This window comes from Ambystoma mexicanum, chromosome 8, assembly GCF_040938575.1.
Source record: "Ambystoma mexicanum isolate Mex_15411 chromosome 8, UKY_AmexF1_1, whole genome shotgun sequence".
NCBI lineage: Eukaryota > Metazoa > Chordata > Amphibia > Caudata > Ambystomatidae > Ambystoma > Ambystoma mexicanum.
Genome location: NC_090929.1, coordinates 1,531,479,595 through 1,531,551,683, shown reverse-complemented (window position 1 = coordinate 1,531,551,683; position 72,089 = coordinate 1,531,479,595).

The following is a 72,089-nucleotide window of genomic DNA, read 5'->3' as shown; positions in this document are numbered from 1 at the left end:
TAAAAAAAGAATTCAATAAAAAAGAAATTGAAGAAATAGGTGAAATCCATTCTAAATAGAAATCGCTTATCAAGGACATTGTTAAGGGCCTTACCTCTGATGGTTGAAGTTATTGATTTAAATACCCTAGTAACACTAATTGAGAAATATCCATAACATATCAGTGTTTGTCCTGCAATTCTCCTCTGAACAAGAGTAGCAACAGAAACCCCAGAAATGTGTTTCGGCTTCTTGAATGATTTTAATGACAGAGAGTTTGGATTTGAGAATATTCAGCAGCAAATTAATGACAGCCCTTTCTTAAACTGTTCCAAATTATTGCTAATAGATTTATGGTACCAGCTCTATGTCTTATCTACGTGACTGACATTGATTGGGGGGAAATTTCAGAGGAGGGTGGAGACAGAATTGTGGTGCAAGTCTTCAACAAAATTGTTGCACGTCTGATCTGGGAGCAAATTTGGGATTTTAGATTGATGGGCCTAGACATACTCAACTGCAACAACGCTGTGAAATTAAGGACTTGTATCTCAAAGGAAGTAGGGAAAGAGGAGATCTTCAAAGCTGAAATATTCTCCTTGTTAATCAAAGGCGATTTTGGTATGAGTTATACTGCACCACTGATTGACTGCAGGAAGACTCTTTGCAATGAATGGACAGGTGGACTGGTCTTGGCTGTCTTCTGCACTTGCTAAAAACACAAGGGCAATGTAACAAAATCCATGTCTTTAGCTCAGGCTACCTAAACATCTTATTCTGGAATAGTGTGGCTGGCTATATGAACATCCTGACTTCTAATTCTCAAAAATGTGCCTTTCTAGGTTTAGACATTATTATGCTATAAGAGACTATGTTGATAAAATCCATGTGTATTGAAGGTTATAGAATACATTCCCAGGAAGCAAAGAAGGGTATTTGGGGTTGTCCCCACATTGGTTTGGTAACAACCAGCAATTTAAACATGGACCTTACTGCTCTCTAATAGAAAACTTGAATGATGCTCTCCTGGGCATTTGCCTACATTCTGAGGTAAATATACCTACAAATGCCTACACATGAAATCTTATTGGTAAACCTTTATTGGAATCCTTTTAACCTAACCTCACGATGAACACAGTTTTCAGAAATCTCAATGACAATTTAATTTGTAATACTTAAGTGTAGAGGAGGAAAGCAGTAGAGGGTGGAAGAGAGTAGTAAGGAAGAACACATCATAGGGATAGAGAGGAAGGGTGACAGAGAGAGAGAGAGAGAGAGAGAGAGAGAGAGAGACACCAGGGATAGTGTGAGGGAGGGAAGTGAAGTGAGTAGAAGAGAGGGAGAGGAAGGATAGACCACCAGGGCAAGGAATACATGATTGTGCAAGGATAACATTAAGTGTACTTGAGTGATTAGAAATCACATCTTCTTGATAACATTTTTATTGTGAGTAAAAGTTTCGGATTCACCTGGATTGCTCCAAGAGGGGGAGAGACAAAAATGGTGTTTACCCTTAGGTCAGCATGACCACCCAGGCAGATATTAGAGAGTAGGGTGACAGGTTTATAGTAACCATCTTGGGGGTGAAGGGTTCCTGGGCTAAGGAAGGAGCGAGAGAGACAGTCCTTTGTGAGCACTACCCACACTTCTCAATATACTTGACTTGTTAGGAGGGTTTGAGTGTTCTTGAAGCCATCTGTGAAATGTAGTAAATGTAATAAGGGCACACAGAAGAAGGAATGTGATCTGGGACAGATATGTTTGAGGAAAGGAAAACTGATAAGTAATCAGCAAATCAGTGTTGCCAGATCAACTAAAACAGCTAAGAATAGCGTGGTTGTTTGTGAGTCCATGGTGCCTAAAAACACACAGATAATTGCATTTGATTGATGCTAATGTTATCCAGTGATTTTGAGGAAGTACAGCAAAGGTGACAATTGGTCTAAAAAAGGTGTTGAGAAACTTAGAAAGACAATAACTCACAGACAGTTGCAGTTGTGGCAGATGTGAGATTCTCATAAGTTATCACTTAATTCTGAGAACAAGGCAGACCGATTTTTGAAGATTAAATGCAACCATAAACACCTCCCCCTGCAGTCCCCTGACAAGACTGTACTGATAGGAGTCCATTTCTGAACTCCATAATCTTGCATGAAACTTTTCTTTGCAAAAGCATCCCCTAGTCTGGAACCATAGTGAAAACCTTGAAGTTGCCAGGCAGTGAAGAACACTTTCGAGCAATGAGTGCCTACGCCTCTATAGCAGTCTGTTCAACTCACAGGTGCAATCAAAAGAAACCCCCAATTAATTAGGAGGAGGGGAGGAATTATTATTGTTATGTGATCAAAAAGTTTGCAACCAAAGTGGAATGATGACGTATGTCTGGATATTAAGTGGAGAGTTTGTTTAGGTTCTGATGAGCTAAGTTAAGACCTTAAAATGGAATATGGTAATACACAATTTAATAAAATACACAGGGAATTTCTATAGTACACAATACCTCCAAACACAGGTGTTGTGTCCTTTCTGTTATCTAATATAACTGTATCACACAAAACAGAAAATGGACAAAGGTTTCGCTAGAGCCAATTTCTTTATTGCACAATCGATGCAAACCCTAATACTCTCCCTAGGTGGGACACACTATTCTAACCCTGCATGATGCTCCTCACCCTAGAGCGTGCTGGTGCACCGACTAAAGAGGGGAAACCATGCGGACAGGACTTATCCTATTACTACATAAAATGAGATAATTCACAAACAAAATTTGTTTACAATGACTGAACGTCTAATTTTAGACAATTCATTTGCCCTCCGTGAGGTGTGCCTGGTTGGCCCAAGTGCACTATCTAAAACATTTAAGAATATAAATGTCACACTCTCAACGAGTTGTAATACTCCCACTGTTTTTCACTTTTTCTGGAGTACACACTCAATCAATTTTTGAGAGAGTGCATGATTCACACATAAAACCAAATACAATATCTACAGCATTAGTTCAATTATCCAGTTTGCACAAATCTCATATGTGTCACTTTTGATCCGGTGACATCTACATTTCTGGTCGACCGGTTTCAATGATTTCCTTTCATGAATCATCTTCCTCAGGACCCATTACTTCTTCCTTAGACCCAATCTGTGCGCCCCTCAGAGTCGTAGACACAACATGTTCTGTGGGGTAAAAACAAGAGAAAGTCAAAATGACTTCTCTCATATAAGGTTTAGAGTGCAAGGCAGTTTGCCCAGGGATGGAGCCCTGGGTGTTGGCCTGTGCCGTGTCTGGATGGGAATGTGGAGGCTGACAGGTGCCGCACTTGGACAGAGCTGTGAATGTTCGCATGGTAAAGGTCAGGTAACCCACTAACCAATATAAGCTCAAACTCTGCATACTTATCTCACTCAAAAACTCACACAACCATCTCTCGCACAACAAGCCACACGCACTTCACAACACTGCAACAAAACACAAGCAGGTACAACAACACACGCGGACTGACTCCGATCCGATACCCACACCAAAGCTCAGCACCCGGTGTATACCGAGTTGATGCTGCCAACAGAACACCACTCCTCTCACTATCCTACTCCCTTCTTCACCTTACTAACCCATCCCACCTTTATCGTTTACAGATCCGCCTTAGCGACTAGGGACCATCTCCGTTGGTGACAGTGCGCGGTACAAATACCTTTAACATTTAACATTTAACATTAACTTCTACTATTTTTTCTCATGTGTAGAGTAATTCATTTTTTACCAAAGATAATTCATATCTATAAGTCTTGTTGTGACATTAAAAAGGTCTATTTCACCACAACCCACCACCATTTGGTGCACAACATTATTTTAATTTCAGGTACTAATGGTCGTACCTGTTCGTCTATTGTATGTGCAATGGTCGGCACATTCAGCATAAAGGTTATTGGGGCAGTTTTTGATGATTATACCAGGACATCTCTATTGGAGCTTCATCTGCAACATAAAGTAATCATATGTTTCATTTCCCATCACTGTGGTCCATTTGGAACCCTTCATATGGAAAACTAGCTATCCCCATATTACTGGGCACCATCCAATTACCTGGCTTTTAGTATGGTCATCTCATTCTCATAAATGTTTCAAAAGTTGGCGTCTTCTGAAGCAGTTCTTAATGTTGATGCCTCTTGGATAATCCTATAAATCAAGGGAATATCCATATGTGTCAGGTATCTCAGTACAGAGGGCAATTCCTCATTCTATCTACAGCCCTTATTGGATTGCGCGTTTCTGTAAACATCCTTAAGCATACTAAAATGCCAAGGCCCAGCATGTGGACAATGCACAGGGTTTGAAATGAACAGTCGTAGCCACTGGGAGCCAGTGCCATCATCACAGACCTAGGGACATACAATACCTGGCCCCAAGACAAAAGGACAATTCCCACAGTCCAGTTTTGGATGAGTTGCAGAGGGAAGAGAGCAGAAACACAGCAATATTGGTATAGACCTTTGCAGTAGCCCACCATAGGAATGACCAGTCCTCTGGAGACAGTGAGCTGCTGGGGGATGGAGAGGAATGAAGATTACCTCTGAGGAGGTGCAGCTGGCAGGGTGACCTCTCAGAGACGTCAGAGATGTGAGGAGAGAAGACGAGTGTGGAGTGGAAGATTATCACAGGCTATCTGCCGTCACAGGTTGGAGCAGGAAGAGGGCCAAGAGAGGCTGGACATAGAGTGACATGGACGGAGTGAGCAGGTGTGGTGATGAGTATTGTCACGGTGTGCAGCACATCGTTCACATGCAGTCTGCAGGACAACAAGCACGTGCCAGTCCATCATGACATGGTTCACCCATGGCAGTCATTTAAATGCAGGCAGAACTGACAGACAACCATTACACTTCATCCAAGCAACATACATATGTCCTGGACGCACACGCATCACCACTCACTGGACTTTCCCTCATAAATTGGCAGATCTCCCATGCCTTGGATCTGCTCCACATCAATCATATCACTAATGATCTTTTCATGTGGAGTGAGTTCATCGTCCTCTCGTGGTGACCCACCTACAGTCACCAGAGTAGAAGCGTAGGCGGCACACAGCTTATCTTTGGCTCGGTGCTGGAAGTCATTCCAATGCTTCACTGCCTTAGGAGATGTGTGCCTCTCATTGCCCAAGGCGTTGATTAGATCTGTGATGTGTTGCCAGTGGGCCATACCCTGGGCAGGCGTATGTGTGCTCCCTGCCCACACGAGCATGACACGTTTGTGTTCCCGCACATAGTCCACAAGGATCTGGAGTTCCTCATCACTGAAGCTCCTCTTCCTCAACGTGTGGGTCTCCTGAGCCGTGCCTTGGGTTTGAGCCTGTTCCCCTACTGCACGCTTTGCCTTCTTGCAAGGTCGTACAGAACCTGAGTGGCTGGGACCACTTGGGTCAGTAGGGGCTGGAGTTCTGGTGGACTGGGCTATGGCATCACCCACTGATACTGGGAGAGTAGGTTGCCTTGTAGGCATCTGTACCTGGGTGCTGGAGCCAGAACCTTTCACTGCATGTCTCTTGCCCTTAGAAACAAGCACATCTGCCCCTGGGTCTCTGTGTGCATGGGCCTTTGACGAGATCACTACAGGCCTGGCTGGGTGACCCTGCGCCTGGGTGGTGGCTGCTGCAGCTGCCCCTGCAGCTTTCTGACCCTGGCCGTTGTGGACAGCAGATTACAAGGCTGCTCCAGGACCCTGGGTGCTGGCGCCAGGACCTTTCACTGCATGTCTCTTGCCCTTAGATACAATGACATCTACCCCTGGGTCTCTGTGGGCCTGGTCTGGAACCACTACAGGCCTTGCCTGGTGACCCTGAGCCTGGGTGGTGGTTGCTGCAGCTGCCCCTGCAGCTTCCTAACCATAGCCAGTGTGGACAGCAGATGACAATGCTGCCACTGGACCCCAGGTGCTGGGGATGTCAGCATCAGCTGCATCTCCCTGATCCTGTTGGGTGGGGGCATAGCTCTCCCTGCATGGCCTCGGACACCTTGGACACCTCAGACACCTCAAGACACCTCAGCCACCTTGTCCACCTCGGCCACCCTTCCCACTTGTTGCCCTTCCACTCATGGCACTGATGGAATGGTGCAATGTGAGGGGCAGCTATCAATTATCCTGGGTAATTTCAGTGAGCGGGCAATGTACGTGATGTTAAACATACCAGTCTGCTCCTGCAAGGCTCAAAGTAACCCCTGGGTAAAATAAATGGGCCGCGTAATGCATAGGCACCCCAAAAATGAAAATAAAATCATGTACGTGACCCATTGGTAGCCCATGTGAAAAAAGAAATGTTATGCAGTACGCTGTCTCACCCAGCAACACAAAGAATGCATACACCGAAGGACACGTAAGGTACTGTGATGTTAAGAAAGGGGGTACACCACACAGAAGGGCACCCACAGAATGCACAATGCATACACGACTCACCGTTCAGCCTCATGAAAAATGGAAAAGTACACGCACATGTGTATGGAGGCAAATGCCCCACCAAAACAAAAAGCTTGCACTGTCCCAGTAGTGAAGAGATTGCGTGGAAACGAGGTCCACACGTCCGTCTGCTATAACTCGCACAAGCGTGTGATGGTCTCCTACTCACTAACTTACCCCAATCCTGAACGCCACGTCCAACGTTCAGTGCGTGTCACGTAATTTACGCGCTTAGGCCCTTTCCTCTGATTTCACGTTAACGCGCTGTTCCCGCACATGCAGAGTCACTCTGGCTGCCCACGTAAGTAACATGGAAGACCCATGCTCCTGCCTACCAGCCAATTTACCTTCCTCCAACTGCCCTGAGCTGCCTCCTACCAGCCTTCTGCTGCTGCCACTGTGTGTGCCTGATGCCTCCATGCACTGTAATTTTTGTGCCTGCTGTACAGCCATTTCCAGTGCTCCTGTGGTCAGATCTGTGACCACCTCTGCTGATACAGAAGACTCCAAACATGCCAGACCACCTCTCCCAGAGCCCAGCCCCAGGACCAGCTTGCCCACCGATACCTGCCTCAGGGGTTGCCATGTCAGAACCAACATCATCTGAGGCAAGTGGCAACCCCACCGCAGTGAGGCAGAGGTCTGTCAGCTTCAGTGCAAGAGAGGTTGACATCCTGGTGGAGCAAGTCCTGCGGCATTATGATACCCACTTCCACAGACCAACGCAATTCGGCAAGGAAGGACAGAAGAAGATCTGGGCTGACAACGTGGGTGCCATCAACGTGGAGGGGGTGGTACCCTGGGACTCACACCACGTCCACAACGCTGAGAGGACCTCAAGGCCAGGATCCACAACAAGGCCCAGCACTTCCTCCAGGCTGGTGTGAGCCAAGGGGGGCGGCGGGGTCAGTTGAACACCACCGACATGCGGGTCCTGGAGCGGTTTTACCCAGTGCTGCAGGCCCAGGTCTTGGATTTGCAGCTCAGTCTGGAGTTGACTCGCAAGTGCCCTCAACAGTGCATGTGCATGTTGATGTGTGGTAGAAGTGTGCACCTTGACCATATTGCAGGTATGCCTCTTGTACGGATGTCTGTGTGCATGAACGAGACAGTGCTGCATGTGTGTCCATTCAGTCATGTGTGCTACCAACAGTGTTACTGTTGCTATGTATGATGTGATGCAGCATGTAACAATGTACATGTGGTTGCTTACATGTGTCTGAGACATGGTCGTGTGAGAAGTGTGACACATTGGTGCTTTCATCAACATCATGGACATGCATGGTGTACATGTGCATGAGCCTGAGATGTGACTTTGTGACTGGCCACCAGTCTGGGATGGATGGAACTAGAGCATTTCATTTGAATGTGTGCAGTTCTCTTGCTGCCTGATGGATGTTAAAGGGACTCTGATGTCATAGTTCTGTGCACTGCTTCTGGGCTGTCAGGTAATGTATATGAATGAATAACATGTGTATGTCCTTTCATGCATGTACAATTTGTATGCGCTGACAATGCCTTGTCCAAGGATATGATTGTCTGTTGTAAGGACCGACATGTAAGTGATTGTATGTTCTTTGCATGTACCTGTGTGTTGTGGAGGGTGATGAGGGTTGCGACCTTTGGCAGTGTACTTCATGTGCATATGTATTGTGCAAATCACACATAGGGACAGTACCCTGATGTTCGTCTTCTGTGTCTCCTTATCCACAGCAATGATGGAAGAAGAGGGCAGAGAAGGTGCTGTGGAGCAATGCAGCAGGGATGCCTCCACCAGGCCGAGACGCAAGGCCCAGTCACGCTCCCCGGATATAACATCTACGGGGAGCAAGGAGACTGGTGGAAGGAGGAAGGAGGAAGACGAGAAGGGGGTCACATAAGTGGCCAGTCCACGCATCCAATTTGAGTCCAGGAACTGAGTTAGCTAGGTCAGAAGACACCAGACCTCATTGTGATGATGTGCAAGCCCACCACCGAAAGCCTGCACATCATCATGAATGGTGCCTGTACGCCTCGCGATACCGGCTAGCACCGGTTTCACCCTGTCTCGAATGGCGACATCTGCAGGTATTGGTGTTTCCTTTTGTGTGGAAACAACCGCCACCTGTGGATGGGGCTGGCCTGGAGCATGCCCGCAGGTGCATACTGGTGCAGGCGCAGGCCCAGTATTCGATGATGCCTTGACCGAGACATTGAGGGAGCATGGTGAGGAGATGGACTAGCCCGCTGCCTTTGTATATAGTTCTTTAGTGATACATTTCATTTTTGTTTCTTATGATTTGGAGTTTTTGGACTTTACTCAATTTTTTGTACATAGTTCTAGTTAGTATTAGGTTTCATTTGTGTTATTTGTTTGGAGTGTATTTTGGACTTTGCTCCATGTTTATTTGTAAATAGTTTATTTTATTTTGTGCATACCCCGTCTGCACCCCAGACAAATTGCATGAAAGTCCAGCGCATACCCCAACCGCACCCCAGACAAATCGCGTGAGATCTCAGCTTGTACCCCGTCCGCACCCCAGACAAATCATGTGTGAACTCAGCGAGTACCCTGTCCGCACCCCAGCCTAATTGCGTGAAAACTCAGCACATACCCCGTCCGCACCCCAGACAAATCGAATGTAAACTTAGCGTGTAACCCACCCGCACCGAGTTTTCACGCAATTTGGCTTGGGGGGGGGCTGTATGCTGGTCCAGGGATGGTGCGGGGGCTTGCGCTTTGTTAGGCATTACTTGCTTATTACTGCGCGTGGGGGCATTTTTGGGGTGTGGCTGGCAATGCTTGATGTACCTTGCGCCACGGCTAGTGATGCCTTGGGAAATCCATGAAAATGCATGCCGCGCAATTGTTTCTTTGCGCCACAGCTGGCACACGCTCCTTTTTGCCGCACGGCGCTTGCGCCTTTTCTGCGCTGGATTCTATGTGTCAGGCCCTTTGTATAGACAACATTGCACTAAGCACTGAGCAATCTGTAAAGTATTCAAATAAAAGGTGCAATATTCACTTTGCCTGCTGCATAAACCTAGAAAGAGTAGGCTCAACAACACCCCAAACAACAATTTCAATAGCCAACATTTTAATTAATGAAATGGATATTATGTTAGCAAATGCAGCAGTTAGGTATCGAAGGTTGGCTAACCATGTTTTGAGACCAGGTCAGGGACATGACCCTGTCAGGGGGGATGTGGAAGTCTCTCTGCCTGAGACTAGAGTCCTAGCAGAGTCTTTACCATAGCCAGTGCTGCTTACAGAAGGGGGTTGCGTGAGTTGGGAGGGCACAGGTCTCTTTTTGCCAGACGGAAGTGCTGGTGTAAATGTGGTCAGCTGTGGTCACACGTTTCTGTTTCCCAGAGGAGCATCTTCACTGCCGCACCCACAGCCGGAAAGGTCAAGCTTTTAAAATCAAGCACACCGTGCAGAGCATGCCACAGTTCAGGTGTCAGTGTGGTCAACTGTGGTCCTCTGGAGGATGTTGGACTCAACGCAAACCACTTTTAGATTGCATCTCACTATTTTGCATAGGTAAGTGTTTCATTGACTGCCTTTTCAATTTTTTTGAGGTGCTCCGCATGGCCATAACAACGGCCACAGATATATTCTAGGCAGCAATGCAAATGTGCTGCAATGCATGGACCCTTACTGCTTAGGCTTAATAGAGGAAAGTAATGTCATGGATATCCCCTGCTCGGAACGTTCAGAATGAGGAGAATCTACAAGCTTACCTCCTCCCAAATTGATAGACATGAATGAGGAGGAATACCGAGTGTAACATTACTGAATTCTACCAACCAATTGTAAATTAAAATGTTTCCACATCTGGTTAAAATAAAGCAGACCCTATTGTGCTCGATGAGTCCTTCCTGAGAATCTGTCATGATTTGTGCAATGAGTCTACTATATTCCTAAATGAAGGGGACAGAGTAGAGGCAATTGGGACTGCTGCTCAAGCCAGGGTGACTTGTAATCGTTCGGTATTATGTTCTAAACAAGATGACCAATGTAAAGAACGCACAAATAATAATCAATGGCACAGCATCAGTGAATTGCCTCTCTTTGACACCTTAGGCCCTTCCTCCATTTAGGCCCCCCACTTACAGTTAAGTGTAAGACTATTTACGAATAAAAAGGAATCTGTACAATTTAATTCCACTTTATTATCCTCCATTGTAAAAAAAAAACGAAATGCAGAAAATAAAAGTTCTTGTAAGAGCTACGAAGGTGGGACACCCTTTAATAAAATAAACTTGATGGAAGCAGGGATCATAGCTTGTCCCCCATTCAACTTCCAAATTTAAATAAAGATTTAGATAGGAAAGAAAGGCTGATTGTTACACCGGACCTTTATCCACCTACATATTTGGTGGATCAAAGTCTGGGGGAACAACTAAGCAACCAAAGTACCAGACCTCACCTACCTTGGCCCACACAAAATCAATTACAAACCCCCAGCAAAAATAAAAAAAGAATTCAATAAAAAAGAAATTGAAGAAATAGGTGAAATCCATTCTAAATAGAAATCGCTTATCAAGGACATTGTTAAGGGCCTTACCTCTGATGGTTGAAGTTATTGATTTAAATACCCTAGTAACACTAATTGAGAAATATCCATAACATATCAGTGTTTGTCCTGCAATTCTCCTCTGAACAAGAGTAGCAACAGAAACCCCAGAAATGTGTTTCGGCTTCTTGAATGATTTTAATGACAGAGAGTTTGGATTTGAGAATATTCAGCAGCAAATTAATGACAGCCCTTTCTTAAACTGTTCCAAATTATTGCTAATAGATTTATGGTACCAGCTCTATGTCTTATCTACGTGACTGACATTGATTGGGGGGAAATTTCAGAGGAGGGTGGAGACAGAATTGTGGTGCAAGTCTTCAACAAAATTGTTGCACGTCTGATCTGGGAGCAAATTTGGGATTTTAGATTGATGGGCCTAGACATGCTCAACTGCAACAACGCTGTGAAATTAAGGACTTGTATCTCAAAGGAAGTAGGGAAAGAGGAGATCTTCAAAGCTGAAATATTCTCCTTGTTAATCAAAGGCGATTTTGGTATGAGTTATACTGCACCACTGATTGACTGCAGGAAGACTCTTTGCAATGAATGGACAGGTGGACTGGTCTTGGCTGTCTTCTGCACTTGCTAAAAACACAAGGGCAATGTAACAAAATCCATGTCTTTAGCTCAGGCTACCTAAACATCTTATTCTGGAATAGTGTGGCTGGCTATATGAACATCCTGACTTCTAATTCTCAAAAATGTGCCTTTCTAGGTTTAGACATTATTATGCTATAAGAAACTATGTTGATAAAATCCATGTGTATTGAAGGTTATAGAATACATTCCCAGGAAGCAAAGAAGGGTATTTGGGGTTGTCCCCACATTGGTTTGGTAACAACCAGCAATTTAAACATGGACCTTACTGCTCTCTAATAGAAAACTTGAATGATGCTCTCCTGGGCATTTGCCTACATTCTGAGGTAAATATACCTACAAATGCCTACACATGAAATCTTATTGGTAAACCTTTATTGGAATCCTTTTAACCTAACCTCACGATGAACACAGTTTTCAGAAATCTCAATGACAATTTAATTTGTAATACTTAAGTGTAGAGGAGGAAAGCAGTAGAGGGTGGAAGAGAGTAGTAAGGAAGAACACATCATAGGGATAGAGAGGAAGGGTGACAGAGAGAGAGAGAGAGAGAGAGAGAGAGACCAGGGAAAGTGTGAGGGAGGGAAGTGAAGTGAGTAGAAGAGAGGGAGAGGAAGGATAGACCACCAGGGCAAGGAATACATGATTGTGCAAGGATAACATTAAGTGTACTTGAGTGAATAGAAATCACATCTTCTTGATAACATTTTTATTGTGAGTAAAAGTTTCGGATTCACCTGGATTGCTCCAAGAGGGAGAGAGACAAAAATGGTGTTTACCCTTAGGTCAGCATGACCACCCAGGCAGATATTAGAGAGTAGGGTTACAGGCTTATAGTAACCATCTTGGGGGTGAAGGTTTCCTGGGCTAAGGAAGGAGCGAGAGAGACAGTCCTTTGTGAGCACTACCCACACTTCTCAATATACTTGACTTGTTAGGATGGTTTGAGTGTTCTTGAAGCCATCTGTGAAATGTAGTAAATGTAATAAGGGCACACAGAAGAAGGAATGTGATCTGGGACAGATATGTTTGAGGAAAGGAAAACTGATAAGTAATCAGCAAATCAGTGTTGCCAGATCAACTAAAACAGCTAAGAATAGCGTGGTTGTTTGTGAGTCCATGGTGCCTAAAAACACACAGATAATTGCATTTGATTGATGCTAATGTTATCCAGTGATTTTGAGGAAGTACAGCAAAGGTGACAATTGGTCTAAAAAAGGTGTTTTGAAACTTAGAAAGACAATAACTCACAGACAGTTGCAGTTGTGGCAGATGTGAGATTCTCATAAGTTATCACTTAATTCTGAGAACAAGGCAGACCGATTTTTGAAGATTAAATGCAACCATACACACCTCCCCCTGCAGTCCCCTGACAAGACTGTACTGATAGGAGTCCATTTCTGAACTCCATAATCTTGCATGAAACTTTTCTTTGCAAAAGCATCCCCTAGTCTGGAACCATAGTGAAAGCCTTGAAGTTGCCAGGCAGTGAAGAACACTTTCGAGCAATGAGTGCCTACGCCTCTATAGCAGTCTGTTCAACTCACAGGTGCAATCAAAAGAAACCCCCAATTAATTAGGAGGAGGGGAGGAATTATTATTGTTATGTGATCAAAAAGTTTGCAACCAAAGTGGAATGATGACGTATGTCTGGATATTAAGTGGAGAGTTTGTTTAGGTTCTGATGAGCTAAGTTAAGACCTTAAAATGGAATATGGTAATACACAATTTAATAAAATACACAGGGAATTTCTATAGTACACAATACCTCCAAACACAGGTGTTGTGTCCTTTCTGTTATCTAATATAACTGTATCACACAAAACAGAAAATGGACAAAGGTTTCGCTAGAGCCAATTTCTTTATTGCACAATCGATGCAAACCCTAATACTCTCCCTAGGTGGGACACACTATCCTAACCCTGCATGATGCTCCTCACCCTAGAGCGTGCTGGTGCACCGACTAAAGAGGGGAAACCATGCGGACAGGACTTATCCTATTACTACATAAAATGAGATAATTCACAAACAAAATTTGTTTACAATGACTGAACGTCTAATTTTAGACAATTAATTTGCCCTCCGTGAGGTGTGCCTGGTTGGCCCAAGTGCACTATCTAAAACATTTAAGAATATAAATGTCACACTCTCAACGAGTTGTAATACTCCCACTGTTTTTCACTTTTTCTGGAGTACACACTCAATCAATTTTTGAGAGAGTGCATGATTCACACATAAAACCAAATACAATATCTACAGCATTAGTTCAATTATCCAGTTTGCACAAATCTCATATGTGTCACTTTTGATCCGGTGACATCTACATTTCTGGTCGACCGGTTTCAATGATTTCCTTTCATGAATCATCTTCCTCAGGACCCATTACTTCTTCCTTAGACCCAATCTATGCGCCCCTCAGAGTCGTAGACACAACATGTTCTGTGGGGTAAAAACAAGAGAAAGTCAAAATGACTTCTCTCATATAAGGTTTAGAGTGCAAGGCAGTTTGCCCAGGGATGGAGCCCTGGGTGTTGGCCTGTGCCGTGTCTGGATGGGAATGTGGAGGCTGACAGGTGCGGCACTTGGACAGAGCTGTGAATGTTCGCATGGTAAAGGTCAGGTAACCCACTAACCAATATAAGCTCAAACTCTGCATACTTATCTCACTCAAAAACTCACACAACCATCTCTCGCACAACAAGCCACACGCACTTCACAACACTGCAACAAAACACAAGCAGGTACAACAACACACGCGGACTGACTCCGATCCGATACCCACACCAAAGCTCAGCACCCGGTGTATACCGAGTTGATGCTGCCAACAGAACACCACTCCTCTCACTATCCTACTCCCTTCTTCACCTTACTAACCCATCCCACCTTTATCGTTTACAGATCCGCCTTAGCGACTAGGGACCAATTCCGTTGGTGACAGTGCGCGGTACAAATACCTTTAACATTTAACATTTAACATTAACTTCTACTATTTTTTCTCATGTGTAGAGTAATTCATTTTTTACCAAATATAATTCATATCTATAAGTCTTGTTGTGACATTAAAAAGGTCTATTTCACCACAACCCACCACCATTTGGTGCACAACATTATTTTAATTTCAGGTACTAATGGTCGTACCTGTTCGTCTATTGTATGTGCAATGGTCGGCACATTCAGCATAAAGGTTATTGGGGCAGTTTTTGATGATTATACCAGGACATCTCTATTGGAGCTTCATCTGCAACATAAAGTAATCATATGTTTCATTTCCCATCACTGTGGTCCATTTGGAACCCTTCATATGGAAAACTAGCTATCCCCATATTACTGGGCACCATCCAATTACCTGGCTTTTAGTATGGTCATCTCATTCTCATAAATGTTTCAAAAGTTGGCGTCTTCTGAAGCAGTTCTTAATGTTGATGCCTCTTGGATAATCCTATAAATCAAGGGAATATCCATATGTGTCAGGTAACTCAGTACAGAGGGCAATTCCTCATTCTATCTACAGCCCTTATTGGATTGCGCATTTCTGTAAACATCCTTAAGCATACTAAAATGCCAAAGCTCCCTCACACGATGTCTCTAATGGTGACCTTGATCAGTTCCCTGATTTTACAAGCGTTAATTCCAGGGTGTGCCTATCAGGGCTTTCAACTCTGACTGTTCCCCCCATCTGGTTGGGATCGTTACAGTATATATATATATAATTCCCGTATAGTTGGGAATATTGCAATATATGTATATAACTCCCGTGTTCCACTCATGCATTCCGCTCACGCTCTGTTAACTTACTTAGTTCTATTTCCTTTAAGGTTCTATCGACTCAGTCTTTCCTACGGGCTGGACACTGTCCTCGTAGCGTTCGACTGCTATGCGCGCCCAGCCAAAGTGTAAAGCAATAAGTACAACGCAACCGGCGCTGGTAGACAATGGGAAATGAGAGCCATATCACATGATACTGCCGTCATCTTGGAATGGGCACGCTTGTCCATTGTTGATCCCCATGTTGTTGGAGGCGCTCGCACCGCGAATCGTCCCCGCTGTTGATTAGACGAACCCCAACGCCATGTGCTCTGGCATTCATCATCGGGTGACCACACGTTTGCCATGATATTTTCTTCTTTTGAGCTTTACCCAGTTCGATTAAATATTTAGATTTAAGGTGTTGAACATTTTTTTGAAATTTTTTGAAATGTTTTGAACTGTTTTTAGAAAACTCTGAGGTAAATTTTTCATATCGAGTCTCATATAACAGGTGCCTGTAGGATGTCTGTGCTACAGCACCTCCCACTTCCTATATCTTTCTTGTGTCCTGGCTGTAACACAAGGATACAGGTGAAAGTTAAAGCATATATACTCCGTAGTTTGTGGGCTAACTAGAAATCAGGAGCCATGAGTGCATCGCCTGGGGGAGGGCTTATATTAAACTCAATTGCATCTGCGGGTTATTACATTAATGCCAGTGCATTCCATTTGGATTTCTTCATTTAACCCATGTCTAACTGTGTCCAAACGGAAGATGCATAGTTGTTCTTTTTTCAGGAGCATATCATGAAAGTTGCCTCCCGGACGGGGTGGCCATACCTTCTCGAGAATGGTCCATTTAAACTCCTCCTCTGTATGTTGTTGTAACTCAAAATGGACCACAAGTGGTGAAGTCATTTTCTTTGTCCTTAAACAGGATTTATGTTCAATCAATCATGTTTTAATTGGGCGTATTGTCATCCCAATATACCTCAAATTACACAGACAAGTGATCAGGTATATGACCCCTCTACTGTTACAGTTTGTTAGATGTTTCTGTATCCACAGAGTCTTCCACCCTATGTCAATGGACTTACTTCTTGTGGTCTGCCTACACATCACGCAGGCCCCACAGGGAGTGTGTCCAACTACACTTGGCGTATTCCAAATAGTGTTTTGGTTAACAATATTTTTAGGTTCTACTAAGGTGTGAACCAAACTGTCCCGAATGTTCCTTCTTTGTTTTATGCCAAATGTTGGCTGAGCCAGTTCTGTCTTCCCTGTGTTTAAAATGGGCCACAATTTCTTAATCTCTCTTTTTAGAGTGTTAAAGATTGGGGAGTAACCCAATACTGCTGTAATCGTGGATCCCTGGATCGTTTTTGCATGTTGTTGTAACGTGGTGGCACGTGGTATATTCCTTGCCCGTTTCTGGGTATCTTTGACAATCTTTTTCAGATATCCTCTCCTTAATAGTTGGCATTTGAGCTCTCCCGATTGCCGTTGATAATCCACGACCTTCGTACAAGTGCGTCTATAGCGCAAAAATTTCCCAAAAGGCAGGTTATCACAGCACGTGGATGGTAGCTGCTGTAACTAAGTAATGCATTACAATCTGTGGATTTTTTGTAGATCTTAGATATCAAGCCTCCGTCTTCTGCCACCACATGTAAATCCAAGAAATGTGTTTCTGTTTTACTGAAATCCAAAGTGAACTTCAGGTAAGGATTTAGGTTAGTAAGCCATTGATGAAATTCATGCAGTGTCGCCTCACTGCTCTCAAAGATGATAAAAATATCATCAATGTATCTCCGCCACACCTTGATGTTATACAAAAATGGGTTGGTGGCGGAGTATACATGTTTTTGCTCGAAGTGGTCCACGTACAGGTTTGCCAAACTGAGGGCAAACATGGCCCCCATTGCCATCCCAGAGATCTGTTGGTAAAACTGCTCATTGCATAGGAAGAAATTCATAGTCAATACTATTTCTGTCAGGGCCGTGATGAATCCAACATGGCCCCTATCCAGATTGGCTTTTTGCAGTAGATGTCGTCTAACCATTTCTATGGTTTCCAGTTGAGGTATGCTCGTGTAGAGTGACTCCACATCCATAGTTACAAGCCACTGTTCCATGTTATTGAAGGGAAGATTTTCAATAAGGACAAGCATCGCTGTTGAATCCTTTACATACAATGTCATCTTCGGTATGTCATCCCGAAGAAACCTATCCACATATTGTGATAGGGGCTCCAAAATTGAAAGTATCCCTGACACTATTGGTCTCCCAGGGATTGGGGCGATCCCTTTATGCACCTTGGGTGGCACATAAAAGGCCGGGATTCTTGGATTTGGATGTGTGACGAAGGCGGCTTTGTTGTTGGTAACCAGCTCTTCCATTAATGCTTCTTCCACCAATGGTGTGATTAGGTTACAAATAGCTTGCGTGGGGTCTCCTGGTAGCTTCCGATAGCTTCTTGTGTCCTTCAGGAGATCATTAACCATATTTGCATAATCTTCCTGGTCCATTATCACCATACCTCCCCCTTTATCTGCCGGTTTTATTACAATTGCCTCATTCTTGGCTAGGTTGTTAAGAGCTATCAATTGTTCTTTAGTGCAATTGTTGTTGATAAATGGGAGGTTGTCTTCCAATTCCTTCAATTTTTTCATTAAGGCTTGCTCAAAGGTTGCTGATTCTGGTGTATTACTATGTGGCGGTGGCATGAATTACGATGGTGGCCAAAGACCTGTGTCTTCAGCTGCTCTAGAATCACTTTTATCCGCAAAAAATTGTTTCAACCTTATTTTTCGCATCAGTTGGGTGACCTATGTGCGAGTCTGGAATGGGTCGTATCTTGCCGTCAGGACGAACGAAAGACCCTTTTGTAACATTTGTTCTTCCGCTGCGGTCAAATGATGATGTGAAAAATTCATGATTAGGGAAATACTGGCTGTGGGAACTTCTGGCCCCTGCTCCGTGTGACCCTCGGTGAGAACATCTGCCACCTGGGCCTGCCGCGGTTGCCACCGCGTGGGCCTAAAAAATGGGGTGCTTGTTGTTGCTGTTGTTGCTGGTTATAGCCACCTCAATAGTTTCCTTGGAAACCTTGGGCATTGAAGTGTAATTGTTGTCTTGGCCTGCCCTGTCCCCCACCTCCTTGTCCCTGAGTGCCATTATTGGAACCATTGCTGGAGTTATTGGAAGACGCTGAGCTGTTGTTTCTCTGATTTCTACATCCACCTGGTGGGTTCGCTAAAAAGGCAATGTGTCTCGCTAATTTAGCTTCCAGTGTATAATAGTCCCCAGTAGTGTATGGATATACCTTTGAATGTTCAAATACTGCAAGATCTTTCTTCAGTTTTTGGATGTTTCTCGCCATGTTAATTTCTTTACATTCATTCAAGGTAACATTTAGTGCAGCCAATTTGGTCTTATATGCTTCAATGTCAATCAGGTCTTTAATTGTTGTTAATTTCATTTCCAATTCCCTTACCAGTTTATCTGCGATGGATTTTGCAGTATTAATTATTAGTATGAGCCAATCACGCGTGCATTTTTTGGCAATAAATGACCAATCCTTCCGGAACTGTATGTGTTCCAGAAAGATCCGTTGCTCAATCCTAATAATTAGACCATACAGAGTTGCGTGAGCCCGAAGGTATTCGGTCATTAAGGCCCCATGCAGCTCAGCCCTTATAATCTTTTTCCAGAGGATTTCAACCTCATTCCACTCATCTGTATTGGTGTTTCTCTGTCCTGGTATATTTAGACCCAGGAGGGATGGGTTTGCTAATATCCCTTCCACCAAGTCTTCTGCATACGCAAGATAATTAGTGTCTGCCATGTCAGATGTCTTTGTGTGCTGACAATAGTTAATGTCGATCCTAAAAAATGGTGGGGGTGTGGGAATAGCCTCTAAATTCTTTTAGACAAATGTTCGCAGGATGAGGCACAATTCATCTTGCATCAGTTGTATAGTCCCAATCCCAGCAGTGCGCACACTGCACAAAGGTCATAAAATACACAGGGAATTTCTATAGTACACAATACCTCCAAACACGGGTGTTGTGTCCTTTCTGTTATCTAATATAAATGTAACACACAAAACAGAAAATGGACGAAGGCTTCGCTAGAGCCAATTTCTTTATTGCACAATCGATGCAAACCCTAATACTCTCCATTGGTGCGACTCACTGTCCTAACCCTGCATGATGCTCTTCAACCTAGAGCGCGCTGGTGCACCGACTAAAGAGGGGAAACCATGCGGACAGGACTTTCCCTATTTCTACATACAATGAGATAATTCACAAACAAAATTTGTTTACAATGATTTTTTGAACCCAATCTTAATTCTCACATAAAGCAATTAAAATATGCAGTTCCGGGAAACCGTACCCCCTGGCTGCACACTTTAGGCAAACAGGCAGGTCAAGTGGGACTGAACGTCTAAGTTTCAACAATTTATTTGCCCTCCGTGAGGTGTGCCTGGTTGGCCCAAGTGCACTGTCTAAAACATTTAAGAATATAAATATCACACTCTCAACTAGTTGTAATACTCCCACAGTTTTTCACTTTTTCTGGAGTACACACCCAATCAATTTTTGCGAGAGTGCATGATTCACACATAAAACCAAATACAATATCTACAGCATTAGCTCAATCAATGTCTCGGGAGGATAGCTCAACGGCAACGTGCTTGCCTTGGAAACAAGATGAGATGGAGCAACATGGGTTTGATCCCCGGGTCGGCGCTTAGAAACCTCTGGGTATTAAGCGCGTTATAAATAACCTATCATATCATATCATATCATTATCCAGTTTGCACAAATCTCATATGCGTCACTTTTGATCAGGTGATATCTACATTTCTGGTTGACCGGTTTCAATGATTTCCTTTCGTGTATCATCTTCCTCAGGACCCATTACTTCTTCCTTAGACCCAATCTGTGCACCCCTCAGAGTCGTAGACTCAACATGTTCTGTGGGGTAAAAACAAGAGAAAGTCAAAATTACTTCTCTCATATAAGGGTTAGAGTGTAAGGCACTTCTACTATTTTTTCTCATGTGTAGAGTAATTCATTTTTTACCAAAGATAATTCATATCTATAAGTCTTGTTGTGAAATTAAAAAGGGCTATTTCACCACAACCCACCAACATTTGGTGAACAACATTATTTTAATTTCAGGTACTAATGCTCGTACCTGTTCGTCTATTGTATGTGCAATGGTCAGCACATTCAGCATAAAAGTTATTGGGGCAGATTTTGATGATCATACCAGGACATCTCTATTGGAGCTTCATATGCAACATAAAGTAATCATATGTTTCATTTCCCATCACTGTGGTCTATTTGGAACCCTTCATATGGAAAACTAGCTATCCCCATGTTACTGGGCACCATCCAATTACCTGGCTTTTAGTATGGTCATCTCATTCTCATAAATGTTTCAAAAAGTTGGCGTCTTCTGAAGCAGTTCTTAATGTTGATGCCTCTTGGATAATCCTATAAATCAAGGGAATATCCATCCGTGTCAGTTATCTCAGTACAGAGGGCATTTCCTCATTCTATCTACAGCCCTTATTGGATTGCGCGTTTCTGTAAACATCCTTAAGCATACTAAATTGCCAAAGCTCCCTCCAACAATGTCTCTAATGGCGACCTTGATCAGTTTCCCGATAAGCGTTAATTCCATGGTGTGCCTATCAGGGCTTTCAACTCTGACTGTTCCCCCCATCTGGTTGGGATTGTTACAGTATATATATATATATATATATATATATATATATATATATATATATATATATATATATATATATATATAATTCCCATATAGTTGGGATTATTGCAATATATGTATATAACTCCTGTGTTCCACTCATGCGCTCCGCTCACGCTCTGTTAACTTACTTAGTTCTATTTCCTTTTCGGTTCTATCGCCTCAGTCTTTCATTCGGGCTGGACTCTGTCCTCGTTGCGTTCGACTGCTATGCGTGCCCGGCCAAAGTGTAAAGCAATAAGTACAACGCAACCGGCGCTGGTAGCCAATGGGAAACGAGAGCCGTATCACATGATACTGCCGTCATCTTGGAATGGGCACGCTTGTCCATTGTTGATCCCCATGTTGTTGGAGGCGCTCGCACCGCGGATCGTCCCCGCTGTTGATTAGACAAACCCCAACGCTATGTGCTCTGGCGTTCGTCATCGGGTGACCGACCACACGTTTGCCATGATATTTTCTTCTTTTGAGTTTTACCCAGTTTGATTAAATATTTAGATTTAAGGTGTTAAGATCTACTATCCTAAAGAAGGAAGGAGAGGAAAAGGGATCACTGTAAATCTGAGCTGCCATATTAGAAAGGAAAAACAACTACTTGAACAATGTCAATGCATCTACTGTAAGTGATTTCAACCTGGCACACGCCCAAGTCTCACCCAGCATGTAGTGCGCAAATGAAACCCTTATTTATTTTTATCTATAAATTTAATATTCTGAACGATATACCACTCATATGACACCCTTCTCCTGAGACCCCCCCAGTCACACTTAACCAGGAATCAGGCTAGTTTGCAAAGGTAAATATTTATTATGTATTTAGAATTTAAATCACAATATATTTTAATGGGTAACAACAATCACCAATGGGGTGACAGAACACTGAATAATATCTTTAATGCACTAGGAATCAAGTAATGAACACCAAAAACAATGCACCAAAGAAAAGAATACTTTTGGACTGGTTCAGAACAGATAGCACTTAAGGTTAGGGGTTCCCCCTGCACACACCTCAACCCACCAATAGGCAATTTAAATAGATGTGAGGAGATAGCAGGTACTCAGGAATAACACAGATCTAACAGAATATCACTTCCACCTTCCCCCTCTAAACACAAGAGAAAAACGGAATTGACTTTTCAACTGTCAGGATGGCTTTCAAATTGGCTGAGCAAAAACACCAAATGGGGTCAAAAATGCTCAAATTATTATACATTTCTGCAGGAGCCGCTTTGGACAGATGCAAGCAAACACCAGCAATGATTTAATCAAAAGGAAACCGTTTGAATCTCAAAGTCAAAGCGGGAACTAATTTAAAGCTAATGCACACGTGTAAAACTTTTCAAAAAATGAATTCGCAGCAAACTTTTCCTATGCGAATTTTAATATATATATATATTACGCGTTTCTATCTTTAAAACTGAAGGAGTTATAGAGGTTTTTGTGAGAGCCATTTTTATGCAAAATAGGCATGGAAATGGAAAACAGAAATTCGGGTTTAAAAATGACAGATATGTCTTCTTATACTATATTAAGGACTACGAAAAAGAGAATGCCACACAGGAATCAGCTATTCACGGCCGATCATAATTCTGTTCATGCGTGATACTCTAGTTTCCGTTGGGTTTGGGAATTACTTTTTTTAATCAACTCAATAAGGAATTATGGTTTAGTAATTCAGATGAGAGAAAAGTCAGCGCAAGGATAGTTCTAACAATACTATGGTTCTGAATTAAAGATGGGATGGATTTGAGATTGGGATCATACAATGCGGATATATCATGGGTTACTGTTCTTCCTATTAATACTTACAGAGTAAGTTATTAAATTGGACCGTCAGCTCTGGTCAATGAATTAGGTCTGGTCTACTGGCAGAGGGCACTTCTGGACGGATGCAAGATTTCAGCGGGCAAGCCTAAAGGTAGCCAGCCAAGCTGAATTAAAATTAAGGCCCTTCAAGTTTGGGATTTTTGCAATGGGGTCAGTATAGCAATAATTTTGCAATGCTAGAATCATCTGGATTCTGAAAAGAAATCTGAATCTCTCAAGGAATTCTGGAGTCAGCTACAAAATGAAGAGTTCTGGAATAAGGTGCTGCACGGACCTCTGGATGGGTTCTGAAAGCAGTGTGTTCTGGAAGCAGTCTCTCTGGAAGCAGTGTGTGTATATATGTAGCCAAACACTTATATTTATCCATTACAAATTTTAATGGCGTGGGCAGAACTTTAAAACACACCCTCATGTCTGTGAGTGGCTACAGTCGTGCACTTTGTTTTGGTTGGCAGGCTTAACAGAGCAGTCATCTCATGACAGCATTTAGGAACTCCCATCTGGATTTTTACCCAAAACATTCTTTTGCACAAATGTACATTTCTAACATTATATATCCTCATAAAATTAGACACATATTTTTTACATGTGATTGTCTACTTTTACATTCAATTTCCATCTTTGTGAGAGCTGTATTGGTCATTCTATAGATTTTTATCAGTTTTACCCATAACACTTTAGATTAATCATATAATTTGACGCATCTCTGGGTGCTGATCAGTGGATCATGTACATACAATTTTAAGCTTGCAACATTAATAGTTTTGCCACAATCAGTGTTTTAGTGTATCTATGGTCTCTTATGTAATATGAAATCCTGCCACCTCTTCAACTGTCTAGCATGAGTTCAAATTTACAAGTTTGTATTTTTCACTTATCTACTTAATTTGGCTGTCATGTTAAATGGCATAAAGTTCTGAGGCAAAACAAGTAATTTCCATTCAAAATCCAGTCCAGGTTTTCTTTCTTGCTTCCAAAGTGAGCAGATGGCCAGTCCTTTGAAGTTTACTGAGAAACCTCCCCTACATCCTGCTCCTCCTTGCAGAGGCCAATTCTCTGCATGTCCTTTGTTCTTCGTCAGCCCGGAGACAAATGTCTAATGCAGCCCCATTGAGTGGCTTGCTGGGATTATACATGAACCATTAACAGCCATTAGCCTTCCTGTTCTCAAGGGAGTGTCAACGGGGATGTCAGTTTTCCCAGGCCAGGCCAGGCCCTGGCAGATAAGAGTTCACATGTGGATTGGCTTCAGACTGGATTCCTATACATTAACATCTTTTCAGTTCACATACAAAAAATAAGCCCTGTGTATGAAGGATTTAAACCTTCTAAAATAAATACCCCTTCACCAACATGCTTGAAATAGTGGATTTAGCAATTTTTCAGGACAAAGAAAAAACATTTAAACTACGTTTTACAGCCAATTTCTTTAGGCAGCTGTCAGGCTTGATGCCTGGATTCCTCTGACTGCCTGGAGGATCCATGATTCCAGCACACTTTCCTTTCAATAATTCACTGGGAAAAATAACTGAATTTGCGCCAAAACAGCACTTTGAAGATTGCCATTGATTAGGAAACTGTGTTTAGGGGCATTTTGGGATTTTAGCCCTTCAAGTGTGCTTGTTTCCAGTGACAGATGACAGCAGTGATGACAGATGTCAGCAGTGATTCCTGCTTTTACACCACTTTGCCAGTGTACGTGGCAGGCCGTGCAGCTCTTTTGGTGGGTTATGAACTCTCTGCAATTTTGCAGACTTAGTGCGCACAGGGGTGATTGCCTCTATTCCTGGCAATTTCTTTCCCCATTGGCAAAGGGGTGCAGTGTGGCGCAGTGGTGTGGACAGAAATACTCCACACTACACACCTGACTGATATTTCTACCTGTCAAAATAAGCTACAACCAGTAGTGTCCAATACCTCAAACACAACTCTCATCAGTCCAACCATCCCTCATTCACAAAAAGAGACCTCTTCATGAAGTCTCATTGACAAACATCATCTAGTAGCAGAAATCCACACTACATACACACTGTCATTTTGACCGGACAAACTGTCACAAGCATTAACTCATGCAGGTATATACAAATGAAAACAATCCAACAATGCCAGCACTGCCTCAGTTGCAATAGCTTTAAAATGTACAAGGTGCACCCTACCTACATAAGTAGTCACAGAAAGCCAAGCTTGAACAATATTTCCCCCCGATCGAGATAACATTTCTCTTTATTTACAACATGGTTGCAATCTGCCATTTAGAAATGTGTGATATTTTACATTGTTAGCTCTGCACCACCACTTTTATAATCACAAATACAGCCTATTTTTTATGGAGCTGTTCGGGAAAATCAAGGTGTAAAAACAGAGCATTATCCTTTTACCTTGTTTTACATATCTGTCCATTTTCCTGCAGTGAAAAGATGGAGGCGGGGCACTTAGGGGATAGAAGATCTCTGCCTTCATCCTCTGCCTCTTCAGTGCATTTCCTTTCACGCCTGCATGACATTTTCAAGCAGGCATGAAAAGAAAGGATTCCTATGGAACCAATGGAACACATTGCTTGAGGATTGCAGGGACCCCCATCTCGCTTATTCTTGGGCTCACACTTGGCTTTAGCACCAAAGATAAAAAAAACTTAGGCTGAATTTGAAAGGAGGATCAGGGGAGTAAAGCACAGATGAGCCCCATATTTCAGTCAGTCTTTAGTACTCTGCGGCTGTTAAGACAAGTGCTTCCTTTTATACCAGCAAAGGACCATGCAGAATTTGTAGGAACTCTTGTCAATTCATGCCTGGACTATTTCAATGCTCTGTTGACAGGTATTCCTGTCACCAAGTCAAGAGATTGCAAATGGCCATGAATGTGGCTGTTAGACTTATCTTCAGGGTTTCAAAATCATCTCCGATTTTAAGACCTGTACCGGTCACTGCATTGGCTTGCAGTAAAGGTGTGCATTGAGTTTAAAATCCTCTCTATGGTATTTGAATGTGTCAATAAGCTGGCTTCTAGCAATCCTGTGGATACAATTCATCTGTATATACCATCACGCCAGCTACACGCCGGGTCGTCATTTCACCAAAATGCAAGGTTTAGTGGTAGTGACATCACACAACATTTGACATCTGATGACATCACAGGAAGTGATGTCATTTGACCCCCACCCCAAATTGACATCACAACCGATGGAACACGACCTTTCACCCCTTGATAAAACAGGAGTGGCATCACATACCATTGTTCCTAAGTACACTATGAACAATATGGTCACAATATCACTATAATGTGAGACACTTTTCAAACAAGAATGGATCACCATATGTATCGTTAATATAAGTGTGTATAGCACCATATTACCAAATTATTGTGAATGCAAGAAGATGTCCAAGGCCCAATGATAACGATGTGTTATTATATAGCATTTATGCTTAAGCACTTTATATAGAACAAATATACATACAATATGACCCATCCTGTGTTGGTACTCATTTATCGACCTCAGAAGGATGAAAGGTTGAGTTGAGGTGTTTAGGAACAGAATAAATCAGTGACTCTCCCTGAAGCGTGCCTGAAATAAACCTTTAATGAGTCTAGCAATTATTATATAGAATTCCAGAAAGATAAATTATGTGTTATTCCTATTCTTTCTTATTTAGGGCCACTGCTGAAAGTGTTACACTTGTGGAACCCACCCTGGCCTGAACAAGAATGCCAGCGACTCCAAAAATAAAGAGCCACATGGCGCTGGCCACAGCCCAGGAGCTTACATTAAAAACATTCAAAACATCTTTTTTGTACATTTCTTTTTAGGGGTAGCAAGGGAGACCTCAGGGGTCGCAACTGTGACACCTGAGCAACCCCAAAAGACGGTCATGGCTGTACTCCTGTGAAAAGTTGCTGCTGCAAGTCCACCACTCTAAATATGTTTTACGGGTGATTGCAGATTTGCAGGACATGGACCAACACTGTGGCACAAGCTCCCAAATAAAATCAGAGAAATAAAAACACTTACCTAGAAGGCCCTGAAAACGCACTTATTCAGTTAATTTGGATAAAATGGCAACATGGTTGGCTAGCAGTTGTATTAGTGGTTTTGGAATTTTGTTGAATTCTTGTATTAGATGATTGATGTCCTAATTATATAATGGTATACTATACGATTGAGTTTGTCAGGTGCTCGATATAAGTTATTCAAATCAAATCAAATCAAATCAAATCTGCCTTGGTAACAATTCTGGTCAAAACCAGGTGGATTCGATAGGAAGCCTTTAGTAAATGCTGCCTAAAAAGCTTATTTGAAATTGGGGTTTATTTTATTCACGAGATGTAGTGGAAAAATGAAGAAGTACAGGCAAGTTTGCCTGACATTTGCTGTTTCCTTCTCCCCTCTGCCCTGTGAATGTTGGAAATTCCACTCACCTAAGTGCTCATTTTGGTTCTCCCCTGGATTTAATTTAATTTTTTTTTTAAATGAGGTAGATAGTAATTTCCCTCATTTTATCCAACACATCCACCACCTATGGGAACAACTACAACATCTCCTCACTCCTGTCTTCAATTAATTTTAGTACCTTTCATATCAGGCATAGCCAAGAGGGCACAACATGATATTTCGCTTTATTTAACCAGTATTTCCAAGACCATTGGCAAACATTTTTGTATGCTATTTCTGTTCTTGCCTCACAACCACTAGCCCCTGGCTCACATTCTTACAGAGGCATAGACAGGTGTAGTGGATCTTAAATCAACACAGAAAACAATACGGGTCAAACAGAGGCACCCTTGTCAGAACGGTGGATAATAAAACAGCTTTCCAACACCTCCTTCAACATACCATTTCCTCCCTGCAATGTAATGACTAATGCTATGCAAGATTACAGGGATGAGTAGTACAAAACTCCTACTTGACCCCACACCACTCCTAAATCAGCAGTGTTCTCAGTCATGAAGGTGAAACAAGCACATCTAGATAGGAATACCTCCTTTGCCTCTTAGTGTAGTACAGGTTGACTTAGGCTATACATTCAGAAGGGGCCTGAACCACCACAGAAGCTTACAAAACAACAATAGTAATGTGGTACCAAAATAAAAAAAAATCCTACCCAAAGTTCTATGACAATAGGATAATTAAATGAAACTAACAGTACATAAAATGCATAAAAAACATTAATGACTTCTGCTGTGGAAAAACAGAGAGAATGCAGTGTTTGGAATAAAGAGGAACTCTGAGTTTGAAGACAGGGTACACGGGCAAACAGTTCTTGCAGTAAATATTCCTATTAAAGATATTGTCTTAAAAAAGCTAAGGAGCAGGGTTGAAAATATCACAATGGCCCTTTTCTTTTGTGCAGGGTTTTTTTGTTTCAAATTGGGAGATTGACTGCTTTCTTTGTGCTTTCAGGGTAAATTCGGGGATACTGGTTGCCCTTTTACTGCCCTTACCAACAAGGAAGATTCCTGAGAACATTTGTGATGGCTGCTACCTACATTCAGCCCCCATTTTTAATATATTTAAGCACTTTTCATTTGTATCATGATCACAGCCGAGGTGCTACAAATTGCCTATAGAGATTGAGGAAGGTTTGCAATTTCCCAGAGATTTTTCTTTCAGCCAGAATCTCCCCAAATATCTTTCAATAGACAAAAATCTTAAGGAAAGTTTAGGAGAGGGTAGCATTGAAAGATGATTTAATCGGGTGATATCTATTTTGGGCAGATTTTCCCACCGACCCTGAATCAGGTGCTTGCAAATATTTATTTATTTAACAAAGTTCTTATTATGAACCTGGGACATACCAGTCTAACAGTATTGATTCCTAACAACCTCTCCCCTCTTTCAGGACAAGAGATATGCAGGTATGCAAAGAAGATAATTTTACTAAGAATATGAAAAAAGCAAGCCAATTTAAAATATAAACAAATTGTACATCTTTATCATTCTCTATGAAATACCAATATCGATGGTTAATATAATGATGAATGATCATTACATTGGCAAAGCCAACTGCCAATGAAGCATTTACCTTGAATAAATACCTTTGTGAAATCACCCATGTCACCACATGTACATTTGATGTAGCCTGAGTGGATATTCACTGTGGGTTGAAAAGCTAATGAGGGTTTAGGCCAAATCATCAATTTGAAAGAAAACACAATAAAATCAGAACATTCCTGACTGTCTACATATCATTTATAAAAACAAGAAAATACCCTATTGTTTCAATGGCTGTCCTTTTTTTCAAACAGCACTTTAGAAAAAACCCTCTTCTTGACATTCCTGCATGTAAACCACTTCTAATAAGAAACATGTCTATTTAACCTGTATGTTTGTTAGTTTCCCTTCCATAGAGTTTATTTTGCATTAATGTGTAAAAAGTAAACCATTGACAATTTCAATTGACAATTTTAAGTGGGAGAAGCGAGTGCTCATTAAAAACACTTTCCCTTTATCTTTGAGAGTTTCAGAACAGACACTGCTCTGTGACCACAGAATGACTTCAATTACATTATGTGTCTAGGCATTTGCAAATTGAGACATTATTGTACTTCCAGTCTTGGCCGTTACACAGAAAGGGAGTCATTGACTTCCCAATGCACACACCTTTTAGGTTTATTTGAGAAAATCCTAGGTTTCCAGAAGGACCTCTGAAATATATACCAATTTCACAGGAGGTACAGTCAATCTTTATGGGTTGCATGTTATGTTGTGTTGACTTATAACGCACACCGCTACCACCCAGGGGAAATCTCTTGGCACTCAAGTGGCTCTGCAAGAAAGAGGAAGGGGTTGGTTAGTGAGGGTGGAGGGATAGAATAGGTCCAGAACTAGGAGAAACTGGTGTCTTTGTCTGTTTGGTTGCAGATGGGTTGATTGCATGCACTGGCTTATTGTATCTGAACGGGTGAGGGCCAATGCCTGGGTTGTTTGTTATATGTGAATGTCTGTTATGTTGGGTGTGTGTGTTTTATGTGTAAATTGGTTGGTTTTTAAGGTTGTGGTTAAGTGCACTGGTGTGTGTATTCGTAAGAGTTAGGCAAGGTGCCTGGGTTGTTTGATGAATGTGAATGTCTGTTATGTTGGTTGTGTGTTTGTGTGTAATTGGGCAAGCCTATGTGTATGTATAGTACCAGGGATGTGTGTGGGAGGGGAGCACTAGTGGGGTGGTTAGTACATTGGGTACTCTCAAAGTTCTGCTTGGTGGCAAATCTTCACAATTCTATCCGAATATGATGCATGGCTAATCCTCATAAATAAATCTAAACATGAGGCAAGCCTAATCTGCACAAATCCATCTAAATATGATGCATGGCTAATATTCACAAATCTATCTAAATGTGGGGCAAGGGTAATCTTCCCAGATATGTCCAAATGAGATGCATTGCTATTCTTCCCAATATGTCTATTGTAACACTGTTCCTGCCCCCACATGTTTCCAGCAAAAGTCCTTCTAAATTATGCATGTTGTGTGCCCCCTAGTATACATGTAGGTGCAGCACATTTCCTTCCACAATTCAGTACAATGGTTAACTATGAAGCGTATCGCAATGGCTGACTGTGGAGGATATCACAATTCAACTCAGAGGCTAGCTATGTTAGGACTGTTTACACAGTAGTAGAAGTGTAAGAGTGGACCGGTTTCTAGATCACAGTAATGGTTGTGCTTTCCTCCTGTATATTACAATACTATATCCCCCTCTGTACTTTCCAAAATAAGAGGGGCTGTGATTTCATTTGTATGCTTTAGAGTAGCCCTTCCCTCAGAATGATATTCGCCACAGCAATACCCTCACATAGGACTTTCTTGTGTCTGTCTCATAGACAGGTGGGTATCCTTCCAATGACTGGTTAAATTCTCCCCCTCTAGTTACAGCTTCAATCCAAAGACTGTTTTCTCTCCTTCTGCATTGGACCTATTTGCTTCCCCTTCCACTGAGGAAGACCTATGGTTGCACTCAAGGTAAGCGTCTCTCACAATTGTGTGGTAGCAATCTGAAATGTGTCCCAGGGAAAATACGCTATTCTTTTATTTTGTTGCCAATTATTCTTGCTAGCCCTTCTTCCAGTTAATCTGTCAGTATTCTCTTGAAATCAAGGGTTTTGACTTTTATAGTTTAAAGACCATTTTCTTTAGAGCCGTGTGCCATGTTTCTGTTTTACTTGGTCAGTCTGTGTGATTTGACACTGTTTCAAGAGCAACATCACATTAAACCATCCCCATTGTACTCATTGGGCATATTAATGAAGAGGACTGCCCAATGGGACTAACATTCTAAACCCAGTTTCCCTCCCATTTCATGTGATGTCATCTTGGAAATTTTACAGGAAACAATTGCAATTTTCCAAAACATTATGTAATACACGTGTGATTAATTTACTAATTAGTTAGACATATGTTTCTTCCTCAGGTGAATCAAATGATAGTACTCCCATCTTGGCACAACATATGAAGTCCTGGGAGGATAGCTCAGTGGCAACGTGCACGCCTTGGAAACAAGATGACACGGAGCAACACAGGTTCGATCCCCGGGTCTGCGCTTAGAAACCTCTGGGTATTAAGAACGTTATAAATACCCTATCATATAATGTGTATATGATTGATTTTTTATTTGATTCTCTCACACTTTCACTCAAATATCGGCGAATCTGGCACAGACTCTTGGATATATGTATCACTAATGTGCAAATTTGAAACAATATCTACATTAATATAATTTGCATAATTAAAGAATACCATTACGAAATAATTTTATGGAGGTGCTATGACACTCCCATCAATGGATATTCAGGAAAATATGATCACATTTGTAAGATTTAAAGATTCACGTATTATCCTTATTTAACAAAATATTGCTATTTATTAAATTAAATAGTAGTTCAATTCTGTGGCCTGGCAATGGCCACACAGTGTCAGTCCTTTGAGGGTCAGGGTTGAGTCATTTATGGCACCTGAGGGGCCTGGTTGTCATGGCACTGTTGTCAGATGTATCTTTGCATTTTGGCAGCTCAGAGCCAAAATGTTGACACATTGCTCAGCCTATTGATTGATTATATCTGCTAGCATTCACAATTACCAGACTTCATGTCTTTGCAAGCATGAATGGCATCCCTCATGGAAGCCATGTCTGATGAAAGTTGCTGATAATGTGGGCAAGTTCACTAGGAGCCCAGATTTCAGAATGTATTTCTATATTTGTAGGTATTTGATAGACTCAGTGACATATGGAAATGGTTTATGGACATCATTTGTGTTGTCACCAAGGACTGCATCTCAAAACACAGATAACCTTTCGTGGGAGAACCCTGTCTTAGAGTGTATAGCCCAGACTCCAGACTTTGGTTTCAGTTCTATTGGGAAAACATCTCCTCAGCACTGTTGCCTGGTCAGAGAAAATGCAATTTTGCTTTTTAGCCAATGGTGCTGGCTTCATATAATGTCACTTTCCTTTCCACATTCACATTTGTTAATATGTTCTTAAAGTATTTGCAGGGTCTATTATCTAAAGGTGACTCTCAATCCTGTAAAGAAGAATGCAGAAAGAACACAGGCCTTAATCAATGTTCACTTTTCTATAAAATACTGTGCTTGTTCGTGCCAGATTGATTGTTCTCCATTCAATGCAGACTGTTGTATACGTCCATGTAAATGAAAATAATCATTTTGGCCCTTGTCATGTATTGTGAACAAATGCCCTTTTGGTGTAGCTGGTCTGCTGACATCACGCTATTTCCTCATGTGTGTATCGTTCAAATGCATTGCACAGAATACAGTTCATATTTTGGTATTGAATTGTGGAATTTTTTCGTGCAGCCTTTTCTCATGTATAGATTTCCCTACAACATGTATGAGCTGATTCTTGGGAAATTAACATACGTGCAATAACTTGCAATGTTATGAGCTTGTTAGCTGGGAAAGCACATACAATATATCCACAGCTAGAGGTCAATGTTCAGTATTTAGCTGTAAAAAATGAAGTGATGTGCTTGTGCATCTCATCACTTGGTTGAGAAATAATGTGCCATGGCCACACATTTTATGTGACTTTGGCACTGTGTTTTTCTTCTAAAACTTTACCAATATTTTTTACATCTGCAAACAAAGAGTTATTTTTGGTTTTGATATTAAACAAAATAGCTAGGAGCAAGCCATTTGTCATTTACATAGTTTGCTTTCCATTCATGTATTATTTTAAAATGTTTTTATTGGCATTTGTGTATATGCTTTGCTATCTATGAGTATCCCTTGCAGGAAAGGTATGATTTATTCAATTACCTTTATGCACTGTTTGATTTTTGGGCATGTGATTGAATGACAATATCTAACGTCATCAACCATGTGTTGATAGCAACGTTTCAAGATCATTAATTTGTCATGTGATTAATCTGTCATCCAAATCAATTAGGAGTTTGAAGGAACCTGAAATACAAACATTCAGTGAAAAGTCAGGTGATTCACGTTCAAACGAATAATTCAGCACAGTCTACCAGACAAACATTTCTCAAATACTCATGAGTTAAATTGTGTTTTTTCCAGTTTTCTAGAGCCCTAGCTGTGACATTGCGTCACAGCCAATACCCTCACCAGCAATCCATGAGAGCAAGGGGAAATATTTGGAAACAAATACCTTTATAGGCTGCAAAAGAAATCAAAATCAAAGCTCTTCTTCGTCTTACCTCCCCATCCTTCCTGAGGCTCATCATTGCTGTACCACCCTTCTGATGTAATTTCTAGAACGCTTACATGTTGTAATGCTGTTGAGTATTTCCTAAATGCTCATGGAGGCAAATGGTTAATTATCACAAGTGTAAAGCCTCAGCTCCGGCAAAGCATCATTGGAGAAATGTCAAAGCGTGTTCTGGCCATGGGGAACGTGGCTGGGAGCGTATTAGAAAAGAAAAAATGCATCCATAGTCCTTGGCTTCCCCCCACCAAGAGAAGGAATCCAACTATCTTTAAAGTTAAGCTTGTCAGCATGAGAACACATTGTTCCCATTCCCTTTGAAAGTAAACCTTTCAAATAATTGCTACTTATCTGCCAATTATCTTTTCACAATGTCATAGAGATTCATCAAATAGTTTCAACGTTATAAGCAATATAACTTTGCAAAAAAAGTCAGTGCAATATGGTATCATCTTAGCTATAAGGTGACCTCCGGTGTCCCATCGTTTATTAATTAATGTGTTTAATGAAATGTACAGGGGTAATAATGCATATGTGGCACATAAATGCTCACAAGTGGAGGACCTGTGTCCTTAACAATGAGTGAGAGGATGTGAACATAAGACAAGATGATGCACGGGAGGTAGAAACATGAACCCATCACAAGGACAGTAGAGCATGAGATAGGCTAGTAAGTGCTAAGTGTGGAAGTAGGGGCGAGGGATATAAGTGCCATGCGGTTCAAAACATACAAATAGTTAGTGAAATTGTAAAATGGATGGTGTTATGCTTAAGCTGTGCTAATAAAAACCTTTCAGAAACAGTGAAAACATCTTTGCAAAACGTGTATTATGTTTGCAGAGCAACATTTAAAAACAAAAGAAATGTGCTTGTTGTGGTAAGCTCTTCAATCATACCTTGAACCCCTGCCATGGCTTTATCAGACCGACACACATGACATCACAGATGGCATCAACGCTGACATTGCTTATGACATCAGTTATCTTGGGAAGTTATTTTTTTCATTGCTTACAGTAAGCAGTGGACATGACCTGGAGGCACTTTATTGAAACCATGACAAAGATATCCAAAAGGTGCTTTTTATGTAGGACTTAACCTTGCAGAATATGCTGAAGTTAGATTCCTTGTGGTTGAGCCACAGCTCGTGGTGCACATTCATGGAACAACACGATGTCCCTCTCAGGTTAGATTTATGATACCTGACTCTAGTATGAGTTTCATGCTCTGATATGATATGTTATGGAATTTGTAACGTGCCTATACGCAAGTGTTTCAAGGCGCGACAAGGCAAGGGGGGACAAGGGGAGACAGACAACGATCCTACTAGGCCAGGTGCATTCAGATCGCGCAAGTGCAAGGGGAGAGGGGAAGGGAAAAGTGCAGTACGGGGTTAGTAGAATACAAGATAAATAATAGGGCCAGCTGGTGGCAAGTGCAAGGTAAGTCTGGGAGGAGGGGCTGTAGGATACAGAGACAATCCCCTAGTGCAGTGAGGCAGTGCAGGAAGAGTGGCTGGGACAAGGACCGAGATTGGTGAGTGGCCCAGTTGCAGATTCAGTGCAGATTCAGTGCATGGCTTGCAGCCAATGTCTGTGACCACAATTGCTGGGATCGGGGCTTCGGCCTGTTGCAGGCCCCCTCAAACAACCCAGAGTTAACATTTGATTCTAACCCCATGTCCGGTCCATGGTAGCCCTGGCCATTGGCCAGACTGTCCCTGGCGTGGCCACATGACATCCCTCAGGCGCCTAGGTTATATCAGTATTTATGAGAACCGTGGACAAAAACACTGGTTGGATTAACACCAAATTAGTGAAAGCACACTGTTGGACTAGGCCACCACTCCATGCACAAATTTCGTGAAATTCATCTAGCGATTTGGAATGTACGCACACCAGACATTTTTTTATGAAGGTCATTTGTTATTTCACAAAATGTAATCATCTTTGCGGTTCCCATCAGTGTTGCCGAAACATCACCAAACTTTCCCAAAATCCAGAGGATGTTGTGATTGATAAATAAAAAGGACATACATTTTCTGAGAAACCCCATGAAACAATGCTTTGCTCATTTCCAAAAGGATTGTATCAATGCTGCGGAGGAGGAATAAACAGTACTGGTAGTCAGTGATGAGACCATGAGACTGAAGATATCCTGATATTTTAGTATTTACATTTTTTAAGAGCTTTGGTCAAAATGGGTCAATGAAATGAATCTCAGATACAACTGGACTCAGGAATCAATAGTAGAATGTATAATTAGGTGGGTGATGGGAACATGTTTTTGCTTGAGGACATCATCACCAAGACCCAAGGATCTACTGATGAAATTGGCGTTTTAGGAGAGGATGACCACATTTCCCTATTTGGCTGCAACAGTGTTTCAGATGTCAAAAGTACAAGCCAATTGTCTTAATGCATTCAGAATGTTTCTGACCAAACCAGATGTTATTGGGAAGAATTTGGAAAATGCAGGCTGATTGGAGGGCTTCACGGATAGATTTTTCAGGAGGGACATGGGATAGTAGTGGGCAAAGCAGTGTATGCTGATATGTGTGTGATTCGTGTCTGAAAATACCACGTCAGATATATTGCAAACAAGCTGTGTAGAATCATCCCTGTAGACTGAATGGTAATGTACTATTAAAAAAAAAAAAAAATGAGTAATGGGTGGATGGAAGTGTTGCCTTGCTATGCTCAAGCCTTTAACTTGGTCTTCAGGACCCATAACTCCCAATATGTCCCTCAGGTTAGGTCTATAAAGTTACATCCATAATCCTGCATTCATCCTTTTTAAAAATTGTATTAGTTATATTAGGTGAGACAGGTTTGCCCTTTAATCAGTCCTAGGATGGCTGTACCTAGAAACCCTCGGGTTAGGTCTATAAATGTACATCCATAATCCTGCATTCATCCTTTTTCAGATTTGTATTAGTTTATTAGGTGAGACAGGTATGCCCTGTAATCAGTCCTAGAACGGCTGTATCCAGAATCCCAATTTACCCCTCATTGATGATGCCAAATGAGGCCAAAACGTGTATGGGATTGCATGTAGTCTCATGCAAAAGGGACGTGATCTCGCAATTTGGGCTGAGCATAATCTTCTGCGTTTGGAACAATCCTGACTTGTATTTGTATCCTTCTGTAATGGCAGTGCAAGCTTGAAAATGATGGCGGGGGTTGTCCAGTGGAATGGCATTGTTTATGATTAATACACAAGTGCTCATCAATCTGTCTCACTTCAGATTTTCAAATGTTAGTATCATTTTACCCTGATGTATGCAAAGTTAGATTTCAAGTTATGTGTTCAGGTCCAAAATGCAAAAAAAGTTTCTTGTTTCTTGAGCATAGAAACAGACACACATATAAAAAATAAGTAAAAAAAAATCAGGAAGAAAAAGAGCAAGCAGGTAGGATCTATACATCTGTTTTGGGATTCATGAGATGCGTTGTCTTGTTTATAATGTCCTGTTAATGTTCCTCCTTTCCAACGACATTTCGCTTCTGTGGAAATCGTTTTCTAAGAATCTGCTTTCAGTAGCTGGAGTATGTCTCTCACAGTACTTAATTCACTATCGCTTAGCAGGGGACATATTCATTGTATTGCCTAATTTACATACTGAGAAACAAAAAAACATGTCTTTTTCCTGTGCACCTCTTATTTGAATCTCCCCCGGCACTCCATTCCCCTTCAATTGTTTGAAAACTAAATGGCCTGACTCAATGCATGGGAGTCACCATCCAACCGGTGATAGACCATTTCATGCATTGGGCTGGATATAGATTTAAATTAAGACCTTAGGCCTCATTACATGGCTGTTGGTATCCTGCCGGCATTACCGGCAGGATACCGTCAACTTGTAATACTGTTTCCGCCACTTGCTCTCCTGGAATTACCGGCAGATTTTAAGTGGTGGAAACTGTTAGGCAGAATCACCTGCAGTACCCCTTGGGAATACTACAGGCAATTAGGACTACAAGTGTAAGCACAATTTCACCATTGGTACAAGCCTGTACTACAAAGTGGTAGCGATGGCTGAGCAGCCAGACTTATCTCAAGAGTCCAAGTGAGCAGCAGAACAAGTTACACAAAGAACCCACCACTACAGTGATTCAAGTAGACACTTACTCAAGGTTTCTTAGTAAAAGAATATACATTATTTACTCAATCATTTATAAAACAATACACTAGCACAAGCAGCTCAATATCACACACTAATATACCACAACAAATCCAACTGGTAAGTAATTGAACAAGTTTAGCTAAAAAATGAAGTTTGAGCAAAACGGAACTTAAGAAACTTAAGAAGGGAGGGAAAAGACAAGGTTATAAAAATAGACAGACCAAATGCATTCATAGGCACGGCAAAGGGTTTCAGTTAAATACAACCAGCAATTCTTCTCAATAGACCTGGGCCAAAGTCAATGGTTCAGAGCCTTTTGTATAGGTTAGCACAGTTCTGGTATGTGATGGTTAAGTCTTTGCAACAGATTTTTAAAGGATTTGGCTAGGCGAAAAGTTTGCCGAATGTTTAGGGAAGGACAAGCCTTCGTAGTTGAGGAAAGTTTCACGCATTTTCTCGATGGCCAAAAAGATTTCCGGACTTCGTTTGCACAGTACCTGTTAAATGAAGAAAGCTGTAGCTGAGGCAGTTGTTCCTGGCAGTTTGAGCAGATCTCGCTGTTCCTGAGCTTCAGTCATGGGGACAAGAAGGAGGACGTTGGGAGGTTCCTGCACTGCACAGGGAAGAGGCCAAAAGCTGTATCAAGACATTTGTTTAAGGTGTGAGTGCCTTAAAGTCCACAAGCTGGTTTCCTTCCCTCTGGCTATATGGTTTTCAACAGCACTCTGATGAAAATTCGACCAGATTGGGACGATGTCCAGGTGGCTTGCGAGTTGGTTGTTCCCGCCAAACTCCAGGGAAGAAGTTAACCTTGAAGGGCTTCTCTGTTGTCGGAGTTTCAGGCAATTTGGACCTGCAACAGGGCTTCACCTGTCGTCCAAGAGTTACAGCAGTCCTCTTCCTTCCTCTCCTCTTTGGTTCTTTCATTCCAGTGGTCGACTCTGCTTTCCAAGTCCCAGAGACCTCCTTTAAAACAGTTGCTCCCCATTGATCCCAGCCAGGCTGTCACTCACACAGCAGGGTGGCTGTCCTTCGCGGACAGCCAGTCGGCCAGTCACACCGGAGTGCATTCAGGTCTGCTAGGAGACTAAGCACAGGGAGTTTCGGGCACCTCCCTCACAGCCTGTCCACCCCAGACACTCTGGCACCAGAGGAGGGCTTCAGTACAGAAGCCCGCCAAATGGCACAAACAAAGGGACCAGACCTGGTTTGGTGAACAGAGACAAACACAAGAAGGACTTTTCTTAAAAGAAATGGTGAAAAAAGATGACTGGAGTCTGTTTTTGCAGATAGATCTTGGGCACCATATTGAAAATCATGGCTACTCCTGATTTTGAGCTACCTTTGTTAGCGGTCGCGAAAAATCACAGTAGTTGATCTAAACCACTCCCACCAGTCATTTAAAATAGGAAAAGGTAACATGTTACTGTTACATGACTGTTTTGACTCAGGGGAAGCTAAGCAACCACTCCAGCACTCTATAGTTCGATAGGGTGTGCTGGGTCAGTACATTTAAAGAGACTAGTAAAGTCAATTTAACTTTACATGCCCTAGGCTAGGAGACAGTAGTCAGTCTCAGGGAAGGTATTTAAACCTTGGGGAGTCTGAAGGACACCCCTGTGCCACTCCACTGAAGGTGCTGTGTGACACAAGAAAAAGATGATGCCACTGGAGTTGCTTTATAAACCCCATTACCAAAGAACACAAAAGTAAAACACACACAAAATAAATGGGAGAGTGGGAAAAAAAGCTCACACTCTTCCCAGGTAAAAAATCAAATCCCAGAAATCCAGCAAAGTTGCTGGGGGTCTGAAAAGGTAAGGGACATTAGCACATTTGGAGAATTCTCCCTAACAGAAACGCAGATAAATTCACATTCCATGGAGTCCTTTTGGACTCCATGGGGGGATTTGCTGGTATTTCGGGCACCGGTATTGCTGGGCCGGTAATACCAGCTGTTTTTTGGTGATAGGATGGAGAATATACCTCCAGGTCAGAGCTGGAGGTAAATCCATCCACCTACCGGCAAACTTGGAATGTGCTGATGCAGTAATGTACTTGTATGTGATATGTGGTAATAAGAGCATGTTATTACCGCATCGTCACACTCAAAATGAGGCACCTTTTCTTTGATTGGATGAATTACCAAATGTATCCTTTTGAAGCTTTCCCGACCCACAGATGTTTGTACTGATAGCAAATCCAAAATGGGCTCATATTTGGAACAGGTACTGAGGTCAACAAATCAGAGCATACAAAGAAGGTCTTTCACCAGGGCTGTAGTACTATGAGAACTAACAATTGCAGTGAACATTCATCCTCAATGGAGGAACAAGTTCATTTAATTGTGTTCAAAATAATAATAAACGCATGCCATCATTTTTCCACTGCATATTATTTCAGACATTAATTTCCTTCTTCAATTTGTACATAATTTTAAATTCACCAAATTTGATATCTATGGGGATAATTAACTATAAGGTTTTGGGTTCTTCATGGGCAACAAACATACTTTCTTTTTATTTCTCAGCTGTGTTTCAGATTGTATTCAAGTTGTGCAGTATTCACCATTGAAAATCATGGGTTACATTAATCAGCGCACACCTATTAGGAACTGATTTCCTCATATGAAATTTAAAAGCGCTTTTTGCAAGGATTTATTTGAACTTGAGATAACAATCATAATGTGTGCTGTGCCTTTGGGAAGCCAAATCATGGTTGGTGGAGATAAAAAGGAGAATGTGGAGGAGAAGAATACTGGATAATAGTAGCAGATGTCCTTGAGAAAAAGAATTTAGAAGATCAAGAAGATGGGGAAATGCTTGCTTCTGTATGAATGTGAGGGCTCTTCCAGGGGTTGTCTAAGGCAATACATTTTGGTGTGGAACTAGGGAGAAAAGAATGAGCAAGGAGTTCATCTATATTTAGATATGCCTAGGCATTTCATTAAGGTATTAGGTAAATGTGTGTGGTTATACGAAGGGATCCGGAAATGTTCAAAGGACCTTTGAATTATAGAAGCCGTAATGACGCAATATACAGCCAGTGTTTGCCTGACCTATCTTGACTTATGTTTTTCATCACAGCACAATCAAGAGTTGACTGTGTGCACAGGTGAACAGGTCCAGAGAGGAGGACAAACCAGATATTTGGGGTTATGTTCCAAAGTGCCAAATATGCATGCCAACCTTTGGGGTGCGACTTAATGGATACAAGGAAGTGTGCATTGTGGAACTGCTACATACATGGGCCAATGTGTGCATGTGTGTGAGGGGGTACCACAGCTCAAATCCAGCCACCCAATTGGGCTGATGGTGAACATTCCAGAAGGGTTCAAGTAATGTCACTCAGCAACCTCTACATGCTACATAGGAGAATAAGATCAGGTGCCTGCCGCTTCCAGAAAACACGTACCGAGGAATCCATGGCCTCTTTTGAGGCACTCCTCCTGCATGTGACTTTGGAACTATGTCCTGGCTAGTGAGGGATAAGAAGAGGGCCCCAGCTCTCCAAGGGACTTGTATGAGCAGTTTGTAGGTCCACAGGCATTATTCCAGGCGCATTCTGTTTCTCAGCAGTACCACAGCAGTACCACTTTTCTTCAAAGAAGAATTTGAAAGGCTAAAAGCTGCATTGGGACCCTTGATAGAACGGCCTGATAATTCGCTCAGCATGATGCCTTCTGTATCTTTTCTGCCTGCAACATCAATATAGGTGGACCACACATTGTGCTTTCTGTGTAAGAAGAAGCACCATGAAACCTATACCATGCTGTTGAGTCTTCTGAAAGAGACTATGGTACTGAACCTGTGGGTGGGCTTGAGACCCCCTATTCCAATAAATTCTTGTTTCCATAATACCCTTGCCTTTTTCCTTTCCGAGCAAGAGACGGGTTAGGCCTCTCTTTCATACCTTACTCAAAAAGATAACAATAACCTATTTCTATTTGTGTTTTCCCTGTGTTAGTCATTCCTGCCTGCATCATTTCCCTCCTTCAATAATAGTCCCTCCTTATTTATGTACATTCTAAATATCGATATCCTGCTTATTTGTGTAATTGCCTTTCAGCAGCGGGGGTTTTATTGCTTTTACTAGCTTGTCTGTGTTTAAATACAATTTTGTATTGAACTGTTGAGCATTTCTTATATTTGGTACTTAACATACCCTTGTAGTTTGGAGGTTCCTGCTGCTGACTCATATCTCTGAAGTGAATGGCCTGTGCTCCGCCCGTGCTGCCAATACAGAAGCAAAGGAGTCACACAATTCACTTTTACCTATGAACCCTTTCATGACTGAAAAGCCACTGAGCCGAGTTGTTGTTCAGCTTAGAACTTAGTAGCAGTCTTTCCTATTCCTTGCACTTCTGTTGGCCAGTTTTATGCTTCACCACATGTACATTAAACAGAACACTTTCATTTTAAAAGGTTGAGGAAAGATGAATTTATAAAAAAATAAATAAAAAAAAAACACACAGATACTACCCGGGCAACACTACTTAACACGTTCCAGGAACTTAACTTGACTTGGCACAGCAGAGCATAAAGGGCCTCATCATGAGTTTGGCGGGATATGGTAAATGTGGCGGTAACAGAATTACTACCACTTCTACCATACCACCGAATCAGGAGTCTGCCGGGAGAATTAGCCCAGGTGGAATTACTGCCAACATCAGGCAGAATTAGTGCAAGCGCTGATTCCACCGGCGGAATTACTGCCAAGATTGCAAACGATATTGAAATATTGCCGAAATACCACAGAAAATTGCAGGTTATTCTACCAAAAACGCAGTGTAGTTATCTCCACCTACAAGGTGGAAGTAAATCCATACAAGTGATGGAAAGCAAGCCACAGGTGCACCCAATCCATACAGAAAGGGTGTAAAAGCCCCACACCTTCCCCAAACGGTATAGCGTCCTTTCATCACCAGACGTTCCAACGCCTGCATTTTAAACGTGGACAGAATAACAAAAAACGTCATCACATTTTTTGGGGGGGTGTCAAAGGGCAGATGAGGGGTTGACGGGTTGGGTATTAGGAAAAAATAGGTGCAGGAAGGGACCAAAATGAAAAAAAATAATTAGATGACGTTTTTCGTTATTCTATCCACGTTTAAAAGGTAGGCGTTAGAAAGCCTGGCGATGAAATGACATAGAACCCCTCCAAACACACTTTCCAACATCATGCTGTCACTGTCAATAACTGGGAGATGCAGCTGCTCCTGCTCTTCATTGAGCTGTAGAGGCAGGAAGAGCAGCACAGCGCACAGGGCGCAGAGAGGAGGTGGAGAAGCCAGGCAAGACGAGTGCACATTCCGCAGGTCAGGCCCTCACCCTGGATATTAACTGATATCCAGCTGATCACCATGTGCTGGTTGAACAGAGAGACCATTGTTGAGCTACTCACCCTGATCCATGACAACATAAATAGCAGGATAAACATTAGAATGACCCCACTGCTGGTGCTTTTGTCGGTTCTCCATTTCTTTGCAACTGGCACCTATCAGCACACTGTGGGCATGATACATGGTCTGCCTCAGCATGCATTTACATGTGTGCTTGGGCAGGTGCTGGAATCTTTCCTGTGGCATTCCTCACACCACATCTCTCTGTCCACCAGCCCAGCACAGCCAAATACCACAAAGGCATTTTTCTATGCTGCAGCCCACCTGCCCAATGTAATTGGCACTCTGGTCTGCACCCATGTGGCATTGGCCACCCCCGAGACACCCAAAGAGGTATATCGCAACAGGAAGCAGTATCACTCCATGAATGTCCATGTCACCTGCTATGCTGACCTCATGATCACATACTGCTGTTCTCACTACCGTGGTTCCACACACAAAGCTATGGTCCTGCAGAACAGCATACCACCTGCATACATGAAGAGCCACAGAGGTCAACTGACATGGATACTGGGTGAGTACAAGTGCCATTGCATGAACATATCTCGCACCACCAGTGAAATGTTATGTGGGGCATTATCACACCAGAACAATGCATGCCCTGTCAATGCTCACCCTCTCACACCACACATGACAGCCACCAGCACACGGGACAAGGGCATTCATGACTATACAATAGTATGTCAGCAATGTATATTGCCCCTACAAAATCACACAGAGGACCACAGGAACCACAATGCAATTGAACACTTAGCTACACATCAAATGCCACAGTGCAACACTTAAAAAAAACAATCCAACACTGGCAGAAAGTAATGCCAGGTATTTGAAGCAATAATGGAAGCAACTCAGACATCATAAACCTGCACAAGAACTAATCACCCATCAGGGCACACAAGTAAGATAGGAACACACTCGCCCAACAGAGGCAACATGTATTCCACCATTCCAATCACAGAATGAAATCGGCGAGTGCTGTTTGTGAGCTGTGTGCATGGTGTAACACGACAATGCATATATCTCTCCCTCCCCTAGTAAATGACTATATACCATTACTGAGGTGGAAAATCATGTTGCATGACAAATCTGGAAAAATGCATGCATAGAGTGTCCATCTACCTGCCTCCAGAAAAGGCAACACATTCACAATGCACTGTGACTGACACCTGCAATCTTTGCCCATGCAGGTGACTCTGGATAAACTCAGCTACCATAGCTGATGACACCTGTGCACAACCAGAAAGTGGCCTACAATGAGGCACACGTCAGGACCAGACTGTGCATAGAGCAGACCGTTGGCCTGCTGAAAGGTCGTCTTCAGTGTCTACACTGAACAAGAGGGCCTTGATGTACAGATCAGAGATTTTGGACTAATGTTCCTTGCCTGTGCCATGCTGAACAGCATCTGCCTCAGAAGAAATGTCCCTCTGCCCCTGATGCGGACAAGCCATTACTCAGAAGACAAGAACTCATTACCCGCAAGTGCAGTGCTGCCAGACAGTGAGCAGGAGGTGGAAATGGAGGGTTGTCTGGTGTGACAAGAACTAATCTGCAATTTTTTCTGAACACATCAATAACACATGCTATTCACCTTGGTAGATAGCCATTGAATGCATAACATTCACACAATACCAAATGTCCTAGCATTGTCAGGTGAACTATTATTTAATGATCAAGTGTGAAAAAGCCATCCCCAACACACCCTCCTCAAACCTCCCCAACACACCATCCCTGCTTTACCCTTGCCACCCACCTCCCCAACACACCATCCACAACAGAACCTCCCCACCCAGTTCCTCCCTCCCCAACACACTATCCCCAGCACACCCTCCCTAAACGCCAACCCCAACACACCCTCCCCACCAACTTCATCCTCCCTAACACACCAACACACCCTCCCTAACTGCCTGCCTCCTTCCCAACACACCATCCCTAACACACCCTCCCCAACACCCATGCCCCCCACCTCTCTTGTACATAGGTATAGAGTGCCATGAAATATCACGTCCGTAGCCTCTTGCCCTTGCCAGCCTGCTCAGGCACTGTTGGGGCCAGATGACGCAAGGAGCGCAACCTTGGGGTGCTGGGCAAAGATCAATCCGTGGGAGTGACAGAGAAGGAAGGATTGGCCTCATTCCCCCTGGATGTGCTGTAGTTTCAATAGCATGCATGAATGGAGGGTCTTGGCAAAGGCTGAAATGTACCCCCTCATCTTCTGCCCAACAGAGTTGATGGCAGCGGTAGACTGTGAAAACGGCCACTACTGGCGGTCCAGCTACTGTGAAATCCACCTGGATGATCCCTGGACACTATCCCTGATTGCCTGGAGATACTGTAGCTGCTGCCCTGCCAGATGTTCAATGGACACCTACTGCTGCATCCAGCCTTGCCCATTTCACTGCCAGCATGTGATGTGTCACTAGCTGAGGCCCTTAGTGGGACAGAGCTTAAGCAGGGTGACCTGAAGCCGGTGCCTACCTCCTCCACATTTGGATAGTCATTGCTTTCTGTGTCTACCCTAGCCTGGTGCTAGCACTGCCTGTCCAACAAAGGTGTTGAGGGCATATCAGGGGACAGATGTGTGGGTGCAGGTGTGTGGATGGCACCATATTGACCCAATGGAATCTCCACAGGGGCCGGCTGTGGTGTGGCTGATGCAGCACCTGCATCAGCTTGTGATGTGCCTAATGTGTCATCTGCATGCCTGGTGGAGGTGATCACTGTTCACTGATGTGGGTATAGTGGATGTCTCCACGCCTAGCACAACTGACACTCTTCTGGTCTTCTGTGGCATTGCTGGGTCTTTCCTGCTCTTCTTCCACTGCTCCCACATCTGGCCTGTGCAAGGGTGGGGGTGGATGCACTGCCAGTAGTGGAGGTGCTCTGTGCAGTGGAGGGCAGGTCGCTTCAGCCTCAGTTGACTGTGTACCTGTTGGGTGCATATAGACATTCTGTCAGTCATCTTGCATACAAGTAAGTGGGCTAGCAAAACACACATGCAACATGAGGTTTGTTCCTCCGACACACATTTTGTATGATGGTCATGCTCTGTTTCAGGCCAGTGAGTACAGCTACTGCTAGGTGGAAGTAGTGCCTGCCGAGAGTGTACCCAGCACATGAATGTGCAAGTTGCTGGTTGGCCTGCCCATATTGCTTGTTGTGGTGGCACAGGTGGTTCACTATGCAAAATGGTCTGTCACAGCACACATGGGTGCTTCTCATGGTTCCGTTAGTTTACATGCACATTACCCCCAATAGTGTATGTGCATTAGTACATTATTCCATTTTCCCTGTTAAATGCACGCAGTGCCTTTGTACTGATTCCTGTTTTTGCCCATGCCCCTGCCTGTTGTGCTCATCTATGCTGCTGGACGCATGCTTTTGGCTACTGCATTCTTATGGGATTCAAGACTGATAGACCCACCACCATCCCCTTGGCTGCTTGCTCCAACTTCTGCGCTGTCAATCCCTTCTATCCCCTCCATGAGGACTATGTCGCTGGCTTTCTCCTCACATGGAGTCAGGGTGATGTGTTACAGGGTGCCACCTCCTGTGGACCCTGGACTTGAGTTCTTTACATCACTTACAACAGTCCTCTCTGTCCAATGGGACAATACCCACTGCCACCACCTGGTTCCTGATGGTGGACCAGATGGCAGCCCTCCTCTGGCCAAAGGTCTTGTGCTGCCTGCTCCCATAAAGCTCTTCAGTGTGGTAGACAACCTCATCAACCAGCATCTGGAGTTCTGCGTCTGTGAACTTCTGCAGCCTTATCTCAGGCATCTTAGACTTTCCCTTTTTCTGTGACATGATTGTGCCAAGTATGGCATTCAGAGGGCACCAGGAAATGGGAGATTCAGAGTGGATTGTCCTTTTCAAGATGGACGCTTCTGTGCTTTCCATTCAGGCGCTTACGTTATTTCCACTGGCGGTTATTCCCCAGGCTGTAATTCTGCCATTGGAATCAATGCAGAGTGTATGTCGATAAAAGTAATTCTGCCAATTCCATGTGGCCTTACTCTGGGGCACTCATTTTTGGCAGTAATTCCACTGAATGGCATTACTGTTACTGCCAGTGGTGTGTGCACACTCCTGCCAAGTTGTAATACAGCAGTTATTATGCCGGACACCTCAGAAGTAACTCAAATTCTGCCTCAGCAGAAATACCATTGTATTACTGCCCTCATGATGAGGCACAATGTGCTGTATACCAGACCGAAGAAAGCATAGCATTTCAAAGCAAAACATAACATAACAAATGAAGCACATGGAAGCAGAGCCTAAACACTCATTAAAAACATGAGAGAATGCAGCATATAAAACCAAACTTGATGTATCATGGCATAATGGCACCACTCTGTCCCAAATAGATGTATGGCAAGTCCAAAAACCGATCAATAAAAAACATTCCAAAGAATCAATGAGGAGTACACAATTTGCAAGAAAAACAAGATTTATAACATGAAAAGGCCGGGGTGGTCAGTAAGCTCCATAGAACTGAAAAACATAAAACTCTCTCGACACGCACATATCAGTTTACAGTTTTTATGGATGAAAACCACAAAACAACATTTGTTACAAATATCAAGTACATGTTAATCCCACATTCCCCATTGGCTGGCTCGTATTCAAAAACCTAAATGTATCTATACATCCCAAACTCTTTGGTTAGGTACCTACCCATGATCATTTAAATGCCACCCCCTCAGATGACCTAATTGTGTAGTCAGCACAAAGTACTCAGTTCTGATTGGAGAACATTATTATTATTATTACTGTTGCTCCAATGGCATTTTACCATCAGACAGGACAACTTCATGATGTTCATGGCCCAAGAAATGACCCAATCCTGAAGCAATTGTGAATAGGGAAGTCAGTACGCTGTGGCAACAGAATGGACACAATACTACTTTCTCATGAGACCAGCGAACTTGGCAACCCTACGCGATTTTCTGGCGTTGCTGCATTTGCCTACACCTCATGTGACTCCCGTCTCAAAACATGTTACTTTCCTAGCCCACATCCTCACATAGCTCTCTTGGGAACCAGGTGGCTTCTTAAACAACACAACTCTGGTAATGCTCTTGAGGACTAATTTCTCAAATTGATTTGCTCTATTTAGCCTGTCAGCTACAGTTCCAATGGTCCTAACACTCCTCAATGGGGACAGTATAACCACAACCTCGTTCAATACCCTAACTAGGTCTTGCCTCTAGGCCTTGTTCACAGCAACATGTGTAGTTCACTGCTATTACATGTATGTAATGTTGGGAGAAAAATGTTACCTAGCTCCTGCCTGAAGCTACTTGGCACAACTAAGTCTTGCAGCAATAACCAATCCTTGTGTGGCACTTATCCCTTCCTGCATGGTCCTTGGTTTCTGAACACTCCCTCGGTAGGAAGCAGAAATAAAGTGTAATTAAATTAACAGGACAGAGCTCAGAAATGTGTCTGACTTCCCTGAATGATAGAAAGAAATCAACTCTTAACTGGGCCTAATTCAATATGGCAGGGCTAGGGCTAAACTGGTGAGTGGCCTCTATGCTAATAATGAATTGTATCCACCCTACTCACTGATTGTGCTACCTGACACTTCAACCATATACTCAATATGGACAAAAAGCTTGTCCTAATACAGCAGTGTCACCATTTAATGCTCTCCGTTGCAACAAACACAAACTCTAATTCAGTGATTCTGTGAGGACATTTTTGGAGTGTCATAGGCCTAAATGCTAAGTGAATGGGACAGTATGTTTTGCTGCCCCTCATTTCACCATGTAATGCTTTCTAGAATGTGACACAACTAAGTGCAATTCACTCATAGACACAAATGCTAAAACAGATGATAGAAATACTGAAACACTAAACTGATCAGCTGTCCATGCTAATAGAACGTGCACAGCCTTCCACGTTTGGGATGCTGCAACTGCATGCTAACATAGGATACTAGAATGGATGCAGGGAGCATGATTAGCCCAACAAGACCTGGAATACTAAAACAGGGCTATAAATACCCACATACCAAACACATGTCATGACAAACACACTTTCACTACCTCTCCAATCACATCAACCAGAACCCATACAACAAACACACGCACACACACACACATGCCCCAGATGCACCTTTAAATTTCAAAATGTGTTGTGTGAGAAACCTGAAGGTGTCTCACCCGCTAGTCCCCGGGTATCTGTCATCCATGTTGCCAGGACATGGCCATGGCATTTGGATCCATTTCTTGGGGGTGGACCAGTGCGTGAGAATCACATTTTCCCAGACCAATAAAAGGCAGAGCACAAGAGCACACTCAGAGTGTGGCAAAGCACACGAGGGTGAAGACGTTCCAAGATGAAGGTTTAAAAAGAGGCGAAAGATGGCAAAACAGAAGGGGATCGCAAGGAGGTAAGTGCCTGTGACCTTATCCATGAGGAGCCACTATTTCACGATACCTCAAGAATAGAAAGCATAACACCAGGAAACCAGGCTGAAGAATTCTGCAATGTGTGTCGTAGGTACTGGGGCTCTGCTGCATCGATAATCAAAAGAGGGAGAATTTATTGCTGCTGTGGTACTGTCCTTGGCTCCTACAACCAAGCAGCACCAATCAACACAGCCAGTGAGTTTGGGAGGCCGATGCCAGAGCAGTCTGTGTTGAAGCCAAGTTTGCAAGCAGCAACATTGTATGGTGAACATTGAAGAAAACAGTGTATGAAGCGCACATAATACTAAACGCAAGTCAAATGGAACAACAGATGAGTGATTGAACTTTGAAAACAAGATGCAATGTCCTGCACCACGTACATGCTCATTCAAGGTTCTCTGTAAGGTATCCAACTGGGAGGGGGCAACATCGAAAGAATTGTGAATCAAAATGGTCCTGCAATGGCTCAAGCAAAATCCTGTGCATGATCGAAATTTTTCAATGTTAATATGGTAAAGACAGTTGTGAAAAAGTAAACTAAAGTTGGTCCGAGCCCAAATGATGGAGGTCAACTGAGAGCTTTTGATTACAGCAAGTTTGTGTTAAAGTAAATTAATATTGGTCTGAGCCTGGCGCAGGGAGACTGATTGAACATTGTGTTGAAAAAGATCTGAGCCCGGTGGAGGGGGATCTGAGGTGAATCGTGATTCACCTGTGAAATTGAGTGCATGTGAAATCCTGAAATGCAAAGAGACTTTTGATATTGATATTTTAGTTCTATTGCGCTCGTACACAAGTGTTACAGAGCACGACAAGGCAAGGGAGGGGAACAGGGGAGAACGAAACACCAATCTTACTAGGCCCAGTGAAATTGAGAACATGCAAGTGCATGGGAGAGGGGGAGGGGAAAAGCGCATGGAAGGAGGAGAAGTGGAAAGTGCGAAGCAAAGAAAAAACAGATAAATAATAATAAATGAATACATGAATAAATAAATAAATAATAAAGGCAACAAACAGTCATAGTACAGCCAGCAATTGGCAAGTGCTAGGTTTAAGGCAGCAGACGGGTAGGTCTGAAAAGGTGTAGGAAGAAAAAGGGGGGCTGTATGGGTACAGATACAGACCCCAGTGCAAGTGGTGGCCCAGAGGCAGTGCAGGAGGGTGGGAGGGTGAGCAGGTACCTGGGCCAGGAGGACAGAGGGTGGCCAGCTGCACGGTGCCAGGAGAGAACAGATCAGTAGGGGAGGGGGGAGCGAAGGCAGAAGAAAAGAGGAAGGTCTTGAGGTGCTTCCGGAACTTGAGATGGTTCTCCTCAGGTTTTAGAGTGGCCGGGAGGCTGTTCCAGAGGGAGGCCCCAGCCGAAGACAGAGATCAACCCCCAGCTTGTTTCTTTGACAAATGACTGACCCTGAGGGAGTTAGAGGTAGAGGAACAAAGAGCTTGAGAGGGGAGGTATTTGCGGAGGGATAGCTGAAGGTATTTTGGACCCAGCCCCCAGAAAGCCTTATGGACAATGCAGAGGGTTTTTAATTTAATCCTTGCATCCATTGGGAGCCGATGGAGGGATTTCAGAGCTGGAGAAATATGATCCCAGGGCTTGAGGCCAAGCACAAGTCTTGCAGTCCTGTTCTGTCTTAGTTGAGAGGGTGGAGAGTAGAGGCAGGTAGATTAGAGGCTGTTACACTAGTCCAACCTAGAGAGAACCAGAGCTTGGGAGACCATGAGCTTTTGGGGGAAGGAGAGGAAGGCAGAGTACCTCTGAGGAGGTGCAGGTGGATGTTTGACTTTTTAGAGACATCAGAAATGTGGGCAGAGAAGGAAAGTGCGGAGTCAAAGATGACCCCTAAGTTCCTAGTCTCTCAGGTGGGGGTAGGAGGAGGACCAAGGGAGGCCGGCAAGAGAGTGAGGGGAAAGGATGGTGAAGGTGTGCCAATGAGCAGAATCTCCGTCTTGCTGGTATTCAGACAAAGATCATTGGCGGCACACCAATCTTGAATGGGATTTAGGCAATCAGAGATGAGAGAGGGAGAGAAGGTGTCCGAGGGCAGCCTGAACATGAGTTGAGTGTTGTCAGTGTAGCACTGGAAATTTGAGCAGAAAATGACAATGCAGTGGGCGAGAGTTGCCAGGTATTGATTGAAAAGCCAGGGCGAGAGGTTAGACCCCTGGGGAACACCACAGGTAGAAAGGAAGATAGATGATAGGAAGGACCCAAGTTGGTCATGGGAGGGTCAATCAGAGAGGAAGGAGTTCAGCCAGGCCAGAGCCTCATCAGTGATACACAGGTTATCACAGAGATGGTTGAGCAGGATGGTATGGTTGACCGTGTCGAAGGCAGAAAAGAGATCGAGGAGGATGAGGACAGAGGGAATGTTAGAGTCAAGGTTAGAGAGCAGATCTTCATGGATGTTCAGGAGTTCAGTTTCCATGCTTCTGGCAGCTCTAAAGCCTGACTGCTGGTCATGGAAAATGCCAACAGAATTGAAATGAAGGTGAAGCTAAGAGATGGCCAACTTTTCCAGGAATTCACCCAGAAAGGGAGTAATGGAAATTGGGCGATAGTTAGCTGGGCAAGAAGGATCAGCCGTGAGTTTCTTGAGAAGAGGATGCACAAGGGAGTGCTTCAGAGGGAAGGGGAAGGATCCTGAGGCAAAGGAGTGGTTGCAAAAATCAGCAAGGACCGGAGCAAGGGTATCAATGTGGTCCTTGATAGTTTTAGAGGAACAGGGATGAACCTGTTTTGACAAGGCTTTCATAGATCAGACTTGTCTAGCGACCTCGTCAGGGGAGAAAAGAGGAAAGTACAAGAAGGATGGTGGGGGAGTGGCTGAACTAGGGTCAGCAAGCACAGATGGAGAGGGGAGAGGAGGGGTCGGGGTGGAGAATCTGGACAGGATGTCCTGGGTTTTTGCGATAAAGTGCAAAGAAAAGGCATTGCAAAGAGTCTGGGAGGCAACAGGAGAGGTAGAGACTGCAGCAGAGTTGGCCAGCTCCTTGCAGATTTTAAAGAGTTTGGCCGAGTTGTTATATGCCACAGAGACACGAGCTTGAATGTGGAATCTATTCTTGGTGAGGACAGAGTCAGTATTGCCTTTTTAGCAGGTGGCAGGCCAGTTTGTCAGAGGATGAACAAGAAGCCCTCCATTTCCTCTCAACTGCCCTAATCTTACATTTAAGTGTAGCTAGGTCGGAGTCATACCAGGAATTGCACTTGGCTTTGACTTGAAATGGATCCTTATGACAAGGGCAAGAGCATCAAGAGTATCATAAATTAAAGTATAGAGACAGGGCTGTGTCAGGATGTGAGACAGCCAGAGGTGGAGGGGGTGGGCGGAAGTGGCAGCAAAAGCCTCAACTGACACACGCTTCATGGGCCGGATATCCGAGAAGGTAGGGGGCAGTGTTGGGGTAGGCTTGGCTTGGGGGGAAGGGAGGGAGAGATGAGAGGAGAGAAAGGAGTGATCGCTCCAGGAGACAAGAGTGGTCAGAGGGATGGAGAGGGGGATGTCAGAGGAGATCAAGACATCAAGTGTGTGCCCTGCAGAGTGAGTCGGGCCAGACAGGAGGATGGACAGGGAGAGGGAGTCGCTGAATTCACTTGGGCATGGACGGTCCTGATGCTAATTTTTTTACTTCACCCTTGTGCTACAGAAGTCAGGGACTGCTAATCTCGAATGTGGGGAAGGGTGGCCAACGACCTGACTATCCTGACTTATTATTTCTTGGACACTTCTTTCTTTAACATAACACTGTTTCCCACCCTATTTATAATTAGAGGTGAGGATTGACAATAGGTTTTTTTTAGTATAGGCCCTATTATTTTGACAAGACACCACTAGGATTATGTTAGTATTATTTGATGGTCACAGCTTGCTCTCATCTTTAGATTTAGGATTAGATAGGCGTTTTTCAAACCTTTTTTAAAGTTCAATAAACACACTTGAACTGTGATCGCTGGTGCCTGCCTCACTGATGATTCCATGTCTTCCTTACAGTTGTCTGTAAAACAAATGCAAATTTATGCTGTCTCACAAATTCTGACTTTGTCACAGCAGTTATACCAAAAATATGAACCTTTGAAATTGTTGCAGCGTTCAAAGACCCAGCCTCGTTTCACATAATCCAGTGACACATTTGGGTTCATTTTGAACAGTTATCAATCTGAAGGAAAATCTAAACATTAATCATTTTGATTTGAAAGGTTTTGAAACTGATGTTTATATTTAATTTTTAAAAATGGTGCAGTGCCCAGCAATGCAATTTCCCTTAAATATTCCAGTTTGGGGACCTTATTTTATTGTATTGGTAATGTCTAATGTGCCTCTGTCCTGACATGGATAAATGCATATATAATTCACTCCAGAGCATCCCTTCTTGTTTTATTGGAAATATGGAGACAACTTGCAGAAAGATAAAGCTATACCGTCGACAGGCACCCCTTAAAGCCATACTGACGGTGGATTTGGTAAGCACAGGCAGAACAAATGGAATGCCAGTCACATTTGCACTGATGAGGCTTGCATGTGGGAAAGCTCGCCTGGAAGCTGAAAGGAATTCACCTAAGTCACAATTAAAACTCATAGATAACAGCTGCTTCTGAAAGTAGCAAATGCCATCTTCTTGAACCAGTGGCTGGTTCTTGTCAGCCATATCGTGGAACAGAGAAATCATAAGCGTGATATAGATGCTGCATGAGCTTAGAAAAAAAGCATTGATCAATTTAATCATAGCTTCAAAAGAACTTTAAACTTGTATTGCAGCACTAAAGTCCAAGTGTTTACAGGCAGTGCTTGTCAGCATGGCAGCCTTGAGATGGCCTGTCATGGTGAAATGTAGAATATGAAATACAAATGCATTTCTATCTCCTTGATGTCCCCTGTGAACATCAAATGGACAGAAGGATCATTCATGACTCATGTTTGCATTGTACTACTCCCAATGCATTCCCCTGAACAAGCCGGAGGATCCTTTGATTTCATGCAATGGCATTGGCCATCTCATTCGTGAATACTAAATGCATGCTAAACGCCCATCCCAACACCGGGATTGGTGCAATTTTGCACAGTGGTGGAAAACAGGGCATCTGGGTGTAATGGGACCATTTATTATGCACAGATTTTAATTCTCCATTAAAAAAGGCACACCATTTTTCAGAAGTGAGTGGGGATGTACTATACATCACCATTCAATTGTGTAAAAATAAATGTAATTTGGCTTTACACTGTCATCGGCATGTGCATTTTTTATAGGAACTGTACAAATGTGCGTATAGGTTTCACAGTTCATACATTACAGAATTTACATCTGAAAACTCGCATCAAAGTCAACACCCAATCAATTCTGGACAAGTTAAGCTCAAAATGAAGTGTGAGCAAATGGCACTCAAGCAATTTGAAAGGAAGGAAAAGACTAGGTTATCCCCAAATCAACAACACCAACAAGTTATAGGCAGAGACATCTAGAAAAGGCTACTACAACTAGGATTGAAATCAATAGGCCTGGGCCAATGTTGATGGCTCAGAGTTTTTGCAGAGGATCACACAGTTTAGAGTAGTTTGCAGGTAAAGTCTTTGCCAAGAGTTCAAAACAAAGTTGGTCAGAGGAAAAGTTATTCAAAGGAGAAGAGAAGGACAAGCCTTCGGAGAGGTGAAAGATTTCAAGCACATTCACCGTGGTCGGACAGAACGAACAACCAGATTTGCACAGTACCTTAAATGGAGAAGACTGCTGTAGCTGAAGCAGTTGTTCCTGGCAGTTTCTGCAGGCTCACGGTTCCTAACGCGACTGTCGTGGTGTCGAAAAGGAGGATATCTGGAGGGTTCTGCACTGCCTAGGGAAGAAGCCAGCAGCAAAGCAAAACATTGAATAAAATATGCGCTCCTTAAAACCCAAACGGGTTCCATTCCTCCTGGCTATCCGGTTCACTGCAACGATGCACAACAAATTTAACCAGGAGAAGGAAGCCGGTGTTTGGTGTTTGGCAAGCCGGTTGGTCCCACCAAGCTCAAGGGAAGTAGATTCCTTGCAGATCTTCTCTGTCATCGAAGTTTCGGGCAATTCGGACCTGCAGCAGAGCTTCACCAGGATGTCCGGTAGTTTCAGCAGTCGTTTTCCTTCAGCTTCTCTTCGGTTCTCTCAATCCAGTGGCGACTCTGCCTTCCAGTCCCTGAGACTGGCTTTTTATGCACCAAATCCCCCATTCACACAGTCTGGCTGTCAATCACACAGCAGGGTGGCTGTCCTGCCAGGACAGCCACCTAGCCAATCAAACGAGTGTGTGTCTTGGATCTCCAAGGAGATGCTGTGCAGGGGGCCTCAATCTCCTCCATCACATCCGGTCCAACCAGACACTGAGGCACCTAAGGAGGGCTTCTGTGCAGAAGCCTGCCAAAGGAAGGCGAACAAAGGAACTAAAATTGGTTTGAGGAAAACACGAGAAAGACCTTTACAAAAAGAAATGGCAAAAAACCCAAACGGAGCCAAATAAAAATAAAAGGGGTGCAGCCGGTTTGACGTTTGAGGCTACCACCATTGCCTCTAACGTTACCGAGGCCATTTTCATAGCTCGTGGTAGAATAAAAATGGGAGATACCACTGCTACCAGTCAAATGACCATGTGAAAGGAGATCCTAGATGCAACGGTAAACCTGCAGGGATAAGCATTGCCTCCTTACCCTTCCACCCAGAGGAAGATTTAAAAATGGCTAGTGCCCACTTTCAACTATTTTCTGAGGCACCCTTGGGTCTTCAGGCAACTGTATCCTTACAGTCCATGGGTCTCGGTAGCAAACAGAATGTGGATGTGTACAACTCCATTCAAGAAAACTCTAGAGGCTATTATATGGACAGTGTTCTTGTCAATGGCCAGGATACTCCTGCCAGGAGAGACACTAGGACCAGCAGAACAGTAATGGATTAAAGCTTTTTCAGGCCTGAGGATGTAGCTAAGGCACCCAAAGGTCCCACTAAATTCTCTGGAGGCCCTGTACAGTTGGTTCCAATTCTGCCAGCTCTCTTTCTGTGTAATAATATGACAGTGAGGATCCCTGTCAATGTCCAGAATGAGGTGCCTGGAAGAGTCCTGTTGGGGAATGATTTAAAATCTCTAGGAGTAGTATCCAGTACCCCCAGGCCTTCCATGAGAGAAAACAGAACCAAACCAAATTGGCTACAGAAGCAACCTCAAGAGACCACTCAGAGCCTGTGGGAACCTCTACAGACAACCCCACTGCAAGCCCTGGTGTAAGTAAGTTGACCTCTAACCCAGGCAAATATGTGGCTAGTATAGTAGGGAAATGGGAGCCCCAACCAAGCTCCATAATTGCCCATCCAATTGTAAACCAATTGTAAAGTATTTGACTCCCCCTGCTTCTGAGGAGGAGGTGGATAGACAAATAAGACCCCTCTCTAGGCCTGTGAGAACTGGTAATTCTCAAAGCTGGAGGAAAACCAGGAAAAGTAGTTCTAAGGCTAAACACCTTAAGGCTATTGGAGCTTCTACGGAAGAATGCAATGTAAATCCTAGTATTAGGGGGGAAACATGTAAAATAGGTAAGGTCTGATCTCAAAATTAGTGGCAGCATGTACTTTGCTTGACCACAGGCCCTCCAACCAAGATACCTGAAACCCAACCTGCTCTTGAGAGAGAGGTGGTGAGGAACCATGGAGGCCACTCTAGATCTAAGGGATCCCTTTCCAAGGACCCCTTGAAAAAGCCTATGTTATGTTCAGAGGTTGTTACAATTTCTGAGGGACTGTTAGATCAGATCTCCTTGTACATTACAAAAAAGAGAGATGTAAAACAACAGGTTTGTAGGTCATGTGGTTTCCAAATGAAAACCACTGATATAATGTTTCCTAGCAAGGGTTACAAAAAGTTGCTGCTGTACTCAGCAAGCCATTTAACCAACTTGCAACAGGAGATCCATCCTGGTGGGGATTAGATCCTCCTGTAGCTTAGTCTGGGGGGGGGGCGAGTGTTAGGGAGAATTCTCCAGAATTACTAATTTCCCTTACCTGTTGAGTCCCAGCTGGATTTGTAGGGTTTCCTCTTTTTACCTGGTAAGAGTGTGAGCCTTTTTTCCCACGCTTACATGTGTTTTGCTGTGTGTTGTACCTGTTATGCTCATGGGGTATGGAGTCGCACCCACTCAATAGGCATCATCATTTTACTGTGTGTCCCACAGCACCTTCAGGGCAGTCAATTTTCTGGGACTGACTACTGTCTCCCAGAACATGTAAAGTTGCCATTGACTTTACAAGTTTTTTTAAATGTACAGACCCAGTACAACCTATCTTCCAATAGAGTACTGGAGGGGTTAATATTTATCCCTTTTGTCTGATTCTCATGGGACATTTTTATATTATGGTAGCATCTACCATTTTTATTTGGCCGCAAGCTATGAAAATAGCCTTGGTAACGTTAGAGGTTATGGTGGTATCCTCAAACTGTAACCTGCTGGGCCACATTTATTTTTATTTGGTTCCGGTTGGTTTTATTTGCCATTTCTTTTTGTAAAGGTCTCTCTCATGTTTTACTCTGCATTTCAAACCAGGTTTGGTTCCTTTGTTCGTCGTCCTTTGGCCGGCTTCTGCACAGAAGCCCTCCTTAGGCGCCTGAGTGTCTGGGTGGACAGGGTGTGAGGGGTTTGAGGCCCCCTGCACAGGGTCTCCTTGGAGACACAAGTTGCACTCTAGTTTGATTGGATAAGTGGCTATCCTGCCAGGACAGTCACCCTGCTGTCTGATTGACAACCAGGCTGTGTGAATGGGGGATTTGGTGCATAAAAAGCCAGTCTCTGGGATTGGAAGGCACTGGATTGAGAGAACCTAAGAGAAGCTGAAGGAAGACGACTACTGCAACTATTGGACATCCTGGTGAAGCCCTGCTGCAGGTCTGAATCGCCTGAAACTTCGACGACAGAGAAGATCTGCAAGGAATGTTCTTCCATTGAGCTTGGTGGGACCAACCAGCTCGCCAAACACCAACCGCTGGCCTCCCTCTCGTGGTCGAATTTGCTGTGCATCACTGCAGTGAACCGGATAGCCAGGAGGAACGGAACCTGTTTGGGTTTTAAGGAGCGCACCTTTTATTCAACATTTTGCTCCACTGCTGGCTTCTTTCTTGGGCAGTGCAGGACCCTCCCGCCGTCCTCCTCCTTGTCACCACGACAGTCGCTTCAGGAACTCTGAGCCTGCAGGAACTGCCAGGAACAACTGCCTCAGCTACAGCATTCCTCTCCATTTAAGGTACTGAGCAAATCCGGTAATTTGTTGTGTCCAACCGCTGTCAAAGTGCTTGAAATCTTTCGCCTCTCCGAAGGATTGTCCTTCTCTTCTCCTTTGAATAACTTTTCCTCTGACCAACTTCATTTTGAACTCTTGGCAAAGACTTAACCGTGAACTATTCTGAACTGTGTGATCCTCTGCAAAGACTCTGAACCATTAACATTGGCCCAGGCCTATTGATTTGAATCCTAGTTGTAGTAGCCTTTTCTAGATTGGCCTGCCTATAACTTGTTGGTGTTGGTGATTTTGGAATAGCCTTGTCTTTTGCTCCCTTTTAAATTGCTGGAGTGCCATTTGGCTCACACTTCATTTTGAGCTTAAGCTGTCCAGAATTGATTAGGTGTTGTGTAGTATATTAAGACTGTGATTTTCTGCTGCTTTATGATAGTGAACTGTTTTCATAACTGATAGTGTAAATAAATGTATATTCTTTTACTCAGAAACCAAGGGCCTCATTACACGGACGGCGGTAAGGGTTAACGGTCACCGTTAATGGTACCGGTCACCGTTAACCCTTACCGCCGTACTACGAGTTCCCTTTGCGGGTTGGAGATTTTAACGCCTGCTTTTTGCAGGTGTTAAAATCCAACCCGCAAAGGGACCTTGGAGCTAATTACGGCACCGTAGTTTACGGTGCCGTAATTAGTGCCTTCCCCATTCCCATTATGCCCTATGGGGCAAAAATGGGAATGGGGAAGGGCAATGGTGGAAGGGGAATTAACGCCCTGCCAACCTTGGAATAGGGCGGTAATTCCCCTTTCCACCAAGGCGGTGCCAGTATTTTACCGCATGAACCATGGCGCTAATAGTGCCATGGTTCACCGCCATCCGTGTAATGAGGCCCATTGAATCAGTGTTTGTTTGAACCATAGTAATTGTTGTCCTTTGTGTAACTGTCATGATCTCTGCTTCCAAAAGGTCAGGGTTTTCCCAACTCCCTTGGAAGCAGATCCATAACCCAGGTTCCGAGTGCCAACCAGTCCCAATTGGGACCTTTTGGACCCAGTCCTGGCGCCAGTGGCACCAGGCTCATAAATATGCCCAGTCCCAGCGCTGGAAGCGCCGGGCTCATAATGCTTGGGTGGACTTACCTGCAGCAGACCATGCTGCTTACTTGCCTGCCAGTTGAGCCTCTGATCCTCTTCTGTTTGGAACTACTTTTCCTGTTGGGTGGGGCAGGAGCCACTCCCTAGATTCAGAACACTGGAACTCTTCTGGAAAGCAGGAACTCTTTTCTTACCTAGGCGTGGCTGTGGAAGGAGACACCTAAGCACTACAGAAGGCTATTTAAACCACACCCGATGGATGAATCTTGCTTTGCGTTATTCTGCATCCTCTGCAGCAGAACGCTCATCGTGTCTTCTGCATCTGATCCTGGGCCTAAGGAAAAAGGCTTACCATCCTGAATCCAGTCTTCAGCAACACCTATAAAGACAAGAAAGAACAGGTTAGCATTACGGTCTTCAGTGACAGCTCTTCACTTACCTGGTCCATCGGCTGTCACCAACGCCTCGCGCTGCTTTCCGGCATCTGAAAGACAAAGGCTTACCTACTCTTCGTGCGCTCCGGAGGTCTTCACACTGCATTCCGGCATCTGAAAGACAAAAGCTTACCAACTCTTCGCACGCTCCGGAGGCCTTCGGCGCTGCATCCCACATCTGAAAGACAAAACAAGGTGCGTTTAAAGACATTGGGGAACTTTAATACTCACGTGCCATTACTCCTTTCCACATCTAACCCAGTGGGTATTCCGGCACCCTGCAGCCGCTCCGAACTTGTACCTGCAAAATAAAAAGACAGAGCGCATCGTGAAGCAGGCAACTAGCGCTTACTTACGTGCTTCCAGGCGCTTCTATTCATCACACGGGCTCCATCTTCAACTCACTTCAGCCCGTCATCCGCCATCGCCGGAACCCTGCAAAACAAGAAACATCATTACTAAAGACTTTAAAGACATTAGAATTACTCGAAACTTACCGTTCGTGCAGTAAACGACGGACAGCAGTCCTCTGAAGTCAAGAGGCCTGCTCCCTTATCCAGTGAAGAAACTGGTTACAGCACCCTGCCCCGAGGCAGATGGAGAGCACGGCGTTCACTTACCTAAGGTGAGAGCGTTAACCTTTGTGGTTCTACAGGAGAAGAGAAAGGGAAGAAGAGAGAGACATTCAATAACCCAGTTCCTTAATCCCATATTTTCTATCTGCAGACATCTTACCCTTCGAGTCAAACATACAGTGCACAGAGGTCCAGCCCAAAGAGCCAGCCGTGTGTTACACATCACCTTTGAAGATACGGTATACGCCCAGTCAAGACCGGCGCCTCTACGGGAATCAGGTGAGCGTTACAGTAACCTCTTGTACTGCTCACTTTACTCTTGTGATAAGTCTGGCTGCTCAGCCATCACTAACACTTTACTGTGTAGTACAGGCTTGTACCAAAGTTGAAATTGTATTTACAACACTTGTAGTCTTAATTGCACGTGGTGTTCCCAAATGGTACTACATATGATTCTGCCTAACACTATGCTCCTACCACACATACTCCTATGACAAGTGCTCCTATGATACGCATTCCTGCACAATACATGCCTATGACATAGCTTCCTACAATGCACATTCTGATCACACACACTCCTATGACACATACTTCTACAACACATACACAAGACATGCTCCCATACCACTCATGCTCTTGCAACACAAACATACAACACGCTTACACCACATGCTATTATGCTATTAAGGCAAAGGATCATAATCAATGGACAGCTTCTATACAAAATGGTCATGTGCATGTAGAAGATGTACATTTTGCATATGTACACTACTATACATATGAAAATGATTGCATACATGTTAAGTGTATGGCTCATATGCCATGCCAAGATATGCTAATACAGTCATATAGCAAACACTCATAATACGTTCATTACTACTACAAATGCTTGCAATCTGAACACTGTACTGCCCATGGAAACATGCTAGCATTACATAAAGAACACTTTTTTAATAAAGAGTTTAGGTTAATCTCACATAACGAAAGCGTGCAAGGAGTGGGAACAGCACTGCTAAAGTCAATCTAATAGTTGAAATGAGTGTTGCATCATTTCCTCCATGCAAGTGTTGGAATGTACGTACATGATCCCAGCCCAGCAAAGAGGTTTAGGTTGAGGAAAACAAGTTAGAGAACAACATTGTGGGATTAGAATGAAGGTAGTGATGTGGATAGCACATACATTGTATTAGTTAGGTTTGACACATATTAGATATTTACATATCACTGAAAGATCAACAAATGTATTCATGTTGTGATTGTAGAGATCATAGACAGGGCAGTATTGTAGGCCTGGCATTTAGTTGATGTATTTTAGTGACATAGGATAACGTGATGTGCAGGAAGGACTTAAATAAGCAGAAGATAGTGTCAGCAACGCAGTGTGGTAAAAGTGAGGTTGGTGTATTAACTTGACAGAGGTGAAGCCATTATAAATGTTAAGGCATTACATCTGGGCATTAAAAAACGAAAATCACGGTCTATGGAGGCCCATGTTAGTACAGTGTGTGGGCAGGGTTATTTGAAACCTAAGCAGTTGAAGAAGGTCTTTGTTGTGTAGTGCCTGTCTGTGATGTGCCATGTGTATCTGTGTATTGGTAAAGGAGAGAGGTGTGTTCTGTAGTGCCTGCCTGTATGTGCTGTAGCTGGTGATGTCACGAGGAATGTTGTTGTGAGAATGTTAAAATGTTTATTGGTTAAGGTTCTCTGTGGAGGCATTTTTATCTTGCCTGCCTGGGTGATGAGAACCAGTGTTGTCTTGTATCTACCTTCTTATGTCCTATCTGTAAAGTAGCTCTAAGACTGGTAATGAACCTACATTAAGTAAGCTTAATGAGCATGGAACCTGCTCCTTTACATTGGTGACAAGTCCGTCTTTAAAAGTGAACCTACGTGAATCAAGAAGGAAAGGAAGCCTAAGGAACCTGCTGCAGGGGTGCAGGAAGGCAAAGGACAAGCAGCAAGGATAAGGACAACACCACCCCCAGAACTAGTAAGTCCCATCACCCAGGGCGCAGGGGATGGTACATTAGAAAGGCTTCGTAGCATGAGGGATCAGCAGTTTATGAGCTGGAAGGGGAGCTGTATCCCTGGGGCTGGAGAGAGAAGCTGTGCCGGAAGGAGAAAGGAAAAGCTGAGCTAAAATAAGGGGATGCTACGATGTATGTTGTGAAGAAAGGAGATGGCCCATAGGAGGAAAGTGTAGCTATTCTTGGTAAATATAAAGGGAAGTTTCTGCCTTTTGAAGAGGTGCTCGCGATGTGATGTTTTTGTGCTGAATTTGGAGAAGCATTCTTAAGTGAAGCAAGTAGGTACCCAATGGAGGACTCGCTGTGACTTTACACTGTGAACTAAACCTCATGGTAATTCTTCTCAAGTGAGAATATGGAGTGCGCAGCAAACATGTGTGACAACGTACTGCGTTACGGGGCATATTCTGCGGTTGGGCAGCGCACGCTCATTAATGGCTTGGCTTCTACCGTTATGGTGTGATCATAGCAGGAGCCACGTATTGTACGACGCAAGTGAGAGAACTCTGAGTAAGGCACCCAGTGGCGTGGTAGGCAGCGCAAGGATGTGACATCCTGTTTCATAGTAGGAAGCGGATGAATGAAGCAGGGGTCGCGGAATGTGGGACGCAAAGTATTGAACTCTGTGTAAAGTACCCAGCAGTATGGATAGCGGAGTCAAGGAAAAGCACCATGTGATGCTCTTCTTCGTAGAAGGAAGCGGTTCAGTGACAACGCTACGGAGGAGTTTGGTGTCAGCAAATACTGCTTGTCGTAGCAGGTGTACCGTCAGTGGAGGGATTTTCAAGTGTTCTTTTCGTGGCGGTATTGAAAGCGGCAGCAACTATTGTGGGGGACATGGAGTCTGGTCACTCTCCCACTGAAGGAGGAAGGGTGGGGGCTCCGAAGTTCTGTTTGGTTTTGTGCGTTATGCAAGTAGGATCACTGCAATGGTGATCGCGCATTTGGTAAGGTCAAATTTGATGTATCTGCCGGAGCTGTCAAAAATGTGGATATGACTTTGTATTTTTAAAGGAGTAATGTGGACATGTTTATTTACAAGTGTATCCTGTGTACACAAACGTGTAAAAAGCTAAAGTTGTCTTCAAAGATTGGATGTGGTACACATAAAAATGTGTAAGATATAAAAGGGACAGTATGTAATGCACAAGTGTGATGTTTGTGGAAGCTATGCCAATTAGTGGGTATTGAAATGTCATGGTTGGTCTTGTGGGTATCTAGTATAACCTATTTGAGGATTTACAGGCTTTGGGTGTCACTCACCCATGGATTTTTTTGTGCATGTGTCTGATAGTACTAACTTTTTGTGGTTCTGCAGGAATTTAGGTTGCAGAAATGCAACAAGAACTTTTAGGTTTGAGTGCCATACACTGTGGCACATGGACTTTCGCTTGCAGAAGATGTTATTGCTAATAGTGCACAGTTGGCTGAGTGTGTATGTATGTGATAGCTCTAACACTTTGAGGATTTGCAGCAACATGGACTTCTAAGTTTTATAGTAGAGCCTGTGTGGGCTGTGAACTTTTAGGAATTCTAAATGTGTTTTGGTTTTACTGTGATTTGTTTTACTTCAAAACGTATGGTTATGCATTTAGAAGGCTTCAATACATATGTTTTTAACATGACTTTGTTTTATGACATAGAAATGTGGGCATGGTGTACGGTGTGAGTCCATAAAGTTGGGTAATGGGTAGTGCTGACAGTGTGCATGGTGTGTGTATGAGGCCACCATGGTTTTAGGAGATAGTGCCTCCCGAGTGATGTGATGATGGTTTTGCGATGTGTGTTCTATGTGTCATGTGTGGAATGCGTTGCCATGATATTTGGGAAGCATTTATGGTGGTAGAGCCTTCTTAGTATTACATGGAGTTTGGTTGTGCTCGATTTTAGGGAGTCAGTGCCTTCTTAGCATTGTATGCAGTTTGGGTTTGCTTGAATTTAGGGGTGTTAGGCAGAATCTCGTGCAGTGCCCTTAGGGACCACTACACACAATTAAGACTACAGGTGGCAATACAAGTTTTACCTTTGGTACAAGCCTGTACTACTATGTCAGTGTGGTAGCAGTGGCAGAGCAGCCAGGCTTATCTCAAGAGTATATGAGCAGTAGCAGAGATTACACAAAGGGACAACAATTACTGTGACTCAAGCAAACACTGACTCAAGGTTTCAGGTAGAAAAATATAAGTACATTTATTTTTAAACCATTCGTTATAAACACAACACTTCTATTAAACTTAAACAAAAAACACAGGTTAAATATACTACAACTAACCAATTCACTTTGTACAGTAAGTCTCAAGGTAAGTACACTGTGTTTGAATGAACCAGTGTTACGAACAAAACACGTTACCGCGAATGCGATTGGGATCACTTTTTGACAGTTCGGTCTACTAGATAAACGCGTATCCATGACATGAAATGCTACCGGGGCAAAAACACTTTTTAACACCCGAGATACCCAGAGGGAGTTTGAGGCAAAAATCACAAGGCAATATTTTGGTTAGGCAGACAGAATCGAGAAACACTCAGAGACATGAGTTCAAAAGTCAAAGCGCCGGAGCCAGGGTCAAGTGACACCGGGGGGCGGTTGCCAAAGATCACACAGTCAGGCAGTTCACGTTTCAATGTAGCCAAAAGTACTTCGATATTGTCAATGTTCGGAAGCAAAAGTTATAAGAAGGAGGGAAGACAAGGGCAAGCCTTGGAGATGAAGAAAATGGGTTCACCCATTTTGCTCAAGCATAACACAGTACCTTGTTCCAATGGTGCAGCTGGTGCCCTGGCAGTTGTTCCTGTTGCTTTCCCGCAGACCCACAATTCCTGGAGCTTCTTTGTGAAGGAGGACGTCTGAAGGGGGTCTGCACATCACAGGGATGAGGCCGGCAGCAGCGACGAGGAATAAAAGGTGTGCTCCTTAAAAACAGGAGATGCTCTTTAGATGGCTATCCGGATCACTACAGCAGCGTGCAGCGATTTCGACCAAGGAAGAATATCCTCTTGCTGTGGAAGATGAGCTAGTTATCCCCATCAAGCTCAAGGGAAGAAGTCTCCGGACTGGATCTTTGTTGTTGAAGGGAAGATAGCTCAGGACTGCAGCAGGGCTTCACTGGGACGGAGTAGTTGCAGCAGCCGTCGTTCTCTCTGCTTCTCTTCGATTCCTTGTAGTTGCAGTGGCGACTATCTGACTTCTAGCCCAAGAGACCTGCTTTTTATGCGGAAAACCCCCATTCACACAGCCTGGCTGTCAATCACCCAGCAGGGGTGTTGTCCAGCCCGGACAACTACCCTGGCCAATCATGATAAAGTGCGATACCCTGTGCAGGGGGTGACTACGCACATTCAGCCCATCTAGACACCCAGGCGGCTTGAGGAGGGCTTCTGAGCAGAAGCCCGCCAAAAGACAGTGAACAAAGAAGGCAAACCTAGTTTGCCACGCAAAGTAAAACACAAGAAGGACTTTAACATAAAGAAATGGTGAATAAACCCAACCGGATCCAAAAGAAAGACAATTTGGTCAGGCGGGTTTATGTTCGAGGCTAATATAATAGCCAAAACAGTACCACGTTTATCTAATATAATCGCGGTAGAAAAGTTAGGGTAGATACCACAGCCACCAGCCAAGTCTGAATGTTAAAAGAGCGAAACAATGCTCTAGGAGGTACAGATAAAAGGGGATATGAATGAACCCTTTCCAGTACTCCATGGAAGATGGGGTGTACTGGATCTGTGGTAGATTGACTAAGTAAAGCTAATGGTAACTTTACCCTTTTCTGGGGGACGGTAGTCGCCTCAGAAATGGAGTCGGGGGAGTCTGAACGACAACCCTGTGCCACTGCACAGAAGGTGCTGGGTGATACACACAAAGAAGGGGGCTACTGAAGTGGTGTACTCCACAGCCCGCAATCACAAAAAACAGGTAGAAACACATAGCAAAACACATGTAAGAGTGGGGGAAAAGCTCACACTCTTACCAAGTGAAAAAAATAAACTCCAGAAGTCCAGCAAAGTTGCTGGGGGACTCACTAGGTGAGGGAAATTAGCCATAAAATGAGAATTCTCCCTAACACTGTGCTTGAATTTAGGGGGTAGCGCCTTCTTGGTATTGCATGGTGTTTGAGTGTGCTTGAATTGCCACAAGGTGTTTATAGTGAGGTAGAGCCTTCAGTTTGGGGAGGCAGCGCTTCCGTTTGGTTTTTGTATTTGCTCGTCACTAGAGGACAGGATGTCGGATGGAGTTCTAAAGTGATGAGTTCTGGTTTTTATGTTGTTTTTTGTTTGCTGTATTTGGACCTTGCTCTTAGCATGTTGGTGCTGGGTCCGTCGTTTTGAATCGTGAGAGGTTGTCATCGGGGTGGATTTGTGTGTGGTCAACCTGTGTTTGTTGGTGGGATTGAGAATGACTGGCAAGCGTTCTTTATTTGTTTGGGGGAACTTTATATCCTGGTCTGGTAGTATGTGCCCCATTAGCCAAGTCGCTTTTTGGTTGTGTGAGTGAGCGGAGTGCGTGTTATTTGTTTCCATTGTGGGGTTGCTTGCCAAAGTGATGCCATATCTGTCATCTTCGAGGTTGGGTTGTGGTCCAGGGTGGCAGCTTCGAGGCACGCCTGTGGCAGGGGCAGGCGGAAGGTGGTTCTGTAGTTTTGGGGTGGTGTAAGGATATAGGTTAGTGTGGCTTGGACCTGGGCAGGTTAGGTTCTGGGGTGAGAGCTCAGAGTTTGTTGGTGGAAGAAACAGGCCTTGGGAGTTCTACTTAACTTGTGAGGGGTATTCAGAAGTGTGTAGGTTGGATTCTTGTTGTCATGATGGTAGGAAATCCGCTAGGAAGTGGTTGTTCGTCTTGGTGTTGTTTATCCACACGGGTGGTGTGAAGTTTAGTGCCAGTCTGTGATGCGTCATGTGCATGTGTGCTTTGGTAAAGGAGGGAGGTGTGTTGTGTAGTGCCTGTCTGTGATGTGCCATGTGTATATGTGTATTGGTAAAGGAAACAGGTGTGTTGTGTAGTGCCTGCCTGTATGTGCTGTAGCAGGTGATGTCACATGGAATGTTGTTGTGATAATGTTGGTATGTTTATGGTGAAGGTTCTCTGTGGAGGCAGTTAGATCTTGCCTGCCTGGGTGATGGGAGCCAGTTTTGTTTTGTATCTACCTTCTTATGTCCTATATGTAGCAGTAACTCTAAGACTGTTAATACACCTACATGAAGTAAGCTTAATGAGCCTGGAACCTCTCCTTTACAGTCCCCCCTTTTGTTCCTGAAACATTTCACGCCCAGATAGTCGCAGCATGTGTCAATGGGAGCATTGACTATTGCAATGCAATTCATTTAGCACAGCCATCTTATCTCATACAGCCCCACCAAGTAATGCAAAACACAGCAGTACTTTTTGTTAAAACATATTCCGTTTGGAATGGGGGTCACTAGGGCATGGCAATCTCTTCATTGGTTGCCCATCAACGACAGGGTCAAATTCAAATCATTCTGTATGATTCACTGTGAGCTGAATGGTAAAGGATTTTTAGCCATCCAGAAGAAACTTCTCATCTATACCCCAGTCTGGTTTTTGAGATCCTCCAATACAGCACTGCTGAGCATGCCTAAATATAGGAAGGAGCACATGGGTGGACAAGCCTTTTCTGTGGCCCGGCTTAGGCTTTAGAATTCTTTACCTCTCCAACTAAGGACCACCACAGATTTCATATCCTTCAAACAAAGGCTTAATACCTTCCTTTTCATGTAAGCTGGCCCTTCTAAGTTATCTCTCTGCAGTATCTCCTGCAAAGCACCATGATGCATTTGGTGACAGTAGCTATAGAAGAAACTGATTGATTGATTGATTGATTGATTGATTGAAGGCATAGTGCATAATGAACAGAAGAGAAAACTGACCTTGGAATGGAGCTGCGGCTCTGATAGTTCAGCTCCAAAAACAAATCCTTTTTCCCCATCCCAGGAGAGAAGCTGACGTCAGAACCACCAATGGTGTGCAGATAAGCACTAATTGTATCCAGATGCAGGGCCTGGACATGATGGGAACAGGATGTTAATTGGTAGAAGAGCAGGAAGGGATGCACCCAGTGAAGGACAAGTTAATGAGAAGGGCACAAGGAACTGTGATGCTAATCAACCAGGCAGAGATTTAGAACACTAATGCCCTAATCCCAGGGCAGACACCCCATATGAATTACATATAAACAAACAAATCTGTGAAATTCAGACTTAAGAGCACTGCCCAGGTTACATCATCCCTGGGCACCTGGAGTTTTGGAGAAGATAAGGGGGAGCCGTGCTGGAACATCCTGTGATTGGGGACAGCGGGAGCAGGCGTGACAGGGGTGCAACTTGTGTTTGGCATTGAGTCTTGGTTAATGAGGAAGCCTATTGTCTCATCAAAAGCAAGGCTAGACTCAACACGTTAGTTTGATCACATCTAATACATGAGGGTACACATCAGTAATGCTTAGGGAAGCCAAATAATAATCATGCTCAAAATGATGTATGGCAGAGGGACAGTGGTGGTTTCATATGAACATAGAGGTGGTTAGGAGAAAAGAGGACCTCATGCGTATAGCGGGAAAGTAAGTATTGGTCTCAGGAGCCCATTTTGCCAGACTGTTTTCATCTTACCAGTGGAATCCTGCATGGACCATCACATGAATCCTGTATAAAATGTGTAGGTAACATCACTTTTTGCAGCAATCTTGGTTGGTGACATAAATTGGCCATTTGAGTTGTCACAATCACCATCTCAAGGCCTTTGGGTACACCAATCAGGAAGACATTGCCTCATCCAAGCAACAACAGGGACAAAATCAGAGACCAACCACCCATGGAGTTGCTAATCAGGTGATGAGAGCATGTGGCATCACTTTTGAATCACCTAAGGGAATCCAGCCAAGGGTATTCCAGCTCAGGAATTCACTCCTGCTGCTCCTCCAACTCACCTCTCCCTATGCTGTCCACAATCATACAAGTTCCTCCGTGCCTATCCCTATTATATAATTGATATGTCAAAATCCCACAATTCAATTTTTCTTGCACCTCCCACTTCTAACAAACAGCAACCAGTTAACCATACCTCCTCTAACACACATCCACCTTCACTGTTTTCCTCTGATACTCTAATTCATCAACTGATCACTGCACTCTGGAATGCACAGGCTGTGTGCAACAAAACGTCCTTTATAACTGACTATTTTCACACCAGCTCCTTAATATCACTGAAACCTGGATTTCTCCATCTGACACTGACACTCTGACAGCCATTCACGACTCCAAACTGTGCTTCATTCACTCTCCTCTGACTGGCAGAGGTGGAGACGTCAGACACCTGCTCTCTTCCTTCATAAAAATTTAACACATCTCCAAGACTACAGCACACCCTAACTCACTCCTCACTTCTCCTAAACCTATGACTATAAACTACAATCTCACAGTAAGAGATCAAGCTGAATACTTTGCTGCAAACATTTCAAAATTAGAGACCCCCTCCTCACCTTCCTCACACTTCTTCCTCCTATAGTCTATACTTTACCTACTCTGCTATCATCCTATGCATCTATCTCTCACTTTGGTCACACTAATACTGAAGAAGATATATCTCTACTAATGAAGGCTAACCCCTCTTGTGGGACTATTTTGTAGCTGATATGTTTTGAATATGTCAATGTGCGGTTTTCCATAATAAAAGATATAAATTAGAGTAGGTGTGTCAAACGCGTCTTCAGTTCTACAGGACTGACTGACAGTCCCAAACCTACTTATGTGTTATAAAACTTTGTTTTTCTTGCAATCTGTGCACTCGTTATTTACCCTTTCTGGATCATTTTTTTATCGATCGGTTTTTGGGTGTGCCCTACACCATCAACTAAAGCATATACAGTTAAACATGCTAGTGCACGTTTCTCTCTGCTTAATGAAGGCACGCATCCAAATGCTCACAGCAGAAAAAATACAACTCGCTAGGGAAAAAGGACCAATATGATCTTGAAAGTGAAACAAGTATATATTTCAGCAAAGATAGTAGCACCAGCAAAGAGCTCTACTGCCACAGAACATTCTGCCGAAAGTTGCAAAAGCAGAATCGTATAAGGAGACACAGCATCATAGGTGAATTCATTGAATACAATGAAAACCTGCATGGCTGGTTGGTGCAACCCTATGCATGGTCAACCTTCTGCATAGGGGATGCCAGGACATAGGTCCCAGACCAGTCCGTCTGTCTTCCATCACGTGGGTTCTGCTGGGCTCATCAGCTCCAATGACCCAAGGCTAGAGAAGCAATTAGCTACATTTGTGAACAATGCTACTCTATCATTATACAGTACCAGGGCAGGCTTGAGTACTGGAGCAGGGGGAGTCTCGACGTCACACTGACCCACACATACTTCACTCATTCCCGATCATGTCATCAGCTCCCAAGGCTTCCACCCTCGCTTTTGAACTATAATGTATCCCTCCCTGTAGCTCGCACTACAAACCATGTCATTATAAAATAAAGGTGGGACGACCATACTCTCAGATAATTATTGTTGATTGGTTTATGGTCGGTAGTCTGGTGTTAACTGGTATCTTGGAATTCAGACAATAGGGCAGTTGTTGTGGCTATAACTCGTAGTTAGCTGGGTGGGGGTTGGAGACATGCTTTGGCCTGTTTGTGATGATACGTACACCAAGGTGCCCAGTACTGTCTCATGGCCTTGTAGGGCACATTCCTTTTCAAACAAACATATTGGCAACAACCTTAAGAGAAAGAAGGGTTTCTGTGGAAGTCAGAAACGTGGGCCTCTATCATCAGTGCTTGGGCCTATCCAGATTTCTCCCTCAGGCTCGGCCTGTGTCTAACACACTAAATAATTCATGGCCGTGCAAGCCCTGTGCTTTGACTATGGCTACTAATATCTAAATGTCTAAATCACATACAATATTATGACACTTTGTGGACTTTTAATATGCCCCATGGTCTATTATAGTTCTTTCAATGGGGCTCATCTCACCTTAAAGCACCTAGGGCTTGCTCCCTTGCCAACACTAACAAGATCTTTATGACAATTAAACAATGCATGCATTCTTTTCTTTCTTCAAAATCTTGATTATCAGGAAAGCTTGAAAAAATGCTCAAATTAGAACTTATATTGTAACATGCATAGGTTTTTCTACTGTTG